This window comes from Dromiciops gliroides, chromosome 3 (genome assembly GCF_019393635.1).
Source record: "Dromiciops gliroides isolate mDroGli1 chromosome 3, mDroGli1.pri, whole genome shotgun sequence".
NCBI lineage: Eukaryota > Metazoa > Chordata > Mammalia > Microbiotheria > Microbiotheriidae > Dromiciops > Dromiciops gliroides.
The window spans coordinates 119,886,435-119,958,523 of record NC_057863.1 but is presented as its reverse complement, the minus strand read 5'-3'; the positions used below and the strand labels follow the sequence as shown (position 1 = coordinate 119,958,523).

Sequence of the window (72,089 nt, the reverse complement as noted above, 5' to 3'; positions counted from 1 at the left end):
CTTGAAGAGGATCATGGCATCAGGGTGATGTCATGAATTGCAGAGGATTGAATTTAAATGAGGGAGAGCTATGCGAGGTTATCAACCTCACTCTCTCATCCAGAACCATATGAGTCCAGTGGGAAGATATATATCAGGATGACTGGAGAAAGATATGGATGTTTTTAAGGCAATTGGGGTTAAGTGTCTTGCCCAGAGTCACAGAGCTAGTAATTGTCTGAGGTGAGATTTGAACTTGGGTCCTCCCAACTTCAGGGCCAGTGCTCTATCCACTGTATCACCTACAAGTTTCACCATAAGTACCAGTTTTCACTAATGTCCTTATCGCACTCACATATAACACTGGTGGCCTAATATTAATGTTTTAAGAAGTCACTCACATTTCTTTCCACCCCTATACCTTTTTCAATGCTTTTTCAATTCTTGTTATGACAGTGAAAATGCTTTATTATTCTTGTATGTCTGATATTAAATGCTCCACAATAATTTACCTATAACCTACCTTTCCAAATTGTCAACTTTCTAAAGTTAAATCTATTCTCTGGCTAAACCGGTCCATTTGATGTTCTCTGGTATTTGCTTTGGATACCTGACGTTTTCTGATTCTTTGCTCATGCCCATTTTCCCACTTGAAATACTGCCCTCCTCTCCTCGTTGGCAATTACAAAATCTTATGCATTTGTCATATTTAGCTTTTTCAGTATTCATGAAGCGTTTCTTTCTCCCACCAGGTAGAGCTCTCTCTCTCTCTCTCTCTCTCTCTCTGTCTCCTCTCTCCTCTGTATGCCTGTCTCTTTTCTATAAGCACTTTATACTAGTTATATAACCACATATCATATACTACTTCCTGTTCCTGTTTTTTGTTGATGTGTTACCCCCTCTAATAGACTGGTAAAATATAACCTTTCTGAAGACAAGGAATGTTTTTTTTTTTTTTTTTTTTGGCAGCAGGGAGAGGGGTTATATCCTCAGCACCTACTATAGTTCTTTGAATATAGTAAAAGTTTAATAAATGCTGTTTGCTAGAATGAGCTCCTTGAATCTGTTAGCTCCTTGAGGGTAAGGACTATGTCTCATTCACCTTTATATCTCCTCAGAGTACCTAGCACAGCGCATTAAAATCACAGAACCATGCATCTTAAGTACTGAAAACGACACTTAGTAGGTACTCAATAAATCTTTATTGAATCGATGTTGAACAAATGCCCTACATCACTAGTCCTGGATAACAATGGTAAAATTGCCAGTGCATTGAAATAGTCTTAGAAACTACTCACCTCACTGACTTTGAATCTAATAATAGCATGAGAACAAAAATTAAATCCAGGCAGTGTTCACATAAATTGTTTTATATTTCCTCTCTGAATTCTTTCTCATGTTGTCTTTGTGCATCAGCTTCTTCCAGAGGACATTTTCCCACATTTGTCCCTATTCAGCATCCTTCTTTCTATTTCTGATCTCCTTATAACTTGCTAATGTTGTTTTAAATTCTGACTCTATTATTGTAACCTGACCACACTAGCACATCAGGGGCAGGTGGGCCAAGAAACACAAAGAACCATGATAAAAAGACAGAAACTTTCAGGAATCAGGTTGAGCCAAACAACCAGTCAAATTTCCTGACACTCCCTACACCAGGGTTTCCTTATTAATATAGACTCCCCATCCTTGGCTCTTGGCTCTTCATGAGCTTGAGCCTATGGGCCTAGCCACCAGGCCTACCCTTTTGGCTTGTGCTTATTAACCCAAATCACTACATTTCCTTGCTCCAAGAAGGGAACTGCCAATCCTCCCTATAGGGATTTGCCTAATCACTGGACAATAATGGCTCAGTTGACCTTGTTGAAAAAAGTCCTAGACAATTCTTTTAAAGTTATAAATAAAGGTTTTTTATAAGATTTTTAATGCATAAACATTGTTTAGAGTTCCTTGGAGCTAAAGAGTATGTTAAATTTAATTAATCATCAGTATCCTTTAATAAAATTTTGATGATAACAAAGGAAGCCACAATGGAAAATAATTTTTCTCAGCGTTTATTGTTTTTTACTCTAAGTTGTTGAATGAAAACAAATAAGCTAAGGCAGTTTGAATTATTTTAATGTTATTTATATTTCACAATCTCCTTCTTAAATATGTAATTTTGAAAGACAATATATTCTTAAATACATTTTGTTACTATAGATCTAGAATAATTAAAATTACTTCTACTGTAAACATCTTCAATTATATGATGAAAGCCTATTAGAAAATAGAATCCAATGTACAGAAGTTCATTTTATAGATACCTTTGGCAGTAATACTTTTATTTTGAAATGTAAAATTACAGATGTGCTCATCTTGAAATTTGTTAGTCACTCATGTACCCAAGCTGAACATATTTATCATTTGTCTGAATGTGCTCTATCCCTTTCTTTAAAGGGAAATTAGTGTCTGAATGATGTAGGAGCTTTCTTTATCTTCTCTTGATTGATTCCAAATCTGACTGTGATTCTACCGACTAGTGAAAAGAGTAGGATAAAGTTCATTGCCCTGAACTTTACATAATGGGGTAAGGCTCCAGCTAGTTTAGAAATTTTATCCACTTCATTAGATGGCTTCTTGTGTTCAATATTCCATGAGCCAATGAGCACTTAGTACTTAAAAATTAAAAAAATAATAATAATAGTAAATAATACGCCAATGCCCTTTATCCCATTCATGATATTGAGAACCAGTGCTAAAATTCAAGCAGTAAAACTTTTGGTAGAAATCATGGTTGATAACATTTCAAAATATCTATAACTTGGATAGGCTTTGTTGAGAGGAACTATAAACCTTCAAACTATAAGAATGATAAGCAATATTCACAGTTGAATAACTCATAAAGTAGGTTTTTTTTTCATTTTTCTAAACAGGAAGGAAGGAAGCTACTTATATTTGTCTTCATTGTGTCATTAACTATGGAATGCCTCCCACCTCTCGCTTAGCGACTCTCATTTTCTTCCATCTGTTGGATAGCTAAATAAAATATGAGCCACAGGCAATTATGCTTCTTTGAAATGGCAAACATAGTGACTTTACTGATTTTGCCATTGCCTTACATTATGACATCCCATTTAACACAATATATCTCTTTTCAACAAATTTCCTTTTCAAAATGATTTTTCTTCTTAATGTCTTTTGATTTATTTTAATCAATTAATTGTTCAGTGTTTTATTACTCCTCATTTGCTCAAACCTTTCTTCCATTTTAGGCTACCCCAAAGCAATAGTTTAGTTCTTCAGTTGGGATTTGTAAATATAGATATTATTTATATTAGAATATATAAAAATAGTTGATTGCTAAGTGAATAGTTAATCAACTCTACTTTTTCAAGTTTTCAACAGGTTATTTTGACATTATAAAACTAAAGCCTCACATGAACAGAACATACTGTCTTTAGCTCTTTCCCAATCACCCCTGAAATATGTTTTACAAAATGTTTCTTTACTCAAATGTTTTATAGCACTTTGAGTGGGACACTATGTTTTAGACTGATGAACAAAATTGTCATACTGAGAAATAAGGCTATAAAGGAATGTGCAGAATTGGAGAGAGCCCAAGACTCAGAATGTGAAATGCTTGGGTTCAAATCCCACAATAGATACGTACTGACTTCATAATTCTGGATGGGTCATTTAACTTCTTTCTGCCTCAATTCCTCACCTGTAAAAATGAATGACTCAAAGGATGCTAAAATAACTTATGGTCCCAAAATCTATGACTCTATGATCCTGAGACCAAATTTGACCTTATACTCTCTCTGATAGACCAAGTGTCCAACCTATTGGTGATGAATGATTAAGTCATTAACTTACCTATTTTTATTCTAAATGGGAGATCTTTTTTGTAAATAGACACCCCCACACCCCACCATAGCTTGTATATATATATATATATATATATATATATATATATATAATCTTTATGAAAGGGTATGAAGAGTTTTCAGTGTATAACAAGAATTGTTCATACCCAATGGTTTCTTTCCAAGGTATGAGTCTGATTAAATAGACTGAGAAGGTTTTAGTTAATTGTCTAACCGAACAAGATAATCATGGCTTTGGGGGCTTTAAATAATTGAGTAATTGAATGGAAATCTGTCCAGCAACAGGTCAGTGTGGAGAACTCTGGGATTCAAACACCTTCAGGAGGCAGACCTTTATACCTATACCAGAGGAGAGCAAGAGGCAAGAGAAAGAACAGTGAGAAGGAGTGTTACATAGGAATGTTAAGTAATTCTCATTGACCATATCATGAGAGAGACTGGGCCAATAGGAGACAACATATCCAACCAGGAGTAGAGAGTGTCACCTTGAGACAAACATGGACAAAAATGAACACAGGATGAGAGTCATTCAAGGAGAGAAGTAGCTTCAGGAAGTATGATATATTGCTCCAGAAAGGAATTCTAGCTATAGACTCGAGATATTTCTACTATCTAGAAATAGTTTAGCCTTTATAGGACATGAATAATTGTGGGACAAGGGGTCCTAGACTTTAGAAGGAGTATTTTTTGTCAAATAGTCTTGCTAAGCCACCAAATGCCCTTTGCTAAAAAGCTAATTGATATATCCTTGCTGATTGAAATGGGAAGTATGTCTGTCAGGGTTAAAGCCTCAGGCTTATCTCTTGAAGTCTTAGGGGAGAAGTGATAGTATTTATCCTTCTGGGATACAACCTGACAGTGTGAATGCTCAGGTGGGACGTGAGCCCGAGGAGGCTACAATTATGCAATTACTTATGACTGGCCAGCAGAAAGATCTGAATAATATCATTTTCACATTCTTGCTTTAAATGAAACCAGAAGGTTTAAAAAAAAAGTTCAAATAAAGGGAATGATATCTCCCAGGTTTTCCTTAGAGAGGCAAATAAAGGACTTAGTGAATTTGATTTTACCATCTGTGCAAAGGAAACAAGAAAGATCATTTCATCTTGTATTGCAGTGCTCTTGATCATTATTTGCAAAATGACCACTACAAAAAGTATAGCCTGTGCTATAACAAAGAGCTATAAAAAGTAGAGAATGAAGAGATAGGAACTTGATAAAATCCTCCAAATGAAATCAACATATAATTTGATACTTGTGGCTCTAATTCCAAGATAAGGACAGGTGGAAAACATGAAAAAATATGTCTGAAAATATAGCTCAGGAGTAAGGAATAAGACAAGTCAAAGACTGGTAGGTTCCACAGAAGCTTAATGCCTTTACAACATACATAATTTGAAGAAAAGAATCGGAAGGAATTTGGACAGAGAAAGAACTGCTGAATAGCATGAAAAAAATGAAATTAGTATATTTGAACAAACAGGAAAGGATGCATTTTTGAACTGGGAATCATTTCTGAATCACTTTATGCAAATCTAGGGAGAAAGAATAAAATTGAGAAAAGTATAATTTGTATCTGATCAAAATAATTTTCAAAGTGACCTATTTTACATGAGTTGTGAATGCCAAAAAATGGAAAATGCATAAAAGAATGTGACACTGACTAGAAAAATTTCATGTACAAGTATAAATGGTCTATGTTAACATTAAGAAGGGACCAAAAGACCTAAGAACCAACTCAGTTTGAAAAACAAAAACAAAAACCAAACAACGTGATCAACTTGCCAAAAGAAGAGATGTGGTAGCCCAGGAAAACACTAGTTTAGAAAATAAACTTATTTGCAAAAATCTTACAAATAAGGATTGTAGAATGTTATGAAAAGTATCATCCATAAAGGAGTGAGAAGAAAGTCCAACAGGGATTTTGTTTGGGATAGGGTCTTTTAACTATAGCTATGGTGGTTCCCTCAGCTGCATCAAGCCCTCACTGTAAATAACCTCTACCATCCCATTAGGAGGCCTACACCTAACTCCACCCTGACTCAACCACAGTTTCCAAGCTATTTCTTTGTACCTCCACAAACCTCATATTCCAACAGAGACCTCAACTCAGTCTCAGCCACAGCTACATGAGAGATGACTATTAGGAATGGGTCATATTCAATAATATTACCTCTTGGCTTTAGCGACTCTACTAAGAACTCAAGATAGAATTTGTTGGTCCTTTATTTCTTTTTTAAATTTTTTTTCTTTTCTTTTCTTTTTTTTTTTTTGAGGGGCAATGAGGGTCAAGTGACTTACCCAGTATCACACAGCTAGTAAGTGTCAAGTGTCTGAGGCAGGATTTGAACTCAGGGTCCTCTTGAATCCAGGGACAGTGCTTTATCCACCATGCCACCTAGCTGCCCCTGGTTTTTTATTTTTGCAAATATACATCTCCAACCTTCTATTCCTTCTTATCACAAATAGAAACAGATGTAATTGTAGTCTCACAATAGAAGCTCAAGTTTCCATCAAAATAAGCTGATATTTATACAGTGGTGGGACCACAGTGAAATCAGATACTTTGACTACTAAAACATTTTCAAACTATTGCACCCAATCACCTAGAAAAAACATTGTAACCACAATGATTTGTCAATTCTTTTTTAAAAATAATAAACATTTTTATTTCAAATTTTCAGTTACAAATGTTATCCTCCTTCCTTTCCTCCCATCTCAGGTGGAAGCAATCAGATATAGATTTTATAATGTGTAATTTATGTAAAACATTGCCTTGAAGATGTCAAAGGAAATGCAGTAGTAAACACTTGGAGCTCCAGACAGAATCACTCCAAAAAACTCCAAATAATGTCATATGAGTATTCCTGGAGCAGCAGAACCCACAAAAGGATGGGCTGAGACCATTTTCCAACCAAATATGTCTTAGAAGGTTCGGAGGAGAGTCTGCTGACAGGGGTGGGAGTGGGGCCTAACCCCCTCAATGCACTGACATAGATCCAGCCCCAGACCACATCACAGAAAGAGATTCCAGAGCCTCTGAATTGGTTGTAGCTACAGATAACTCAGCTCACAGTCCTGACTGACTGGGGTGAGATTATAGGGGTTCTGCTGGGCCCTGAGGTGGAACCTCTAATGTTTTTCCCAGGATCATATACAGGACACAGTATTGGTGGCAGTCCTAGGTGGGGGAGGGACACAGGCACACCTGCACTTTCAACCAAAGTGAACCAGATATGTTTCTGGGTTAAAGAGCAAGCAGCCTGTGGTTACTTATAGACCAGAACACAGGCCAGGTGAGCTAAGAGTGTGCCTCTCCTTAAATATTCCCACCTGGGACCCCCTGAAGCTTGGGATAGGGCATCCAGTAAGCAGGTGCCCCCACTTAGAAAGGAGTCAAAAGTCAAGAAATAGGCTGGCAAGATAAGCAGACAGAAAAAGGTGTGGACCATACAAAGTTTCTTGGTGACAAGGAAGATTGAGGGTAAACCCTCAGAAGAGGATAGCAATGTCAGTGCTCCTACATCCAAAGCTTCTGAGAAAAATATGAATTGGCCTCAAGCCATAGTAGTGCTCAAAAAGGACTTTGAAGATAAAGTAAGAGAGGAAGAGGAAAAAATGAGAGTGATGCTGGAAAGTCATGAAAAAAAGTCAACAGATTGAAAAGCCAAATGGAAAAGGTCTCTGAAGAAAATAATTGCCTAAGGAATAGGAATGAAAAAATGCAAGGGGCAGCTATGTGGCACAGTTGCTAGAGCACTGGCCCTGGCAAATCCGGCCTCAGACACTTGACACTTGCTAGCTATGTGACCCTGCGCAAGTCACTTAACCCTTATCTTGCCAAAAAAAGAAAAGAAAGAAAAAGAAAGAAAAAGAAAAAAATTGAAGCTACTGAATTTATGAAAAACCAAGACAAAATAAAGCAAATCCAAATAAATAAAAAATAGAGGGCAATGTGAATTATCTCCTTGGAAAAACAGATGACCTAGATCCAGGAGAAAAAATTCGAAAACTATTGGACTACCTGAAAACCATGATCAAAAAAAAGAGCTTAGATATCATTTTCCAAGGGATTGTCAGGGAAAATTGCCCTGATATTCTAAGAAACAGATTTAAAATAGAAAATGGAAAGAATCTGCTGATCACCTCCTGAAGAGATCCCAAAATGAAAATTTCCAGGAAATTTTAGCCAATCCCAGAGTTCCCAAGTTAAGAAGAAAATATTGTAAGCAGCCATAAAGAAACAATTCAAGTACTGTGGAGCCACAGTCAGGATAGCACAAGATCTACCAGTTTCTAACATTAAAGGATCAGGGGCATGGTATATGAAATTCCAGAAGGCAAAGGAATTGAATTACAACCAAGAATCACCTACCCAGCAAAAACTGCGTATAATATTTCAGGGGAAAAATAGGACTTCAATGAAAAAGAATTTCAGGCATTTGTGATGAAAAGACCTGAACTGATAGAAAATTTTACTTTCAAATACAAGACCCTAAGAAGAAAGCTAAAAAGGTAAACAGCAAAAAGAAATCATGAGGGGTGTTAAAGGTTAAACTGTTTACATTCCCACATGGGAAGATATATGTCTAACTCATAAGAGCTTTGTTAGTATTAGGGCATTTGTTAGGAATACATTTAGACTGAGTAGGCACAGGTGAGAATTGATTATGAAGGGATGATATCTGTAAAGCATTTATTTTTATTTATTTATTTGTGGGGTAGTAAGGATTGGGTGGCATGCCTGGGGTTGCTGATGTTGGTGAGTGTCTTGTGTCTGAGGCCAGATTTGAGATTGGGTCCTTTCTGGGGTTCAGGGACGGTGCTTGTCCACAATGTCACCTAGCTGCCTCATTTAGGGTAAAATTGAGGGGTGAGGATTTGCACTGGGAGAGGGTAGAATGGGGTAAAAATCTCCACATGAAAGAAGCAGGAAAGGGCTTATGGAGTGGGGAGAGCAGTGGGGCAGTGAATGAGCCTTATACTAATCAGAATTTGCTCAAAGACCTTTCTCTTATCAGAGTTGGCTCAAGGAGGGAATAACAGACACACTCAATTGGGTGGAATACTCTATCCAATCCTTCATGAAAGTAGGAGGAGGAAGGGGATAAGGGGGAAGGAGTGAAAAAAAGGGAGGGCAGAGTGGGGAGAGGGAAGCCAGAAGCAAAACACTTTAAGGAAGGATAGGTGTAAAAGAAGATAGGAAATAGAGTAAATATCATGGGAGAATAAGATGGAGTGACAACAGTTAACAATGATAACTGTGAAAAGATTCATGTAGCATGAGGCAAGAGTAATGTAAGATGATGATGATGACGATGACAATTTATTGATTAATTGATGATGATTGGGGAAGATGAGGCCTGATGATGAGGACTGATTGATTATGAGGGAGAATTGAATGATGAAGATGAGTATCAATTGATGATTAGGAGAATTGCTGAGGATGATGACAAAATGTATGGTACTTACTTTGCGGGGTTATTGTGAAGAAAATTATTTTTCAGGGTATAAGGTTCTGTAAATGGTTATCTAGTATTGTTGTTGCAATATCAACCTCATGGGTTTTTGTAAGGAAATTTCTCTTTAAAATACTATACAAAGGGGTAGCTAGGTGGCAACAGTGGATAGAGCACCAGTCCTGAGTCAGGAGTACCTGAGTTCAAATCCAGCCTCAGACACATAACACTTACTAGCTGTGTGACCTTAGGCAAGTCACTTAACCCCAATTGCCTCACTAAAAAAAAAAAACAAACAAAAACAAACAAAAAAAACCTATACAAACGTAGTTTACTCTTGTGAGAAAATTATTAATAATAGAACTGGGCCTGACTCAAATAGACATTTTCCTGTTTTCCTTTTCCCATTGCATACACTATTTGTAATATCCACCTCCTAAAGGGGACTGCCCCCTTTAGTTTTTGTCAATGTGTCACTCAATTTCTTTTCTCTCTTTTAATTCCCTTTATATAGTTAGTCATCATAGAACTCCTTTATAAGTATTTTGTCATATTTATTTCTTTATTTAAGGAAACCCTCTTTCTTAATAAACGGGGAGTGGGGGGGTTGTGAGAAAATTATTAATAATAGAGCCAGGCCTGACCTTTCTTAAGGTCAGCCAAGAGTCAGGAAATTACTTCATTCAAAACCACACCTACCTGGGCCTGGCCCTCAGGGGATGTGTTCTCTGACCTCAGCACCTTCTACTCATGTACCATCCTCAAGTCAAGTGAACCAATGGAGTTGGGTGATACTGGCCAATTAGCTTCGAGTGGTGTGTAGAGACTTCCTCTCTTCCAGACCTACAGGTAGCTTCTGCTTTCACAGGCAGAGGAACTTCCTCTTTTTGGCCTGAGACTCTGAGGTGGTGGTAGCACCTTGTGCTAGGTATGTAGGACTTCTGAACTTTCTGAATTCCATGTGTTCTCTCTTTACTAATATTTAATATAATTTAAAAAATGCTTAATTCCCCAAACTGGTGCAGTAGCCTCTAATTTCTAAGTAACAAATATATGATAAACCCTATTTAAATTTCCCTACACTTGGGACAGAAATAGGACAACCACATTAATTTTACTCGTCACACTAGAAAAGAAAAATGATGATCAGGATGCTATCAGAAAGAATTGGAAGGACCTGCATGAGCCGATGCAAAGTGAAATGTACTGTTTAAGAAATAACAGCAATATTGTGAGATAATCTGGGGTGAATGACTTGGTTATTTTCAGCAACGCAATGATCCAAGACAACTCTGATGGTCTTATGAAAAATGTAGTTCATCTACATAGAGAGAATTGATGGCATCTGAATACAGACTGAAGCATAATTTTTTTGTTAGTTCCTTTATCTGAAGTTTTGTTTTTATCTGTTTTCTTTCACAACCTGGCTGATGTGGAAATGTTTTGCATGACTGCTCATGTGTAGCTTATTTTGAATTGCTTGAGTTCTTGAGTGGGAGTGGGGAAGGAGGGAGAAAAATAATTTGGAACACAAAGTGTTTTTAAAAATTGATGTCAAAATTTGTTTTTTACATGTAATTTGGGAAAATAAAATTCTAAATATAAAAAACATTGACTTATTAGTCATTTTGTATGAGAAAACTTGAAGAAAATAATGAAAGAAAATGAAAAATAGTATGTTTCCGTCTGTGTTCAATCAATATCAGTTCTTTCTTTGGAGATGGATAGTATGCTTCATCATTAGTCCTTTTAGATTATCTTGTATCATTGTGTTGCTGAGAATAGTTAAGACATTCACAGTTCTTCACCAAATAATATTGCTGTTTACTGAGCACAACTTTCTCCTGGTTTTTCTCACTTCACTATACATCAGCTTATACAAGTCTTTCAGGCCTTTCTGAAATCATCCTGCTTGTCATTTCTTAAAGCACAATTATGTTTTCTATCACCATCATATACCTCAGCTTATTTAGTCATTCCCCAATTAATGGGAACTCTTGATTTCCAAATCTTATCCACAACAAAAAGTACTGCTATAAATATTTTTGTACTAATAGGTCTTTTTCTATTTTTTTTTTGCATATCTTTGGGATATAAACCTAGCAGTGGTATTTCTGGATCAAAGGGCATGTGCAGTTTTATAGTCCCTTGTGCATAATTCCATATTGTTCTCCAGAATGGTTGGATTCATTCTCAACTCTACCAACAGTGGATTAGCAACCCAGTTTTCCCACACCCCTTCCAACATCTTCCTTTTTTGTTATATTTGCCACTCTGATAAGCATAAGGTGATAACCTCAGAGTTATTTTAATTTACATTTCTCTGATCAATAGTGATCAAGAGATTTTTATATGACTATAGATAACTTTGATTTCTTTGTCCATAAACTGCCTGTTCATATCTTTTGAACATTTATTAATTGGGGAATGACTTGTATTTTTATATATTTGACTTAGTTCTCTGTATATTTGAGAAATGAGGTCCTTATCAAAGACACTTATCTTCTATTTCATTTAATGTCCATTATATTCAATTTTGCTGGGCAAGTGATTCTTGGTTATAAACCTAACTCCTTTGCCTTCTAGTATATTATATGCCAAGTCTGACATTTCTTTAATGTGGAAGCTGCCAAATCCTGTGTAATTCTGAAGCTCCACAATATTTGAATTGTTTCTTTTTAGCTTCTTGTAACATTTTCCTCTTGATTTGTGAGCTTTTAAATTTGTCTATGATGTTCCTGGAATCTCTTTCAGGTGGTGATGGGTGTATTCTTTCAATTTCTATTTTGCCCTCTGATTCTAACATATCAGGGCAGTTTTCTTTGATAATTTCTTGAAAGATATTGTCCAGGATTTTTTTCCTCATCATGGTTTTCAAGTAATCCAATAATTCTTTTATTGTGAGAAATTTCACATCATCTTCTATTTTTTAAACTTTTGTTTTATTATATCTTGATGTCTCATAGAATCATTAGTTTCTATTTGTACAATTCTAATTTTTAAAGATTTATTTTCTTTGGTGGCCTTTTATACTTCCTTTTCCATTTAGCTAATTCATTTTTTTTTTTTAAGGGAGCTTATTCAGTAAATTTTTGTATATATTTCCCCATGCTCTAAATTTTTTTCATGGTTCTCATATTACTTTCATTTCTTTCCCCAATTTTTCTTCTCCTTCTTCTCTAATTTGCTTTTTATTGGGGGTGGGGGGGGGAGACCAGGGCAATGAGGATTAAGTGACTTGCCCAGGGTCACACAGCTAATAAGTGTCAAGTGTTTGAGGCCAGATTTGAACTCAGGTCCTCCTGAATCCAGGGCTGTTGCTTTATCCACTGTGTCCCCTACTGACCCTTCTTATTTGCTTTTTTGGGGGGGTGGGTGTGGCAGGGCAATGAGGGTTAAGTGACTTGCCCAAGGTCACATAGCTAGTAAGTGTCAAGTGTCTGAGGACAGATTTAAACTCAGGTCCTCCTGAATCCAGAGCCTGTGCTTTATGTACTGCGCTACCTAGCTGCCCCTAATTTGCTTTTTTTTTTTTTTTTTTTTTTTAGTGAGGCAATGGGGGTTAAGTGACTTGCCCAGGGTTACACAGCTAGTAAGTGTTAAGTGTCTGAGGCCAGATTTGAACCCAGGTACTCCTGACTCCAGGGCTGGTGCTCTATCCACTGCGCCACCTAGCTGCCCCCCAATTTGCTTTTAAAAGTCCTTTTTAAGATCTTCCAGGAACTATTTTAGGACCTGAGACCAATTTACATTTTTCTTTGAAGCTTTACCTGTCACCATTTTGTTATTATCATCCTCCTCTAAGTTTATGCCTCAATATTTCCTATCACCATAGTAACTTTCTATGGTCAAGCTTTTTTTTTTCCTCCCATTTTTATGCCTTTTTAGTGACTTGATGTTTTTATGAGAGAGTTGGGTTCTTTTCCTGAACTCTACCAGGTTTTTATGCAGAGGTTCTGAGTTTTACTGGTGGCTTTCACTGGGCTTCAGGGATTCAATGCTTGCCTTCTCTATAAACTTTCCTTCTGACTGGTATTGGGAAGTTTGCTCTTCCCTTTTGGCCTCCCCTGGGTGTGGTCTGGCCTTGTCTAGGGGTGGTGCCCTGATGCTGGGTTGCTATGTTAACAGGATTTTCTGTTAGCAGGCCCTGGAGGAGTAATTTTGTTGCAAATCTGTCCAAGGGTTGGGATCCTGCTGTTGGGCTGCTTTGGAAAAAGAGTATCTATGCTGGTATGCCCCAGGGGAGAGATCTCCCTATTGACCAGCCTCTGGTCAGCATTTGGTTCAAGGTCTCCCTGATGGCTTGTGCACAGGGAGGGGTGGCTGGTGAGGGTCCCTACTATGCTGCCCAGGGTGCTCACTTGCCTAAGGGGCTGCTGGTTTGTAGAAGGGTGGGGGCCTCACTGGTGGATTGCCCTGGACTTAGAGCCCTGATTCAGGCTTCCTGCTGTGAGCCTAGCTGCTGCTGCTGCTGCTGCTGCTGCTGTTCTTTGGACCTCATTTCCCTCCCACCTAGGTAAGACAGGTTTTTCCTGCTGGGCTGGTAGGCCGTTTCCCTATTCCTGTAAGGATTCAGAGGCAGTTTTCTATTGGTTTGGAGGGGAAATCTGAGAGAGTTTCAAAGGTTCCTTCCTCAGTCCATAATCTTGGCACTAGAAATAGAATGATTGTCAATTCTAATTATCCCAAAGAAACAGATGAAATGTTTAGTTATGTATAGGAAAAACTTCTTTAATTATATAAATCTTCTTAATGGCAAATATTCTCCCATTATGGCAAAACCAACCCTAAATATTATCTTAGCCAATAAAGTTGTTCTCTTTTGTTATTCAGACTTGTACAATTCTTCATGACCCCATTTGAGGATTACCTGGCAGAGATATTAGAGTGGTTTTCTTTTTCCTTTTCCAGATCATTTTATAGATGAGGAAACTGATACCAGTAGGGTTATGTGACTTGCCCAATATCACACAGCTAGTAAATATCTGAAGCTAGATTTAAACTAACAAAGATGGGTATTATTGTCTCCAGGTGCATCTCTCTATTCACTATACCACCTAACTGCCTAAGTTATCCTTTAGTCTGATATTATTTAAAACTGAGTTTTCCTTAAAAGTACTTTGGCTTTAAGATTTATTTCTTACTTGTTGAAAATTAATAGAAAGTTGTTTAATGTCCTTATAACATACCGATGACAGTATATGTGGAAATTCACAAACAAAACATTGATCCTGCTATTCAAACCTATGATCTCTCTCAGATAGGTGGTTTGCTATCGTGTCTTATTGCTGACAATACCTGTTCACAGAATTCTGTTTTTTCCATCTTAAAGGCATTATTTTACACTAATTTCCAATTTGGCTGGTGATCTTGTTGTTGCTAAGGTCCTTAGACAAATTCCAGTGGTATTGTCCCAATCACCATGATTTTGGAATGTTACACTAACCAGTGGGACTGAAAGTTTGAAATCAGAAATATTTTGTTGGGGGCAACTAGGTGGTGCAGTGAATAAAGTACAGGCCCTGGATTCAAGAGGACCTGAGTTCAAATCCAACCTCAGACACTTGACACTTACTAGCTGTGTGACCTTGGGCAAGTCACTTAACCCTCATTGCTCCACCAACCAAACAAACAAACAAACAAAACCCCACCAAAAAACAAAACAAAACAAAAAAGAAATATTTTGTTGCTTGCCCAAAAGCTAAATAAATCAGGTCTTAGAAAATATTAAATCCAACGATCTTTACAGCACCAGCATCTATGTACTACCTCCATGATCCAGAATTCTCAAATCCCCTTATCTGGCCATATTCTATTGGATTATCACCTCTTCCTCTGCCTTCCCCTGCATAATCCTACTCTTCATCCTCACCATGACCTCCAATCCATTGAGCCTTCAGTTCTCTCCCAGCCCACCTCCCCTGCAGTGGGCATTCTCTCCTCTGCTCCCCATCTTGACTCCTTGGTGAACCAACTCAACTTTATACTTTGCTCTTCTTTTGAATCCCTATCTCTTATATTGTTGATTGTGCCCAGCCAAGCCTCAGCCTTGGATCATTACACCATTCATTGCCTTAATTCTTTTCTTTTCTTTTCTTTTTGGTGAGGCAATTGGGGTTCAGTGACTTGCCCAGGGTCACACAGCTAGTAAGTGTCAAGTGTCTGAGGCTGGATTTGAACTCAGGTCCTCCTGATTCCAGGGCCAGTGCTTTATCCACTGCACCACCTAGCTGCCCCCATTGCCTTAATTCCTACACACATATTTATGAATCAAGGAAGAGAAAATCAGGCAACCATTCTGAATACAAATATATATTATATAACCTCACCTGGGCCTTCACTGCTACTAGGTGATCTTTACCTCCCTGATCAACTCACTATATTCCACTCTCCATAGTGATTCTTACAAACATTTTTTTTATCCTTTGAACTTTGCATGGCCTACCCTGCTCACACTCTCTCAGATTAGAACCTTGCTTCATATTTTATAGAAAAAAATTGAGTCCAATGAGGAAATATGTACAACATGATTGTACAAATGCCCACATGTATATTTGTATTCATATATATATATACAAATGTAACCCATATCAGACTAATTGCTGCTTTGGGGAGGGGGGAGGGAAAGAAGAGGGAGAAAAATTTGGAACTCAAAATGTTATAAAAACAAATGTTGCAAACTATCTGTACATGTAATTGTAAAAACAAATACTACTAAGATTAAAAGAAAAAAGAAAAAAAATTGAGTCTATTTTCTGAGAACTCCCTCTTCTCCCTTCATCTATCATTCAGGTATTTTCTGTTATTTTCTCCTTCACCCCTCCTTCACATGATGAAATGGCCTTACTCCTTACCAAGACTAACACCCCTATTTGTTCAAGTGATCCCATTCCACCTTGTCTACTCCAACAGATTACTTCCTCTGTTATCCCCGCTCTTTCACTTGTTTTCAGTATCTCTCTCTCTCTAATAGCTCCTTTCCTGCTGCTTACAAACATACCTACATCTCTCCTATCCTGGAAAAAACAAAACAAAACAAAACACACGCAAAAAAACCCAACCCTCACTCTACCCTTCCATGACTATTGTTCCATATCTCTTCTGCCCTTTATAGCTAAACTCCTTGAAAATGCCATGACCCCACATCCTCTCCTCTCACTCTTTTCTCAAAAACTTACAACTTATGTTCCAACCTTATCATTTCACCAAAACTGCTCTTTGGCCTTTTTCAATCCTCATTCTCTTTTACCTCTCTGAAGCCTTTGGCACTGTTGATCACTCTCTCCTCCTTGATACTTTCTTTTCTTGATACTCTCTCCTAGTTACTTTCTTTCTACATACTGCTGTCTCAGGGTTTATCTCCTACCTATTTAAGTGTTTCTTTTATATCTCTTTTTCTTAGTCCTCCTCCAGATCATTTCTTCTAACTATAGGCATCCCTCAGGGTTCTGTCCTAGGCCCTCTTATCTTCTCCCTCCATACTATTTCACTTGCTGTTTTCATAAACTCCCATGGATTTAATTACTATCTCTACTGATTATTCTCAGATGTAGTTATTCTGCCCAAATCTCTCAGTTGACCTGCATTCCTATATCCCCAACTGCTTTTCAGATAATTTGAATTGGATGTTCAATCAACATCTTAAACTTAATGTTTCCAAAACATCGCTCATAATCTTTCCCTATTACTATGAGGGGCAAAACCATCCTCCCAGTGCCTCAGTCTAACCTAAGATCATCTTGGATTCCTCCCTCTCTCTCACACCCTCATATACAATCTATTGCCAAAGCATAGATATTTTATCTTTCCAAAATTCCACAGTCCCCTTTTCTCCTCTGACACTACCATTTCTCTAGTGCAAACCCTCTTCAACTTATTTGCCTAGACTAAGATAATAGACTATTGGTGTATCTGCCTTCCTCAAGTCTCTCCCCACTTCAACCCATCCTCAATTCAGGAACTAAAGTGATCTTCCTAAAACAAAAGTCTCATCATGTCATCCGTGTACTCAGTCAACTCCAATCACTCTCTAGTTACTTCAAAACCATATACAAAATGTGGCCTTTGGCATTCAAAATCCTTCATAACCTAACCTAAGACCTTTCCAGTCTTCTTATATCTTGCCCTTCCACATGCACTCTTCAATTCAGTGACATTGGCTTCCTGGTTGTCCCTTGAACAAGAAACTCCATCTCTTGGCTTAGAGCATTTTCTCTGGCTGTCCCTCATAAGTGATATGCTCCCTCCTCCACTCTGACTACAGACCTCCCTGAATCTCTTAATGTCCAATTAAAATCCTATCTTTTGCAGGAAGCCTTCTAAAACCCCTTAATTTTAGTACCTTCCCTCTGTTTATTCTCTATTTATCTTGTTCTTAGCTTTTGGTGGGGAAGGGGGAGTATATTTATTTGTACATTGTCCCCTCCACTAAATTGTAAGCTCTTTGAAGGTTGGGACTATCTTTTTCCTCTTAGTATCTCCAGCAGTTAGGGTAGTACCTAAAATATTTTAGGCAATTAATTAGAGTTGATTGATTGATTGATATGCATCCTTATCAGGAGAATTTAAGGTTGTAAATATGTTTTTCCTCAAAGATTTGAGAGACAGAGACAGAGAGATGTCATAGAAAGAAGAAATTAAAAACAGTATCATTGGGGCAGAGCCAAGATGGCGGAGAGGAAGCAGCAAGCTGCCTGAGCTCTCCTTCTGTTCCCTCAAAACGAACATTAAATCAAGCCTCTGGACAGATTCTGAAACTACAGAACCTGCAAAGAGACAGAGAGACACAGTCCTCCAACCAGAGATAATTTAGAAGACTTCAGGAAAAGGTCGGTCTGACTCGGGCAAAAGGGAGGCCCAGCGCCGGGCAGCAACCCAGCGCCGAGGGGGTCGGGGCAAGTCAGCAGGAGCTGCGGGCCACAGCCGAACAACTGAGGCTCCCGGAACCTGGTTCAAAAATCTGGTGGCCAAGAAGGACAGTGGAAAAACCTACCTGCACCAGCCAAGAGGGCCACGAACGGCGGGATCGAACGGCGGGATCAGACGCCGGGGTCTGGCGCCTGGCTGGCCAAGCACAATCAGACAGGAAGTGCAGGGTGGGGGATCTCCACACACCCTAAAGGCCTCAGAGTAAAAGCCCGGTCACACAGCACCTATACACCTGCACAAGAAGCCCAAAACAGGGACCCTGGTGCCCCCAGAGCAGACCTCAACTTAAAGAATAAATAAATAAGCTGCAATAATGAGTAAGAAGCAAAAAAGAGCCCTCTCCATTGAGAGCTTCTGTATCAATAGGGAAGAAGCCAACACAAACTCAGATGAGGACAATAGCCTCAAATTGTCTACATCTGAAGCCTCACAAGGGAAGGTGAATTGGTCGCAAGAACAAAAAGCCTTCCTGGAAGAGCTCAAAAAGGATTTTAAAAATCAATTGCAAGAGGTAGAAGAAAAAATGGGGAGAGAAATGAAAGCAAAACAAGAAAACTATGAAAAAAGAATCAGCAGCTTGGAAAAGGAAGCACATAATTTCACGGAAGAAAACAAAGCCTTAAAAAATTCATTTGGCCAAATGGAAAAAAAGCTGCATAATCTCACTGAAGAAAACAATACCTTAAAAAATTCACTTAGCCAAATGGAAAAAAAGGTGCATAATCTCACTGAAGAAAACAATGCCTTAAAAATTAAAGTGGGACAGTTGGAAGATAAGGGAATCCATGAGACACCAAGAATCAGTCAAGCAGAATTAAAAAAATGAAAAAATAGAAGGAAAATGTGAAATACCTCATTGGAAAGACAACTGATTCTGGAAAACAGATCAAGGAGAGACAATTGAGAATCATTGGACTGCCTGACAAGCCTGGACGCAGAAAAAAGAATCTAGACACCATATTCCAGGAAATTATTAAGTAGAACTGCCCTGATATCATAGAATCAGAGGATAAAATCATCATTGAAAGAATCCACCGATCACCCCTCCTGAAAGAGACCCCAAAAGGAAAACTCCCAAGGAATATTGTAGCCAAATTCCAGAATTATCAGGTGAAGGAGAAAATACTCCAAGCAGCCAGAAAGAAGCAATTTAAATAGCATGGAGCTACAGTCAGGATTGCTCAGGACCTGGGCAGCTTCACATTGAAGGACCGCAAAGGCTTGGATATGATATTCCGGAAGGCAAAGGAGCTTGGATTACAGCCGAGAATCTCTTACCCAGCAAAAATGTGCATTTTCTTTCAGGGGAAAAAGATGGACATTATAATGACATTGGGGGACTTTCAATCTTTCCTGGTGAAAAGACCAGAACTGAATAGAAAATTTGATCTCAACATACAGACTCAAGAGAAAGTTTAAAAAGTAAACAGAGGGGGAAAAAAAAAAGTTACCCGATTAGGTTAAACTGTTTATATCCCTACACAGGGAAGATAATACTCATAACTCTTAAGAACTGTAAATATAATTGGGCCAGAGAGATGGACTTTATATAGAGGGTATAAATATAAATTGTCTTTGATGTGATGAGACAAAAGAATTAAGGGGATTAAAAAGGGAGTCTATGGGGAGGAGAGGAAAGGGGTGGAGGGTGGAATGGGATGAATTATATCATACGAAGAGTGGAAAAGAAAACATATTACAATAGAGGGAAAAGAACGGGGGGAGACATGGTTTCAACCCTATTCTCATTAGATTTGACTCAAAGAGGGAATAACATATACGTTCATTGGGATAAAGAAACTTAACTCATTCTTTAGGGAAACAAAAGGGGAAGGGAAAGGGGGGGACTGATAGAAGGGAGGACAAAAGCAAGGGAGAAAAGGGTAAAGAAAAGAGAGGGGGGTGATAAAAAGGGAGGGCAGATTGGGGGAGGCAGGAGTAAGAAGTAAAACGTCGGTGAGGAGGAATAGGGTGAAAGAAGGGGGGAAAAGTACAAAGGGGGTAAATAGAATGGAGGGGAATAGACAGTCAGTAATAATAACTGTGAATGTGAATGGGATGAACTCTGCTATAAAATGGAAGCGAATTGCAGAGTGGATTAAAAACCAGAACCCTACAATATGCTGTTTACAAGAAACACATTTGAAGCAGAGAGATACACACAGAGTAAAGGTAAAAGGCTGGAGCAGAATATATTATGCCTCAGCTAAAGTAAAAAAGGCAGGGGTAGCAATCCTTATCTCAGACAAAGTGCAGGCAAAAATAGATCTCATTAAAAGAGATAAGGAAGGAAGTTACATCTTACTTAAAGGTACTATAGATAATGAAGTAATATCAATATTAAATATGTATGCGCCAAGTGGTATAGCATCCAAGTTCTTAGAGGAGAAGTTAAATGAGTTACAAGAGGAATTAGATAGTAATACTATACTGGGGGGGGATCTGAATCTCCCCCTCTCAGAATTAGATAAATCTAGCCAAAAAATAAATAAGAAAGAAGTGAAAGAGGTGAATAGATTACTAGAAAAGTTAGACATGATAGATGTCTGGAGAAAATTGAATGGGGATAGAAAGGAATATACCTTTTTCTCAGCAGTACATGGCACATTTTCAAAAATTGACCATGTATTAGGGCACAAAAACATCATAGTCAAATGTAGAAAGGCAGAAATAGTAAATGCATCCTTCTCAGATCATGATGCAATAAAAATTACATGTAAGAAAGAGCCAGGGAAAAGTAGAATGAAAATCAATTGGAAACTAAATAATTTCATTCTAAAGAATGAATGGGCCAAACAAGAAATCATAGAAACAATCAATAACTTTATCCAAGAGAATGACAATAATGAGACAACATACCAAAATCTATGGGATGCAGCCAAAGCAGTGCTTAGGGGAAAATTTATAGCTCTAAATGCTTACATGAATAAAAAAGAGAAAGAGGAGATTAATGAATTGGGCATGCAACTTAAAAAGCTAGAAAAAGAACAAATTAGAAATCCCCAATTAGACACTAAATTAGAGATCCTGAAAATTAAAGGAGAAATTAATAAGATTGAAAGCAAAAAAACTATAGAATTAATCAATAAAACTAAGAGCTGGTTTTATGAAAAAACCAATAAAATAGATAAAATATTGGTTAATTTGATTAAAAAAAAGAAAGAAGAAGACCAAATTACCAGTATCAAAAATGAAAAGGGTGATGTTACCACCCATGAAGTGGAAATTAAAGCAATAACTTAGGAAATATTTTGCCCAACTGTATGCCAATAAATTTGACAATCTAAATGAAATGGATGATTATTTACAAAAAATACAAAACTGCCCAGTGTAACTGAAGAGGAAATTAAAATGCCTTAAATAAACCCATATTAGAAAAAGAAATTGAACAAGCTATTATGAACTCCCTAAGAAAAAATCCCCAGGAGCCAGATGGGTTTGACAGGTGAATTTTACCAAACATTTTAAGAACAATTAATTCCAATATTATACAAATTATTTGGAAAAATAGGTGAAGAAGGGATTTCTACCAAATTCGTTTTATGACCACAAATATGGTGGGTGATTACCAAAACCAGGCAAAGCAAAAACAGAGAAAGAAAATTATAGACCAATTCCCTAATGATATTGATGGCTAAAATCGTAAATAAGATATTAGGCAAAGAGATTACAGCAAGTGATCACCAGGATAATACACCTATGACCAGGTGGGATTAATACCAGGAATGCAGGCTGGTTCAACATTAGGAAAACTATTAACATAATCAACTACATCAATAAGAAAACCAACCAAAATCATATGATTATCTCAATAGATGCAGAGAAAGCTTTTGACAAAGTACAGCACCCATTCCTAATAAAAACACTAGAGTGTTTAGGAATAGGGGGAGCTTTCCTTAGAATAATAAACAGTATCTACCTAAAGCCATCAGCAAGTATTATATGCAATGGAGATAAATTAGAGGCCTTCCCAATAAGATCAGGGGTGAAACAGGGATGTCCATTATCACCCCTATTATTTAATATTGTCCTAGAAATGTTAGCTTTAGCAATCAGAGAAGAGAAAGGAATTAAAGGAATTAGAATAGGCAAGGAGGAAACAAAACTATCACTCTTTGCAGATGATATGATGGTATACTTAAGGAATCCTCGAGAATCAAGTCAAAAATTACTTGAAACAATTAACAACTTTAGCAAAGTAGCAGGATATAAAATAAATCCACATAAATCATCAGCATTTCTATACATGACCAACAAAGTCCATCAGCAAGAGATAGAAAGAGAAATTCCATTTAAAGTAACGGTAGAATAATATAAATACTTGGGAGTCTACTTGGCCAAGACAACCCCAGGAACCTATGACCACAACGACCAAACACTCTTTCACACAAATCAAATCAGGTCTAAAAATAGTGTGAAAGATATCAATTGCTCATGGATAGGCAGAGTTAATGTATTAAAAATGACAATACTGCCTAAATTAATTTACTTATTCAGTGCCATACCAATCAGACTACCCTAAAAATTATTTATACAGCTAGAAAAAATTAATAACAAAATTCATCTGGAAAAACCAAAAAAATCAAGAATATCCAGGGAAATAATGAAAAAAAAAAATTCACAGGAAGGTGGGTTAGCGGTACCAAACCTGGAGCTTTACTATAAAGCGGGCAGTCATCAAAACTTCTGGTACTGGCTAAAAAAGTAGGAGTGGTAGATCAATGGGAATAGGCTAGGCTCAGGAAATGCAGTAGGAAATGACACTAGTAATGTAGTGTTTGATAAACCCCAAAGACTCCAGCTTCTGGGATAGGAACTCAGTATTTGACAAAAACCTGCTGGGAAAACTGAAGAATACTATGGCAGAAATTAGGCATAGACCAACATCTTACACCTTATACTAAAATAAGGTCAAAATGAATACATGATTTAGACATAAGAGGTGATACCATAGGTAAATTAGGAGAGAAAGGAGATAGTGGTACCTATCAGATCTTTGGAAAGGAAAACAGTTTTTGACCAAACAAGAGATAGAGTATATTATAAAATGCAAATGGATGATTTTGATTATATTTAAATAAAAATTTTTGTACAAACAGAAGCAATGCATCCAAAATTGGAAGGGAGGCAGAAATCTGGGAAACAATTTTTGGCGGGCCCAGTGCTTCTGATAAAGGCCTCATCTCTAAAATATATAGGGAATTAAATCAAATTTATAAGAATCCAAGTCATTCCCCAATTGAGAAATGGTCAAAGGATATGAACAGGCAATTTTTCTGATGAAGAAACCAAAGCTATCTATTCCATATGAAAAAATGCTCTAAAATCTCTAATGATTAGAGAGATGCAAATTAAAACAACTCTGAGGGTACCACCTGACACCTATCAGATTGGCTATAAATGACAAAAAAAGGAAGATAATAAATGTTGGAGAGGCTGTGGGAAATTGGAACACTAATGCATTGTTGGTGGAGCTGTGAGCTGATCCAACCATTCTGGAGAGCAATTTGGAATTATGCCCAAAGAGCTATAAAGCTGTGCATACCCTTTGACCCAGCAATCCCACTTTTAGGTCTTTTGCCCAAAGAAATCATGGAAGGGGGAAAGGGACCCACATGTACAAAAATATTTCTAGCTGCTCTTTACATGGTAGCAAGGAATTGGAAGTTGAGGGGGTGCCCATCAATTGGGGGGAATGGCTGGACAAGTTGTGGTATATATAGCAATGGAATACTATTATGCTGTAAGAAATGATGAGCAGGAAGAGTTCAGAGAAACCTGGAGGGTCTTACGTGAGCTGATGATGAGTGAGATGAGCAGAACCAGAAGAACATTGTACACAGTATCATCAACATTGAGTGTTGACCTACTGTGATGGACTATATTCTTCTCAACCAATGCAATGGTACAGAAGAGTTCCAGGGAACTCAGGATAGAAGAGGATCTCCAAATCCAAGAAAGAAAAAGAAAGAAAGTACTGTGGAGTATAGATGCTGATTGAACCATATTATTTCTTTTGTTTTGGGTGCTGTTGTTTTTTTTTTCTATTTTGAGGATTTGCATCACTGATCTGATTTTTTCCTCTTGTAACAGATTAATGCAGAAATAGGATTAATGTTATTATGTGTATATATATAGGTGTGTGTGTGTATATATATATATATATGTATATGTATAGAGATGTATAGATATAACCTATATCAGATTACCTGCTGTCTAGGGGAGGGGGGGAGGGAGGGGAGGGAGGGAGATAAAATCTGAAATTGTAAAGCATGTATAAAACAAAAGTTGAGAACTATCTTTACATGTAACGGAAAAAATAAAATACCTTATACCATAAAAAAAAAAAGTATCATTGCATAGAAGCACTCTATTAGGAAATTCCTGAAGTTCTGAGGACTTGAAATAGGTCTCTAGACTCTGTGGAAGATCTCACAGAAAACTGCTCTCAAGATAAAGACTTAAAGCAGAGTGCCCACTGACCATAGTTAGTCTTTTAGTATTCTTATTGCTGAACCCAACTGTGGTAACCTCATCAGTACTTCTGTGACTTGAAGAAGAGCCTGAAAATTTGAAGGTATTATTTGGAAAAGACTACTAACTAACCCTGTTTACTTTACTCTGAGTAAAAAGAAATGCAAAGTGAAGAATTCAGGGGTGGCATAAAGAAAAGGAGAGACATAAACAACAGTGGAATATTCTTTGGAAAATAGAGACAATTCCTCTGATGAATGGATCATGAGGAGGAAGACTTAAAAAAAGGAGAGCAATTTTCTCCCTTTCTATCAGGAGGCAAGTATATTCTATCATTTGTCATTCATTGCATGGGACCAAGACTGATCATCACATTTCATCCAAATTCTAGTGTGGGGTGGCAATGCAATGAGAGTTATAATCCTCTGTCACAATTCTGCACTTACCACGGTGCCTGGAACATAGTATGAACTTAATAAAGTGTTGATTGATTCAACTTTTCCAGGTACCTGTGCAGAGAAAAGGAATGCGACCAATCATCTTGATTAATTTTCTTAGATATTTCTCCTCATCCAAAGCATTTCTATTTCATGATGATTAACAAAATCACCACTTCTGCCAGATAAACCATATTCAGAGCAATATTCATTCATCCAATAATCAAACAAAATAGTTCTAGAGTTCATGATTTCTCAGGTATCAAGTCCAAAGCACTCTTGTCAATCATTTGAAAATTAGATGTTGGCAACAGAAGGCTATAGAAACTTCACTTTAAACTAAGTAACTTATCTATGTAGGTGCCTTGTTAGAGTTATCAAATAATCAAATCTCCTGTGCTTCTGGTTTTATACCTTTTGCCTTAACAAAATTGTCAGAATTTCAAGGAGCATTTCCTTACTTGTATAACTAGGAATATCAAGATTTATATTATATAATTTTAATGTATTATCAAATAAACTTCACATCTACCATATGATCAAAGTTGAACTTATTTTACTTTTTTAGTGCATTATGAAGGCAGTTTGTTCTTCCTGAAAATTTTTTAAACAATAGTTGAATGATTATAATGTATCTTATAATTTTAAATATCATTTTAGTTTTTTTTTTTATTTAGTTCCCTAGTAATTTTTCAGGTATTCCTTTTTTTAAAGCACATTCTTCAGAATGAGAAATCAAATAGATATTATAGGCATGGGAATATATAGTATGTGTACACACACAGTCCTTTTATCCCCAGTCTTTTCTCTTTTTTTGCTTTCACTTTTATCATTCATTCAACAATAATTTCATTCTTTTATCACAAAAAGTATCATTTCAATTTTTCTTTAAGCAATAATAATAATATCACCTGAAAATATTTAGGTCAAGAACTCTGAGAAGTATAGAAAGTAATATGTTCATAATGAAGTATATTTTGAATTGAAAAAGATTAATTGCTATCAGGAAGCAATCAGTGAATACCTAAACAATGCAACTTGGGTTAAACTATGTTGATAAGGTCAATTGCTCATCCTATCAGAAACGGATGTTCATGAATATGATTTGTTAAGAGACCTAATTCCTGGGCATTGCTTCATTCTCTTCTGGACTCTGAACTTTTATCTGTGGTTGATTAACTAATCAGTGACCTTACATCATCAACAGGATATCATTACCTAAAACCTTCCTTATTTTGACATCAAGTTCAATGTTATAAAACTACATGTATCAGAAGCATGGTGGTGGTCACTGATGTTGGCATCAGGCTTCAAGGTTTCAGAGACAGTGGTGGCTATAATACATAGCAGCAAGCTGCTCTGTTGACTTTGGAAAAAGCCAAACTTGGGGTCAGGACCAGGCTGGCCATGAGCTTTTTTGTGCAGACCTTTGAGAAACCAATACAGATCTTTACATTTCTTCACACTCAAAATCTCATGACACCAATATTTTTTGCACAGAACTATTACCTTATATATCTCACTGAAACTCCAGAACATCAAAAGGAAAGTATGTAAGTGTATGAAATGCTATCAAAAGTAGAGAAAAATGAAAGAATAAGCCTCATAGCTGGTCAGCTCATCTCTAGTTTACATTTACTGATTTCTCCCACAAGATTGAAATGTTATGCAAAACTTGGAGTATGAACAAAATTCTGGTTAATGTGAAGTTTCTACTTGTGAAAGATTACCACAAAAACAAAATGAAAGTATGTGTGCTGTGTAATAAGACAAGTTCCTACAGGTAAAAAAGCAGGTGCCTTTGAAATAAAATCATGAACTATGCATCCCTTACTGTTGCAAGTAATGAATTTGAATCTAGTAACAGCCATATGGTAAATTCTTACTCATTGCTATTTAGAGTGACTCAGACAGGAAGACAAGACTTTAATGGAATGAAATATGGATATCAATAAAGAACTTCCAGGTAGAAGACAACAAACTCTTCAAATTCTGAAGATGAACAAAAGGACTTTTATAGCCCAATATTTGATAAAAATAGGCACTTGCAACTTCTAGAAGGAGGAATACAAAGTAGCCATGCAGGAAATGGAAGAATGTCCAATCAGTAATAAAAGAGCAATACAGGAAATGATTCTTGATGGAAAACACCTAAATTACAGTTCATTTTCATTGGACAGAGATGTCAATGATAAATCTATAGCTCCTATAGTAAATCTTCTTTTAAACAGAAATTCAGAACCTTCCTCAAGAAATAAGCCTGGTTCTGTTAAGTCATCTCAGACTATATTTGGGAAAGAATCATTAACTACAGATCTGCAAATAAAAAAGGATATTTTAAATAGACCCAGAAAAAGGTACACATATTTTACTAGTCCTTTTATAACAACAATACAAGACAACAAAATGAAGCCAGAGATGATTTGCATGGCCCTTGGTGGATGTTAAACTGCCACAAACTTTATAGTTTACACAAACATCTTAAGCTCTCTCATAGCAGATTTAACTTCAATAATATCTATCATCTAAAAGGTGCTTGAATAGATCTTTCTATCAATGAGTGTTTAGGATAACTCCTATGCAGGAAATTCTCAAGATATTCATTGTCAAACTAGATTTACCTTCAGTTGTAATGGGCCAGTAAAGAAAACACCTATCACACACATTCTTAAATGTCCAAAACATGCAAAAACAAGTATGTCTGAATTTCTTGAATCTGAAAATGAAGAAGTAGAAAACAGCAATGAACATGCCAGCAGTGGACAAAACTGGCTCTAGGGACACTTGCTTACTTGCTTTGCCAACAAAAAATGGAAGTAGATAGTGAAGATGAAAGGGATCCTGAATGGCTAAAAGAAAGAAAAAAAATATTACTCAAATTGAAGAATTGTATGATGTCAATGAAGGAGAGAAAGAAGTGCTGAAATTATGGAATCTACATGTCATGAAGCATGGGTTTATTGCTGACAATCAAATGAATCATGTCTGTATGCTGTTTGTAGAGAATTATGGACAGAAAATCATTAAGAAGAATCTCTGTCAAAACTTCATGCTTCACCTGGTCAGCATGCATGACTTTAATCTCATTAGCATAATGTCAATAGACAAAGAAGTAACAAAGCTTCAGGAAATGCAGCAGAAATTAGACAAAGGAGAAGTTACCCCTCCCCACTCCAATCCCAATGAAGAGTCAACAGAGGAGCAAATGGGACATCAAATGGACATAGTGACATTCACCCAAGGGAGAGAATTTCAGATACTGATTCAGGGGTTTCAAAAAAAAAGTAAGAAAAAAAAACAAAAGAAATGCTAAACACTGTGGGGGTGGTGTGGGGGGGGCATTCTGGGAATACATCTCTAGGAAGAGCTCTATTCTGTTTTATTTTATAAATCATGATTTCCAAACAGGCACTGTTAGATGAAGTTAATGATATCAACAAAGAATGTCAGTGTTCACTGACTTCATTATGTAAGTAATAATCATATACCAATTTTAGGGAGGTCATTGCAATATTCTCTAGTCTGAGCATGAAGAGCAATATTCATAAAAAGCTTTTTGTAACTTGAGTGATTAATGCCTTATGAAAGCTATTGAATTCATAATATAAAAATGTATGTAAATTAAAAAAAATAAAACTATGTAGCTTCTTCATCTTTTGATATTCCCCTTACCTGCCACTATGAGCATATTTATTAAGGTTATTTTGCTATTTTCCAGAAGGAGAAAAAGTTAAGTTATGATTAAGTTTTGGGGAGGAAAACATTAATAGACTATGTCATATGCCCTGGAGGTAAAACAAAGGTTGATTTGGCCTTTAAAAAATTAAAGAAAACCATAGGCATAATCAGGATCAAGTATTATATTTTCACATGTGACAGGACAAGATGGGCTTAGATTTAGCTCTCTCTATATAGAAAATGTTCTGACTCTAAGAGTTAAGATACATTTGAAAGTGACATCTTCAGAAGAAGGAAACTCTGGATTGTCTCTGGAAGACCCTCCACTGGAAACTATCTCTCCTATCAAATCTGGAATCAATAAATCAATAAAGATATTAGGTAGAGACATGGGTGATGGCATTTAAGAGAACATCAAGAAGAAGGACACAGAGAGAAAAAGGGGTATCTATTCCAGAAATGTTAAATAGTCTCATCTTCTGAAATGGAAGGCTATGTGAATGAGTGTACTGTGAAATAAGGCCAGAAAGGAAAGTTGGAGCCAAATTGTGAATGACCTTGAATACTTAGTATATTCTTCTCTTACTTCACATCAATTCCTTTCTCAACAGTCAAATGCAGAAAATTCAAGGATTGTCCTCATCTACTCCCTCACCCCTATTTCTAAGTCATTCCCCTGTTATTGGTAGAAGTCAGCCTCAGCTGCTTAACTGAGTAGAAAATGATACTGCTAAAAGTTTCCTTCCTCAATGAACAGAATTCTAGTCCAAATCTTTTTATTCTGATCTTTTAAAAGTTTTCCTTTAATCCATAAAAAAGCACACATACAATGTGGACAATGATATATAAATTTTTTCAATTAGTGATCTCAATATTCTTTTTATATGAATGGTTTCATCACTTCGTAGGGTAAATAGACTGGTTTTAGAAAAAAAATGCAGTGTTTGGATTTGGTTAAAATATTATCCCAACCAACCATGAGTAAATTTACTACCCAGCAGAATCTGGTATCCTTCTGATACCATTTCTGAAAAGACATATATTTTCACCATATGTTGAGAAGACAGACATTATTTGAGAGCACTTTCTTGTTCTCACCCTGACTCAAAAGACAAAAAAAGTACTGAAAAAGAAGAATGATTCCAATATTGGACAAACAAAATATTAGGGACAGAAAACAGACCAGGGATTTGGTTGGTATAGAAATCTTTTGGATAAGAAAATCAAACCGGTGTGCCATTTTTTTCAGCCACTTATCTCAGATGAATGGTCTAGAACACTGAGTAGGGAAGGGTCTTTCTTGGGGTCATGCATCCATTATGTGTAAAAAGTAGCACATTAACTCTTATCTTCCTGGATCTAAGCATATTATATTCTCTATTCTTTACACAATTGCTACCTTTGACAATAATATTGGTAGTAAACTAATTTGAAATTTAAAAAATAAATAGTTTTGAATTCTATTATTATTATCTTATAGGAGGAAGTTGAGGAATCTACAGACTGTGATTTCACTGATAGTGGGTATACCTAAGGAAGAAATCTTTTTTTTTTTAATGCAGAGTAATATCTATTCTGCTACTTATGATTTTAGAGAGTAGTCTGGATAATTGAGGAGTTAAAATGGCTTGTCAATGGTCACACACTCAGTGTAGGTCAGAGATAGAATCAAAACCCTGGTCTTAATGATTCTGAGGCTGACTATACGGTATAATTTGTCTTCTCTGTTCTTTTAATATAAGGGAGTGTAATTTTTTAGAAAGATCTTTATTTTCTCCTACAATTTTTAAATTTTGATTGAAATCCTCTTGTGTAACACAGAGAGACACAGGTTGAACAATAACCATGTTCCTGTAAGTAAACTTTGAATGACTCCATTACTCATGATCTAAATTTGGTCTGAGGAATGGATATAACAGAACTTCACACTATTCTCGATGCATAAAAAGCAATCTATACAGCAATATATTTCCTGGATTTGTTTTCCAGGAAAACCATACACTTTTCCACAACCAGTGGTTCCCATGTACAATCTCACCACCTGGATACGGACAAGCCAGACATTCCATTCCCATCGCATTGTTAGTAGCAGACAAATTCAGCTGCTTTCTGAGGCCAGGGAAAGACTAACAGGTGGATAAAAGGCTGGAGGGATTTTATAGAATTCCATTAACTTTATAGAGGATGTCCCCAAAATATCAGTTGCTATTTTTGTAATTAAATCTGAAAACTGAACTAAGACTTTTGAACAATCTATAATTATGTAATATGCAATATCAGGGAGTCATTGACTAAAAATGCTGCGAATAAATAAGATTCATCAAGCAATTTTGTATTATATGATTTAACATATTAAGCGCGGAAAATGGGCTGATTGTAATTGCAGAGACAATGTTATAATTGTCTTTAACAGCAAAGGAAGGGGCAGCTAGGTGGTGCAGTGGATAGGGCACCGGCCCTGGAGTCAGGAGGACCTGAGTTCAAATCAGGCCTCAGACACTTAACCCCAGTTGCCTCACTAAAAAAAAAAAAAAACAAACAAACAAAAACCAAAAACAAAAGCAAAGGAAAATAAAAATCACTTCTTGAGATCAGGAGTAAAAAATTCTGTTCATTTCAAATGAAAAAAATCTTTATTGAGTGTAAACAAATGAAAATATGACATTTTTATTGAGTTAAAAAAGCAAGGTGTTTTTTTTTTTTCCAGCACAGTATAGTAGATAGAGGCCTTAGGAAAAAAAAAAAAAAGACCTGGGTCCATATCTTGCCTCTAATATTTACTAGATATATGAGTTCTTATGTCAATGGAATCACAAATCCATGACTTTTGTTTCAATTTAATAAAAAAAGTTTTGTTAAATAACTTCATTGTTCCAACCTTGAATTATGATTTTCTTTGTACTTCAGTACAGATGCCAATTAACACTTTAAAATGATGAAGTTTCTGTATATTATTAGCCTTACAGTCCTTTATGTTTTCACAACACCTAAATTATATATATATATATATATATATATATATATATATATATATATATATATATATATATAAATTTGAGTACATGCTTAATGTAAAATAATTGAATAGCTTTTTTTTACATGAGAAGGTGAATGTAGTTAATAAATATTGTAACATAATCAGTAATGTGTTATTCTCATTAATAAGAATGAAAAAAAGAAAATCATTTTTTAGGGAGAATCATAAGTGATTTTATATTTTTACACAAAGGAGTTAAGCATTAAGCAATAGAAATCATATATCTTCCCAACTTGCACTACATGACCCTGATGAATCTATATTTGGGTCCCTTCCACAGATATCAGAATGGATCCTTTTCCCAACCACCTAATATCTGTCAATGATTTCATTCTTCTAATCATCTTAGGAAAGAAATGTGTAATCATATTTGTGTGTTCTCTCTCCATCACCTAAGATTACCCTGTCACTGTATTCTCATTTCTTCCTTTAAAAGGTCCCAAAGGTATGCTTACCTAAAAGACTACTTTATGGAGAACTCACAAAAAAGGCAAGCACTCAAATGGTGGTCAGAAGCTATACAAGGATACTTTCAAGGTCTCTCTGAAGAACTTTGGAATTGATTACATGACATGGGAGACACTGGTATAGTATTGCCCAGCATGTCATGCCTTCATCAAAGAAAGTATTATGCTCTATAAGTAAAGTAGAATTGAAGTAGCTCAAAAGAAATGCAGAATGAGCAGGATTTAGAGAATCCTCCCCAAATGTTCACATGGACTATTTGTGCCCAACTTGTGGTAGAGCATTCCAAGTTCATATTTGTCTTATCAGCTACAGTTGGACACATGTAATCTGACTCTAACATAGTGATGCCACTTTGCTCCTATTCAAGAATGGACAACAACCAGCCAACCACCAAACCACCTTTTACAATCTACTACTTCTCTCCTAGACTAAGCCATAATTGCTTTGTATTTTTATTGCCTCGGAAACTTCCTACTTGCTTTTCCTATCTCTGTTAGCTTCTGTCCTCTCCATTCAATTCTGTATCTTAACAATTAATCTGATCTTTTGAGTGATCATTTTCATCATTTCACTCCTTTGTTAATGAATTGAAAATGTCTCCCTTTTGCCACAGCCCAGTTCAACATCCTTTGTTGTTGTTCAGGTGTTTTAGTTGTGTGCAACTCTTGTGACCCCATTTTGGGGCTTTCTTGGCAAAGATACATGAGTGGTTTGCCATTTCCTTCTCCAGCTCATTTTACAGATGAGGAAACTGAGGGCAAACAGGGTTAAATGACTTGCCCAGTCACACAGCTAGTAAGTATATGAGGCCAGATGTGAATTCAGGTAGAGGAGACTTCCTGACTCTAGGCCCAGTACTCTATCCACTGTTCCCCCTAGCTGCGTCAACATCCTTTACCTGGTTTCAAAAACAAAACTTTCTCTGCACCCATATTTTCCAATATTATTTAGTATATAATCTTGGCTCTTATCAGGCTACTTTCTTCACTTTCTTCCAAACAGACCAAGCTTATTCTTGCCTTTACTTATCCTCTTCTTCCTTCAAGGAAAGTTCACCTTTTTGTCTACTTCATTAAATCATAACCCATTCTTCAAGGGATAACAGCACATCTAGTCTTTCCTTCTGTAGGGATATCTGTGAATGCTCTAGTCCATTATTTCTTTGTCTTATAAACCTATATTCCTTTAGTTCTCATCAGTTGCAGTATACAGTTAAATACATAATTATTCTTTAAATGTATATGTGTGTGTGAATTTTCGTCTCACTGAATAGAATAATAGTCTTCAGACTTTTTTGGTAACATCCTATAATTTTAAAAAATTGATAATTTCTGATACATGCATATAGGTTTACATTTTATATCTGTGCATATACACATTATAACAATATGTTATATACTTTATAAAATAGACATTTAAAAGGATGAGGTAAAAGTGAATAAATATTTTTAAAATATATAATACAACTTTCTTGTTTTCAATAAATATTATCAATGATCATATTTTAGTGAGAGCAATGTGATTGAATATGCTTCATTTTTTGAAGCATCCTTGTGTATGTCCTGAGGGAAAGAATGGAATTTTAAATAATAATTGCTTGTTAGTAATTAATTGTTCCGTTAATTTGATCAATGTAGCCAGCCAAGCAAGTGAATTTTTTCTTTTAAGATACTTTAAAAATTGAAGGATACACAGAAAAATCATCAAATAATGACTTACATTTTTTTGAGCAGCAATGTTGTTTCTCTTTGTATAGATGGAAAATTAGGTTGACAGGCATGTGAAGGATGAATGGTAGTGGGTAGAGATGAGAGGCAGTGGGGAAAATTAAGAGACACTTAATCTAAGGGAGAGATGATGGGAGCCTGAACTTGGCTGGTAGGTGGTTGTGTCAGTAAAGAAAAGGGGATTTACCTAAAATATATATTAAAGACTGAATAGACAAGATTTGGCAACTACTTCAATATATGGAATGAGTAAACGTGAGTAGTTTTTAACAACATCAAGTTTGTGAATCTGAGTGTTTGAAAAGATAGTGGTACTCTAGAAAGAAATAGGGAAGTTTAAAAGAATCAGAGGTTTGGGAGTAAAAATCAGGTCATAAGATCTATGGGGCAAATTACCACCTATCCATGAGTCTTCATTTAAACCCACTCTGAAGCCCTGCTTTAGAGATGTAGGCTCCCTTACTTCAAAGACCATGTATCTATATTATACCTCAATGCTATCAAGAACCATGCCTCTTGTTTCTTTTTCATACCCTACCGAAACCTGGGGCAACACTGAGCATTTAGTAAATACTTGTTATTTCAGTGGTTCTTCCTCCTGACTTGTTTATATAAGTGGCGGTGGGGAGGGCAGAATGTGAATACTCCTCAAAGGGCATTTATATAGGGCTTTCAGTATATCATGGGGAGAATATCACTTTTTGGGTTGCCCTTATCCCAAAATATGTTTTCAGGTCTTATTAGCTAATATAAAGCCCTGCCTCCTTCATTTGTACCAATTACAGATTTATCTTGCCATTCAAACATCCCTAATTCACAGTATTCTAATAAATTTTACCCTCTCTTGTGGATACCTATGCCATAAAATCTTCTGCATGAAGTCTTTCCTGGTATACTTCAATTCCCAACTCTAGTGCTTTCCCTTCCAAACCACATTGTCTTAATTGTTTTGTATTTTAAACATGTATTCACATTATATTTATGCTATATATTAGCATAAATATTCTTCTCTACCTTATTATGACATGTGATTGTTTCATTCTTTGTATTTCTATTCCCATCCTCTATCATGGTGCCTAGCAGATAAAATAGTAGGTATTTAATAAATACTTGTTTACTGATTGAGTGAATTATACCACAATTTTGCAATCCTCTCCTTTTAAAAGTACCCCTCCAGGCAGCTAGGTGGCACAGTGGATAGAGCACCAGCCCTGGAGTCATGAGTACCTGAGTTCAAATCCGGCCTCAGACACAACACTTACTAGCTGTGTGACCCTGAGCAAGTCACTTAACCCCAATTGCCTCACTAAAAAAAACCCCCCAAAACAAAAAGTACTCCTTATCTTTAATAGAGGGCCTATAAATAGGTGTTATACATATTTCTCCACATAGCTACTTCCAGACTATTTTCATGTGTTTGTACTATCCTTTATTTATCTTTATTGTCATAATCTTCCTGACTATATCTTTTGTGATTGTTGTCTGTGTATGTCAATAAGATTTTCCATCTAGTACCCTAAGGTGGTGAGGCCTTCTTTCACTTACATGACATGAAGTGGCTATTGACTATTCCTTGGTTTCATTACATGACTAAAGAACCTACTTTTCTGATCTCTCTGATGTTTAATGTAGACTTCCTTCTGCTGCTGCTTTTTAACACAATTCTCCATTGGTGATGTGCCACAGTGTACTTTTCTTCACCATGAACCTTTGACTCTCTTCTACAATAATTACAATGGAGCCTCCACATTTGGATTCTAACATAACAGGACCAATGTGTTACATAAAGTAGTGGAAATGGAACTAAAGAAAGCAATGTTGCTGAACTAGAAGAAGTATACATGGGTGACACAACATTATTTTAAAGGTGTTTAAGGATGCATTCTTTTTTTTTTCTCTTTTTTTTAAAATTAATTTTTTTAAGTGAGACAATTGGGGTTAAGTGACTTGCCCAAGGTCACACAGCTAGTAAATGTTAAGTGTCTGAGGCTGGATTTGAACTCAGGTCCTCCTGACTCCAGGGCTGGTGCTCTATCCACTGCACCACCTAGCTGCCCCAGGATGCATTCTCTAGAGAACTGAAAGAAGGGAGAAAAGCCACCCCCAAAATTACTGTTACTGGAGTAAGTGACTGCTATATTATTAATAACTACTTACCCATATGAAGACTTCCCAGAGCCTTAACATTCCCAGTAGTTGGAATTTTGCAGGCATAGCATTGTTTTTCTTTGTTTGGTTGGTTTTTTGCTCAAATGTCAGAAGTTAGATTTGCCTTCCACTTTTTGTAAAACCAATTTAAGTTCCTTAGAAAAAGTTTTCTGAGGAAATCACTGACTTTGAGAAGCAACACATAACAATTAGAATTCTATTCCTATGACTTCCCTGGAGCTCCTTCTTCAAGGGTCACTAGTCATGTCCCATTGATTAAATCCAGTGGACTGTTTAAGACTTCATTATCCTTGAGCACTCAGTTGTCTTGAACACAATTGACCACTCTGTCCTTCCAGATACTTTCTCATCCTTTGACTTCATAGATGCCATATTTTCTTGATTATCTATTTCCAATACTTCTTCAAAAACTCTTGTCTCCTTCATTCGCCTTTCATTTTCTTGCTGATTCCTCAAGCTAGGGGTATTCACTATCCATCCATGTTCCACCCATGACCTTTCTTCTCTATATGTATTTTTCCTTTGGAAATCTCATTCACTCAAACAATTGTATTAGTTCTATTCAGATGACTCACCAATCTATATCTCTAGCTCTGATTTTTCTTATAAGCTCTTTACAGTCTAGATATCTCTAATTGCATCTGTCTTCTCATGCTATGTGATCCCAAGGCTAAAAGAAAAATGAAACATAACTCCTCACAAAATATCTGAAGATCCCTTTACTAGACTGCAAGAATAACTCATTATTAGTTCCAAATATTTCTTCATTCAGTTGAAAAATATGAATATTTATGATTTATTGTTGTATTAGGTTCTTATTATTTATGTTAGCATATTCAACATAAATGAGTTAAAGTGACCAAAGAAAAATGATGATATTATCCTAAGATAAAAAATAGATCAATCAACTTTTATTAAGATTTTTTTATTAAGTTACTACATGCCAGGCACTGTACTAGGCAATTGAATACAAAGATAAAAATGAAGCATTCCCTGAGTTCAGTGGAGATGACACATAGAAACAGAAACGTACAAGTATGTATTTACATGTACATGAAAATATGTATATATGTTTATATATATATACATACATTTATATAGTCATATACATATTTACAAAATAAATTCAAGGTAATTTGGTAGGGACAGGAACTAGCAGCTTTTTAATAGAGATGGACTACATGAAGGAAATATCATTTGAACTGAGGTTTGAAGAAAGGGATTCTGAAATGTAAGAGTGAGGATGGAGCTCATTCCAGGCATGGGACAAGCCTGTGCAAAATCACAGAGATGAGTGATAGAATGTTATATGTGGAGAGCAGAAAGAGAGGTATTTTTATTGGACCATAGACTACATGAACAGGAGTAATACATAGTAGGCTTGGAAAGGAATATAATAGCCAGATTGTTAAGAGCTCTAGCTGCCAAACAGAGGAGGTTGTATTTGATTCTTACAGGCAGTAAGGTTTCATTGTGCCTTATAGGTGAAGGACAGAGTGACATGGTCAAGCCTGTGTTTTGGTTATAATTTTAGCAGCTATATGGAACTGCTAGGGGCAGCTGGTTGGTGCAGTGGATAGAGTACTGGCCTTGGAGTCAGGAGAACCTGAGTACAAATCTCACCTCAGACATTTACTAGCTGTGTGACCTTGGACAAGTCATTTAACCCCAATTGCCTTATAAAACGCCTGGGACCATCTTCAGTCTTCTTGATATATAACTTGCCCCTGGACCCAGGTGGCCCTGGAGGAGATATTGAGGTTGGTGACTTTGCACAGCCTTCCCACAACTCTCCCTCACTTAAATCTAATTCAGTGCAAATCATGACATCACCCCAATGTCATGGACCTCTTCAAGAATAAAGGACCACCACCACCAACAACAACAACAACAGCAACAGCAACATATGAAACATAGATTGGAGAGGGGAAAGAATTGAGTCAAGGAGACCAATGAGAAAGTTTTTTCAATAGACTGATCCAGAAATGATGAAGAGTGCAATTAGGGTCGTGTCTTTGTGAGTGATGGGGATGGGACAGCTGTGAGAGATGTTCTGGAAGAAGAATTGACAAGACTTGCAACTAGTAATTGATTGGATATGGGAGGTGAAGGGAAATGAGAAGTTCAGGATGATTTTGATCTGCTAAAGAATTTTGTAAGAGAATTGGCAGGGAAGGAGGGAGAGAGAAAATATTTTATTTTGGATACAAGTTTGAAATGTTCCGGAAGCATCCAGTATGAAGTATCCAATAAGCAGTTGACAAGGTGAAGAAGTAATGTGATCAAGAATTTCTCAAGACCCTGCCATCTAATAGACAGTATGCTAATTTCTGGATTACAAAGAAGACAAAAATAGTCTGCCTTCTGGGAGTTTATAAGCAGTGGGGAATTGGAGTTGCAATATATCTATGATCTCATCAATGTGGTTATTTTCACCAAAGGTAAACATTGCCTTCCACTCCAACTTCCCTTCCTGTGTCATTTTTATTCACATATTCACACAAATACCAGAGAGGGAAATAATAATAATATTTATAATTGTATTTCATGCTGATGTTGCTCTCTAACATGCTAAAACATTTTCCCTCCCAAGAACTCTGTGAGAAAATACTTAAAGTCTATCATGCCTATTTTGTAAATCAAGAGTCTCAGGTTGATAAAGTTTTAGTGACCTGGCACATTCACATAGCTAGGGGGTGTCTGGCTCCTTCTATTGTTGATCACCATTTAAAGGGTTCTAACATTTCCATAAACTGCAAGTTATGGTCTTGAAACTTAGTAGCATCAGTCATTGGTTAGCTGACATTATGGCCTTTTTCTCACAACTTAACATTATAACACAAATTGCTTAACTCCTGCACAGACTCTTTTCCCCCCTTCCACTCTGCACTAAATAATTCCTTTAGGTCATATAACCAGAGTAAAATGAGCTACTCTGTGAAGGCTAGTAAGATACACAGATAGTAATTTATGGCACCCTTTGTCTTTCTGGATTTTGTAATAGCTATATCATGTTGATGAAACATTGGGGGCTATTTTGCACATAGTTCAGGAGGGTCCATGGCATGACTATTAATATTTTCAAAATTTTGATCCAGAAAGTAGAATAGCTGCTTCTGAGTTGTAAGGTTTTTTGCAATGGCTTATTTTAAGCTGTACAAGAACTAAATGCTTTTTGCAAAGCACAGAATTGCAAAGTTGGATGCTTGATTAGTTTTTGGAATCCCTCCAGATTGTTTTGCTCATTCGCCATTTGCCCCGAACCCTGAATTGCTTAGCCTGGGAAACAAAAGGAAAAATAAATAAAATTTGCCTATTGATTTCCCCATACTTCCTTGTCCTAATTCAGTTAAAGTATGATAATAAAGTATTTTATTTTTCTTCTTATCTTTCCTCTCCAACATTCATAAATATTGGGGGGATTTTGAGGGGAAAGAGTTTAAATGTATCAGAATTTGGTACTCCTTTGTTTTCTGTACAGGAATGAATATCAGAGCTTACTTGTTTGGAGATAAAATTCATTCCAAAACAGTTTGATAATTAAGCAAACAGCATTTATTCAAAGTACTGACTGGTGTTGATACGTGCAAAATAGTATTTACAGCCAGAAGAGCTGGGCTTTGGTGCAAAGAAGGAAATGAGATTCCCAGATCAATTTTAAATTGTTGTATTGTTTTAAGACTATACCAATTACAAATGTTTCCTCTGGGACTCTTCAAATTATGGGGTGCAGTTCAGTGCCTGTTTATGTCCAAATGAGACACACAGAGAAGCTCTCAGGATGTAGCCGTCAGCAATGATGACATGGGGTAACTAGTGTTAGATGGACACAGGAATGACAGGAAAGTTAAAAGCGATATGATCTGATCTTGGAGCTTAATGTAATATGGTTACAAGATATTGAGTGGGCTCGGGCAGGGGTCACAAGAGGCCTATGGGGCAACTGAGAGTGCACTAACAGATCTCTTTTAAAAATGTTTTGAATTTAGAGGCTTTGTTCCAGAGTGCTAAAATTTAGTTCTTCCCCTTATCCCATGTCCACTCTTTGTGAAAGTGTCTCATTCTTTGATCTTGCCATCTCTAACAACAGCCCTTCCATCCGGAGCAAAAGAATGATACATACTCAGGATGTGTTTTCTCCCCTTGGCACATGCATTTCTGGCCTCTGAACTAGTTCAGCCAATCCCACATTTCCATAAATAGCCACTCCTTCAATGGCATCAAGTAGTCAAGGAATAAGTGTGGTAGAGTAGAAAAAGCAAGGTCCCTGTACTTTGACACCCTTTGTTCAAATACACTCTCTAATGTTTAATATATGTGTGACATCAGTTATGTCATTTAACCTCTGTGGGCCTTAGTTTCTATAGCTGTCAAATGAAGAAGTTGGGCCAAATGGTTTCTGACATCCCTTCTCAATCTATAATTCTATGAATCATGTGAAATGCCATGTTTCCTCTCCACCTCTTGAAAGTCATACTGGAGGAAAACATCCTCTGCATCAGCCCTATTTTCAATTTTCGTTCTGCTCCTCTATTTGTTCCATGAGCACGTAGACACACCTACACACACACACACACACACACACACACACACACACACACACACCCTAGTTAAAGCACTGTTGTACTTTGGGTATATAAGATTTAAAAAAAAACTCCTAAAAGTAGGAATGATTAGAGGTTCAATACCAACCAAAAAGATAGTTTTAGCTATAAGAAAAAGACAGCATGAATGCACACCAATAAAAAAAAGTAGGTTATGGAAGAAGTTTAACACACATCACAGAACATAGAAATGCTAAATATTTCAGGTCTCTGAGGAATGCCCTGTAGAGGTTGGGAGTTTCATGTAATGGCTTCTACTGACTTATACTTTTGTGTGGATTCAAAACCCTTATCTCTGACCTACATAATCAATTTAATTACTTAATTGGCCTACTCTCTGAAAGCCAAGGCTGAGATTCTGGTTTACCAAATTACATAAATATGTTTATAAGCAAGCAGCTGAATCTTTCTGTTCACTTTTATCCAAAAGAATCAGTCAACATGGTCTATACTTAACCATATCTATTATTTTCAAAGTATTTTCATCCCAAATTCATTCCATAAGGCTATTTTTAAAAAAGTTGAAGCTCAATTGTGTTTATGTCAAGCTAGTTTTATATGTCTTAAAGAAAGTGAATCTTTTTTCACAAGTAATACTGCCAACAAAGGGATCAGTGACTGAAATGTTCATTTCTATTTTTGTTAGCATATCCTGTATTTTATTATTTTCAGTGTACTAAAGCATTATTGGATAATGGTACTCCCTGTGGAATCTCTCTAAAAATTATAAGCATATCTGATGAAGCCATCTGAAGGAACATGGTTTTAAATAAACAATAAAATAACTTGTAGTAAGGTTAATCAGAAGTTTTCAAAGATCAGAAAATATTCAGATACAAATGGTTTTGAAATTTTAGTTACATTTTATTTAAGTGAATCTACTGCTTTATGCCTTTAAAATTGTACAGCAATAAAGAACATTTTGAAATAATCATAACTATCAGGAGGTTGGAATTACACATGTATCTCTTAACTTAAGTATGTCACACACTTTAAGTTAATGGACAATACATTCACAGCTGCCTGGAATCACAAATCAGTTGGTAAACACAGATAGCACAATGAAATGGATAGAATTATAATAGATATACGGATAATAACACATTTCAGCCAAGATTTCACAACTTGTCTTCAGAGCAAAATGTAAAGCTTGATTGAGCAAAAGATAAAGTTAATACTATCTAATAAGAACAGACCATTATAGATCAGTGAAACTGCAAAACAGAATTATATGACAAGGGGCAAGCCACATTATCTAAATTAACATTTTTCCAGCATGAACAAGAAGGGCCACTGTAAGAAAACGAGAGCTAAATAGTATGGCCTGCATTTAGTCAACCTGAAGTAATTATTAATTTATGGTTGTCTGTGATTTTAATGAAAATGAAAGCTGTGAGGAAAGAATTGAGAGAGATAATGTGCCGTGAAATTGAGTTTCATTTATTTAGGGGCCACCTTTTCCTTTTTTTGTTGTTGTTAAAGGGAAGAAAGTTAATGCAAGATGTCCACATTAAAATTTCACTAGGATTATGTAACCGCAGAGTTAAATGGTAATCGTTATCTTTGAGTAGAGTTAATGCAAAAGAAATTTAAGGCTGGATTTCTGGACCACTGTTAAGGGTGGGAGGAGGCAATGACTCAGTTCCATACTTCATGGAGAGGTTATAATTATTGTTCTTATAAATATGATGAATCCAATCTCTGGTTCATCAGCCATTTGATTCTTGCTGTCATCCTTGAAATACCCCTTTCTATGATGGCTTTTTTCAAAAGTATATAATCTGAGAGCTAGGAGGGAACCAATGGAGATAAAACAAATCAAAATGCAACCCCTTCCCCTGGCCTTCAACATAGTATTTCTAAGTAGCTAGAAGAGTGACAAGTCCTACAAAGAATGAATAATAGAGGTGGGGATTGGGGGATGGTATCATGGTGTGGAAGGGACTACAGATCCTGTACCATTCTGTGTAATTTTCTTGCTCCCAGACAATAACATTTTGTCTCAATTGCTTTAAATCGGACAGAGTCAAGCAAGGATAGTCCTAAGATTATTCTGACAAATATCATTAATGTCAATACAAATGCACAATGTGTCTATAAAAATATTGTTTGTTTTCCATGAAATTATTTGAAATAAATTCCCAATGAAAAAAAAAAAGCAGAATGTGAAGTCAGAGAATCCAGATTTGAATCCTGGTCCTGCCAACATACTACTTGTATGGTCTTGAATAAGGCACAACCTCCTAGGCTCTCAATTTCATCATGTGTAAAATGAAGATGTTTAGACTAAATGACCTCTATGATCCCTAGAATTCTACTTTTGAATCTCTAATTAATGCAGTGCTTTCTCCTTCCTCCTTGATTCCTTTACCATGTATCATTCTCCAACCCATACCCCGCCCCCACTAAATCCTGCTACCAATGAACCTTAAGTAATTTATTCTTTCAACTTCCTTTCCTCCTATTCTAGAAATTGAAGATTCTGCTGGAGGAAATCACAAAACCATGTGAATTGGGTTCACGACAAATTGATATGGTCTCCTCAATAGCATCTTCATTGTTGCATTGAAATCAGTCTCTTAGAATCCTTCAGTCATTCTGTATAATGACTGTTTTAGATTTTCTCACTTCTTATCAAGTCCTCAACTCTACCCTCTCTTCTTATTTAGTTAATGACCTTATATTATTGAAATAGTTCAGGGAAAGCAGCATATTTTTACCTTTTCTTTTTTTTTCTACCATCTGCATTTGCCAAGGTTATACCCTTCCCTCCTATTAACTGTTTTCTTTCTCTAACAATTATCCCTTCTTTCTAATACATTTTTAGTCTTTCCCTGTTTAATGACTCCTTATGCTTATCATACAATCAACAGATTGGAAAGACGTGAGAGATGTTCTAGTGCAACCTTTTCTTTTACAACTGAAAAAAATACACTAAGTTCCCATCTACTCTAAAATATCCTTTAAACTTGAATTGCCTCCAAATTTCTGTCCTTTACTCATATCTTCTCTCTTAGTGATCTTCTTTTGTTATACCTGTCACCTCCATGAAGTTGACTTCCAAATCTACAAGGATCCTCTAGTTTCAAAGCTCCATCTTCTGGATATTTCTAACTAGATGTCTTATTGATATCTAAAACTCAACATTGTTGAAAATGAGCTCCCTGTCTCAACAAATCCTGTCCTTCTACTTAACTTATCTATTACCATTGATCACACCATTATCCTCTCAGTAATACAGGTTTATAACAACAGAGTTATTTTTGACTCTTCTCTATTTCTAGATGCTCAAAAGCTGATTAGTTTTGAAGTTCTAAAAATTCTACCTTTTAGGAATACTCAAATCTGCAAGCAACAGCTAGTATATTCATCAGTGTTGTCAAACTCAAATAGAAATATTTGCATATTAACCTGGAAAACCCCAAGGTAATATTATCTATGTTGTATTGCATTTTTATTTATTTTAGTGAACTTGTACCAATTAGATTTTGACTTAGTTTAGGTCACACTCAAGAGTTTTACAGCCATTTGCAGCCCATGAAAGTTTGACACCTCTGCCTTAGATCTGACTTCAAATCTAAAAGGATCTTAGGATCCTAGGAGGCTAAGACAAATCTGAAAATACTAAATATAACATAAAGACAAATGTAAAGTCCTACTTTTGAATTTTAAAGAAGTGAACTGCACAAATATAAGATGAGGAAACCATACCTATGTAAGGGAGTGGCATAACACTCAACAAAGACTGACATGGAATATTGGAGGCAGCAAATAACAGTGCTGGATTTGGGGCAAGAAAGAACTGTATTTAAATCCTGGTGCTGCCACTTAAAAATTGTATGACCCTGGGTAATTCACTTTTTGGGCCTCGGTTTCATCATCTTCAAAATAGAAGGGAGAAAGGATTATATAACTTCTGAGATTGCTTCCAACTCTAAATCTATGATCCTATAATTATTCTGTATACCATGCTTTTATATAGGAAGAATACACAGACAACATTTGTACAGCAAGAAAAATTATGATTTTATTGGGATCCTTACACATTGGAAAGAATCCTTAAATCACTGAACTAAGAGATTCACTGAAATATTCATCTATTCATACACTGGAATTTGTGAAGTTATAAGGACATGAACTAGCATGGTGGTATTTAGAATGGAAAGTAACATAAGCTATTGGCAATTATGAAGAATGAATATACTCTTGCTATAACCTGAGTATTGTGGAATGCAGAAGAAATAAGATAATTCCAATTTAAAAAAAATAAATTACTGGGGGAATGATAACACTATTAACAGAAATAATGAAGTCAAGAGAAGGAAAATTGAGAGAAGTTGATGAGTATATTTTTTGACATTTTGAGTTTGAGAGAGGTGATGAAAAACTATAATAGGACAAAAACTTCAAGAGTGAGAAGATGACTTATGCAGCAAGGTCTTGAAAAGGTGAGAGAGGATGTATATGAAAAAAAGTGCAGCTAGGTGGCACAGTGGATAAAGCACCAGCCCTGGATTCAGGAGGACCTGAGTTCAAATCCATCCTCAGACACTTGACACTTACTAGCTGTGTGTCCCTGAGCAAGTCACTTAACCCTCATTGCCATCCCCCGCCAAAAAAATCAAAGTACATGAAAAGCATATCAATGTTTTAGTGGTCTTAATTAATTGAGATTGGTCAACAGCCTGGAATTACATGTTTTTTTCTACATTTTGAGGAGAAAGGAAGACACTTCTTTCTTTGGCTTAGGAGTGGTAAAGTAATAGAAATTTCTCATTTGCAGAGTTAGGAAGTTAAATGAATTCCTACCAAATGGGTTTGATCTTCTCCCTGTGAATATTTATTTATGTATCCCAGTATAAGTAGTATAATATAACCTGCTTACCAGAGATAGTACCACTTATTTTATGATCAAGCATTTTCATTTTATTCTTATTTTCAGGAAAAATTCATAAATAGCTTACCAATGTTCTTGGCACATAGTTGTACTTAACAAATGTTTATTGATTGATTGAAATAAAACTGATAAGGAACCAGAGGGTTTAAGAGTGTTTTTAATATGTTGAGCCAAATATTATTTTAGAATGTTCAAATAAAATGTTTAACAATACAATTATTTATATATAATTATTTGTGTTAAAATTGTCAGCATTGTAACTTAATTTATTAAAATGTTACTTATATTTAAAAATGAATAAAATAAATTTTACATGAAAGCTTACAGATAATAGAAAGAATATGATGTTTTACAGGATCTCTTCTTTTAACTCTTACAGGATGCCCCACATTATTCATTTGAAATTATTTTCCAAATAGTTTTGGAATTTATATTTAGAATTTTTATGATTACATAAATTTTTTGTTTTCTAATGATAATTTCATGATGTAAATTTGAATCTGGAAATTTGGGAGGATAAAAGTTCCATCATATATAGTTAATATAAACACTTAATGAATAAATCTAAAAGCATATTATGTATTGGATAATAAATTCCCTGGGAGTTGATAACACTTTTTGTTGTATATTTTTTTTGAAAGGGGTTCTTGGAACAGAAGACATTTGGGCCTAATTGAGAGGTATCTACGGTTTATCTAGTTCTTTCTTACAAAAAAAAGGGATAGCATAAATATTTTGGTTTAAGTGGAGTGTGTATGTTGTTTTGTTGTTATTGGAGGGGGAGCATGCATGTGTGCAATCAGTGACCTACCTAAGTCACATGCATTGCAATGGAATCTCTGGGTCAAAGGGTATGAACAGCTTTGTCATTTCATTTGCATAACTCCACATTGGTTTCTAAAATTGTTCCACTTGGGGCAGCTAGGTGGCACAGTGAATAAAGCACTGGTCCTAGATTCAAGAGGACCTGAGTTCAAATCCAGCCCCAGACACTTGACACTTACGAGCTATGTGACCCTGGGCAAGTCACTTAACCCTTATTGCCCTGCAAAAACAATAACAACAACAACAACAACAAAAAAAAAACAATAAAATTGTTGTACCAATTCTCCATTCCACCAACATTGATTAGTGTGCTTGCTTTTCCACAATTCCTATATTGACTATTCCTGTCTTTTTTCACCTTTACTCATTTGCTGGCTGTGAGGTCAAACATCAGGATTGTTTTGGTTTGCATTTCTATGTTTGTTAATGTCCTATGGACATTAAATTACTGGGAAATAAGTTACTAACTGTTGAGCAAAATATAAAAATAGTCAAAGAAGAATTTACGATCTAGATTATATTCATCATTCTGCAGAACAGGAGGTAAGGGGTATGATATTTTCAAAGGTAAAAGAAGTATAAGGAAAGATTTTGTTTATAAAAATTTTTTTGTCATCAGACAATTTTCAAGATGTAGACAGACATCGAAAGACAAAGAGACAGAGAGACAAGAACAGAAAAACAGAGATAGATAAACAGAGAAAAAAAGAGATAGAAACAGGGAGACAGAGACAGAGAGACAGAGTCAGAGACAGAGACACAGAGAGAGAGAGAGAGAGTATTCTTTACTGTTTGCTTACAGTGTTTCAGATCTTGACCCAAGGCTTGGAATACAAATACAAACAAAAATAATAACATTCTACACGCAAGGAATTTATATTTTAATGAAAAAAACTATATAGAGAAGAAATCTGGAAAGTGGAGGATGCCCACATGGGAGGCTGCTAAGGAAGAAATAGAAAAGTCTGGAGAGTCAGGAGAAAAGAGAAGGTGGATGACTGAGACATTCATGAAATGGTACTTCAGGTTAGGACTTCATCAATCTAAGGAGAGAGCTAGCTGTAGGAGCAGAGATATCTCCAGGATGAAAAGGCTACTCATGATAAGGTTTAACACACTCCCATCAAGAGTCTCAAGTCTTCTCCCTCTGAGCTATGGAAGACAGGTAGTTGAAACATAATATGAGAGTATATACCCTCATAAGCAAGTGCTACACAGAATCACAGAATTGAGCAGGGATTTTCTCAGGCTTCTTGGCTTTAGATGGAAGCACATGATTATGAAAGAAAGGGGTTCATTAGTGTTGTATATTCATTCTAGAATTTTTTTAAATTGACTTTTGAGTTTTTCTCACTAAAGTATTTTTTTTTTTCAGTAAGAAAGATGAGTTTAAAGGAAGGTGCCAGTTTTATGAAATCTGGAGGGAAAACACTCTGTACCTAAAAAAATTAAAATTATTTAGGCAAAAATGTTTCCCTCAGAATAGACTTCTAATTCCCCCCCTTTAACTTTTCAACATAGGCTAATTCTTATGCTGGTTTAATAAATTAAATAACAACCACAAAGAAAAAAAAAACATCATTCAATAAATTTAATGATCTGAGTCCCAATGCCACAGGCAAATTCTTTCTTCTTCAACAAAGAATCTCACTGGAGAAAATTGTTGGACCCCACTCAAGAGCTGTTGGATAACATCTCAATAAAAATATGCTGGAATTCCCCTTAGCCAATGGCATTCAATTCCTAAAACAAAACATAAATAGGAACTTTTAGCTCTTTATAAGTTAATAAGGGGAATGTTTTAATAATATTAACTATAATCCACCTCCACTAAAGACCTACTCTGATACCTCATTGAATTGTAGAGGTGACTATGCATTCTCCAAACTGGACCAGTGGAACACGTGTTCTTATAAATCATTGAGAGGGGAAAAGTATTTGAGTATGGGCCAAGAGGTAACGTATGCCTCTCATGTGAGAACCTTCCTAGCTAAGTGCAGAGAATCTCAACAACAGAAGTTTATCTACCAGGTGATTTAAAAAACAACAACATGGTTTTAACAAAACCATCTACTAAAACCCAGAGGATTAAGGATTATTTTCTGAATGAAGTACCTACTGGGGTGACCTCATTGTTTCTAGGAATAGCAACATTATTCACGGTTGCTGACAGACCTCAATTTATATTTTTAATATTAGGTCCTATGAGATGGATAGTGCTTTTTGGTGTGGGGAAATTGATTTTTACACACATTAAGATTTGAACACACATTAGAAGGGGCATTAAGGAGAATTTGGAGTTATTGTTATGTTCCCTAAGCCACTATTGGGAATGTATAGGTTTGTCGTATATTACAACATCCTTGGAGGGTACCCTTAAAGAAGATGAGAATCAACTTGCTGACAAGGCAACTTGTGCACAACTACCTACGCAGGACAACTGAAGAAAACCTAAAAGAGTATGGTACTGGCATCTAGGTAAATCTAGAGAGCTATAGGTAATTCCCAAAGATAATCATTCCCTTATATAGCCATGTCTTTGCTAATTGTGAATAGAGATATAATCCATAGATAAACATTTATTAAGCACCTACTATGTGCCATGCACTGTGTGACTATGTTATAAACTATGAAACTATGATAATCTAGAGAAAGGCCAACCATGTTAAAAGGTAGTTAACAGAAGCAGAACAGATAGGATGTTAAGTGTTAAGTCTCAAGGGGGTGAAGCATAAAGGGAAATTAAGTAAGATTTCAGGGATACAGCTGACCAGTAGTCGCTGCTGGAGTAAGTAGCTAAATCACAAAGGGGTTTATTTGTTAGCTTGCTTTTTGTATTGATGAAGGTTTTACACTTGTTTATATGGTGCCCATGTAATGCTCATATGACGGTGCATATAGAGTATATAATGGTGGATGTCCTCCCTCCTTAGGCCTCATAGAATTCTCACTCTCTGTAGGGCAGCATGCATACTGCCTCAGTGCTATTTTGCTGAGGAGATGATCATGAGAAGGGCTGTATATTCAAACAGAACTATCACCATACATTCTTGTCCTCTTTTAGATCTCCTTACAAGTTCGGGAAACCTTCTTCTATACTCTGTGTCAGGTCTGTCATTCATACCACTTTCATACTTAAGGTTAGAAGACCTCGCAGCAGCCTCATAAGACACAGAACCTCTAAATTGTCACCATGCCTTAGCTTCTGTCTTGCACTGGAATATACCTCTACTCTGAAGCCATCTCCATTCAATGGTGAGTTCCTCCTGGAAGCCACATTTTGAGGACAAGCCACATCCTTTTTCACTCTTTTCCCAGTCTCCCTTCTGACTGTCTGGATTTCATCATGTCCCCCATCGCTACCTCCATCCTCCCTGAGTACTTCCTCTACCTCTCATGCAGGTCTCCACCACTTTTTTTTTTTTTTTTTTTTTGGTGAGGGACAATTGGGGTTAAGTGACTTGCCCAGGGTCACACAGCTTGTAAGTATTAAGTGTCTGAGGCTGGATTTGAGCTCAGGTCCTCCTGAATCCAGGGCCAGTGCTCTACCACTGAGCCACCTAGCTGCCCCGTCCACAACTTTTTTTAAAATGTAGTCTTCTCATGTTAGGATGTAAATGTCTTTAGGACAGGGACCCAAGACAGTTGAAGAAAACCTGAAAGAATATGGCAAAAGGGCTGAATACTGAGACACAACTGAGATGTCAACCAGCTTCCTATAGTTGTTACTTGGGTCCCTAATTCCAGAAATAGTTCAAACAACTTTCAGTGTACTATGCTAGTAAATAGCTCTCAACCTAATAGACTCTAGATTCTTAAATCTTGAACAATTCCAAAGGGAAATTTTATCTATATATAAAATTATTTGTACCTCATTTAGCATTCACTGAATAGAAAAAAGGGAAAGTAAGGGCTTCATTTATGTTCCATTGGGTATGGTATACAATAATTGTGTATCAAGTAGACCAATAGAATTTTAACACAGAAATTTTCGTTGGGAGGCTCTAATCAGAGGCAAAGCCAGAGACAACTTTGTAGTCACCAGGACCACAAAGTCACATTAGGGGTTTGACTTCTAAAAGAAGGTTACATTAATATTAATTAAAGTCTTTAAAGTCAAGTCAACAAGCATTTATTAAATTCTCCCTATGTGCCAGACCCTGTACTAAGTGTTAGGAATACCAATGTAAGCAAAAAGAAAAAGCCCCTCCCCTCAAGAAACTTGAGTTTTAATAGTGTAAGACAACACATAAAAGCAAGTTGAAAAGCAGAAGAAAAAGGGAGTGTACAAGTGGGAATATGGTATAGGAAGTCCACAGTGTTAGGAGTGTAGCTTGGAGAAGAATGGAGACATGACAAAGTTGGGTGATCTCTTTAGTATGGAGGTTCTGGGAGAAAAGAGCTAATCAGGGGAAGAGGCAACTTGCTTGGAGGCGATCTTCTATATAAGAAGTCAAGGGGTAGAGCAAGATTCCAGGGGAAAGACGTTTCTGTGGCATGATAGAAAAATTTGGGCCAGCTAGGTGGCTCAATGGACAGAGTGTCAGGCCTGGAGTCAGGAAGACTCAAGTTCCTGAGTTCAAATCCAGCCTCAGATGCTTACTAGATTGGTTATCTTGGGCAATTTGCTTAACCCTCATTTGTAAATGAGCTGGAGAAGGAAATAGAAAACCATTCCAGTATCTTTGCCAAGAAAATCCCAAGTCAGGTCACAAAGAGTCAGACATGACTGAACAACAACAACAACAAAGACATTTTGGTGAATTCAGTAGTAGTATGAAGACTTTATGAGATATGTCAGTATGCCATTTTGTTATTTCTCTAATAAGCATTTATTTAAATCCTAAATTAAAATCCTAGAAAGTATATTTAGCTAGATATTAATGTTTGACAAATGAAAGATGCCAAGTTCTTTCCCCAGTCCTCTTAACTGTTAGTGTCTTCCAAATACTCTGTATGTATCTTTTATTTACCTATTTATGTATAGGTCATCTCCCTCATTTCGCTCTAAACTCCTGGAGGGCAATAACTATTTTTTGCTTTTTCTTTATAAACCTAGGGGTTAGCACAGTATCAGATAAGGGCTTAATAAGTGTTTGTTGACCGTTCCATTGATTGTTATATGGAAAATTAAAATAGTAGTAGACAAATTAAGGCATAATTAAATTAAATTAGGGAATATTCCAAATATGATAGGCAAGAAGGAGAAGCTTAGAGCTTCAGAATACTTCAGAGTTCCTGTACTCAAACCTACCAGATGCAGAAATTCTCTCTCCGTGTACCTGACTAATGGTGCGCTCACTTCAAGTAATTGTATTACAATCTTGTGAGGAAATCTATCCCGTTTTTATATAGCACTAATTGATAAGAAATTCTCCACATAAACAGAGAATCTTAGAAGTGACCAAGATTTGAGTAATCATCTAGATCAACTCCCCTATTTTACACATCAGGAAACTGAGGCTTGGAGAGCTTAAGTGGTTTGTTCAAGGTTGTCCAGGTGTTTACTAGTGGAATTTGAACCCAGATCATAGCAACTGAGAAAATTCAATTTAAAATGCCATTGATTGAAATTCAAGATCAAATTAAAAGGCATTATAAACCTTTCAGGAAAACATTTCCTAAGAAATGGAAAAGCTAGAATGTAACACTTCTATTGTCTATTTAATTGTAAGATTTTACACATTCAAGCCTCATCTTTATTGTAAAGATTAACACACATTGTATTGGCCTTGTACAAACTCAATACAGCTGCCTCTACAAAAGCATCTGTGCAGAAGTCTACCAGTTAGTACAGTTGGCAGGAAGAGAACTATTTGATAGCTTTTTTCACCTGGAAGAAAAGAAAATGGTAACATCTCCAATGTCATCTATAGGATATCATACATTTATATTCATATACACACATAGAAATGTCTGAGGAAAGAAAAATGTACTTTTCAGTATTTTTTTAAATGATGAATTAGATCTTCCTTATGTCTATGGTGGTCTGAAGCAGTAGTTGAAAGTGATAAAGGTGATCTTTAGTGAAAAAGACCCACCTTCTTCATTAGCTTTGTTAAAGGAAATGAATTAATTTATCCAAGCTTCTATTTTGGAAATATCTCACATGCTTCTATAACTTTCAGATTTATATTCACTATTTTGAGATAGTCATAACCAAGAGTTAGTTCTACAGTATATACTTAATGTGGAGAATCTTGATGTAACTATGGAGAATGAAAAAAAAAAAAAGAGTGGCTTGTTTTTCTTTCATCCCCTTGTTCCATTAGGAATACATTCAAATAGATCCCCCTCTGGATTTTCCTACCTGCTTGACTTCAAACACCTCTTTAAGCAAAGAGGCAATAAAAAGCTTTAATAAGTGCAAGCCTTGCTGAGTGAGGAATCATTAGTTTAGAGGTGTAGAAAAACACACTTTCTTATTTGTAAGAAAGTGTTAAGAAAGCAGAGTGTGGGAAGTAAGAGTCATCAAAATGGAAACATAATAAGCTATTTAAATGAAGAAATCTCACACTGATATGACACTCTAAATCCTCTTTTCCCTAGCCTCCTCCACAACAGAATTCCCATTTCTCTCCCTGTTCCAATCTAAATTTGCATTTTATCTTAGCCCTGTTGGTACTAACCCTCTGGCCATTCTCATGTGGATTATCCACAGGACCAGATACCATAATGGTGAGAACTTGCCATGGCTACTATACATATTTTCAATGAATTTGTAAAAGACAGAGGAAATGCCACCACAATTTATTTTGGTCTTCATTATAATATTTTTCAATTTACTCTATATAATCCTAGAAAAGAAGAATGGAAAGAATGGATACATTGGAAATGATGAATGTTATTTGAAAAAAATATTAATTCTTCTGGCTGCCTTAATTTACAAATTATGAAGTTTCAAAAGGAGATAAAAAACATTTGGGACAGAGGGTAATTTCAAATAAAAATGAGTTAAGTCCTAAAGACAACATGTGTACTTAGATACTACAAATTTCAAGGAAAAAAAAAACATTTCTTAGACATATCTCTAATCTTACATTTTTGAAATATATTGTGTGTAAGAAGCTAAGCAATAGAAGACTTAAATGATGTACCAAAAGCCACATATCTAATCTTTGTCGTATCCTATCTGCAATGTCACATCATTAAGATATTATCATCATTGCTCAGTAGGGTAGTAGGGTATACTAGCAGTGGTTAGGAGAACAGGGTGGCAGGGTGGATAGGTGGCACAGTGTATGAAGCACTATCTCTGGATTCAGGAGGACCTGAGTTCAAGTCTGTCCTCAAACACTTGGCACAGGCTAGCTGTGTGACCCTGGGTAAGTCACTTAATATTCTTTACCTAAATTTCCTCATTTATAAAATGAGCTAGAAAAGGAAATGGCAAACCACTCCAGTATCTTTGCCAAGAAAACCCCAAATAGTTCATGAAGATCTGGGCATGACTAAAACAACTCAACAACAAAAAAGCGGGACTAATAATATAACATCATAATAACTTCCCAAATAGTCATCATTTTTAAAGTTGAGAGAACTGGTCAAAGAAACAAAATTCATATGCAAACCAAAATAAGGTACATGGTATCCCTGTTGCCCTGATTGCTACTTGAATTTTACTGAGGATGTTTTCAGTGAACCTGTAGAGAATGAACTTATATCCCAATACCTTTATTCAACCACAGATGGAGTTCTTTAATCCACTTCTGTAATAGTCTTTTGATTATTGAATATAAAAGAATTATATCAGGATAACAACTTTGCTATCCCAGACAAAGTCTGGATTGTCTCTATTTGAATCTTATTGAAAAGATGAGAACACAAAGAGTATAATGGTGATGGCAATGATTTTAACTTGAAACATTTTTTAATCTGGAGAAAATTAGAAAAATTGCTTTACGATTGAGTTCTAAATTTCAGGCCCTTCTTCAGTTTCTTCAAGGCTACATGATCTCCTCAATGGAGCTTCTCTCTCAAAAGGTAAAGATCATGGCTCTTCCATTCCTTAAATATCCACTCATGCATAACTACTGCATAACTTATTGTTGTTGTTTTTGTTGTATATTGGCATCTCTCATCTGACATGAGAAATGGTGACCAAGATTGGGTGATGATTTAGAAAAGTTTTTGCCTTTGGCAAATAAGTGAGAAAAAAACTTTAAGGACTATCTGATGTCTGAACTGATGAAACTGCTCCATAGTCAGAGTCCTTCAATTCCCTCATTTACCTCTTTCCATTTTTTTTTCTATCTGGGAGATATGGGAAACATGACTGAATAAGGTTCAGTCTAAACTAAAATTAGGAATAACATCATAGATTTTGAGTTAGGAGGTATCTCAGAGGTCATCAAATCCAACTCCCTCTTTTTCACAGATGAAGGAATGAAGGCCAAAAGTGTTCAAGGGAATGGATCAAGGTCATATGCATAGTAATTAGCAGAGCTGGAATTTGAGTTCAAGATTTGCTCTTTTCACTAAACCACACTTACATTGACTCTGTGTATTATTTTGGGAAGAGGACACTAGGAGTTGAACATTGTAAAGAATTTAATTTTTACATTCCCAATGCCATCAAAACATGGACTTTAATATCACTGGCCAAAACCCAACCCAACACAAGTTTTATGAACTTTTGGATCTTCCTTATGCCCCTCCTGGCACCTCATACCACACCTTACACATATAATATATTTTTAAATATTTGATGAATTTTATTAAATTACTTAGAACTGGTTCTCTCTGAGTATTTTTTCTTTCTTTATATTCACTAAGATCAACTGCAATTCCCCAAATGACTGCTTTTAAATTGTTTGTTGCAGGAACATTTGGGAAGATAATATTTTGTTCATTGTAAAAGAGTGGGTTGTCCTTACAACTTCCTTTAATGCTTAAACACCAGGTGCTGGTGGAAGCCTTTTATTTCTCTTATTCTAGCAAATGAAGGTCAAATTTTTATAGACCATTGATGTCACCCTGTTTTCCAGCTCATTCCTTGTATATTTTCAGAAACAGTGGCCAAAAATGAAAAGCACTTCCCTTTGTTTTCCTCAGGGAGCCCACAGCATTCTTACACCACAACAGTGGCAAAGGATCCAAATGACTTTTTTCCTACTGTTAATCTGGCACCAGAAACGATTTCATCTGTGCAGAAGCAATTGCAGGCTAGATTGCTTTTTGATCCACAGCTACATTTATTTTCCTGTTTCCTCTTTGCTATTGTTTTCATTTCTCTCTGAACAGATAAATATATTCAAGATTTTAAAATTCCACCCTAAGCAGTGTACAGCTTCTGCAGTCTGGGTTGATGCCCACATTTACAACTTGATTCCTTTATTGGGCATTTCCATTTCAGACAGGAGCGGCCTACTGGTAAATCTAATACTTTTTTTTAAAGGCATATGCTGCACATTTTAGCTTCCATGTTCCCTATGCTATCCTTAATTCACTTAATAGTAACTACTTATACCTTTTTAAAAGGACACTCTTACTGCCTATAAAAACCCAGGACAGTGAATCCATAGGGTAGATGTTAAATTTCTAAACACATCCCATTTCTATTTTGGAGAGAGTGCACTAAAAATTGAAGACAATAAGGTAGTTTTAAAGATGTTTATTGAAGTATTGTCATAATCTTTAATGGTCAAAACCAAGCCCTATTTTCTTCTCCATGGGGGAAAGAAACCAGAGACGTGAAAGATAAAAATATTTTCATTAACTCATCCCTTTTGTAAGAGGAGTTCAGTCCCTTATAAAAGTGAGTCAACCAAAGGAAACACAGGCAGAAGAGGTGCTTTGGTAACTGACCTCAAAACTGCCTACCTGCTTTTTCCAATATGTTGATACTTTTGCCTCTAGTTAGCCTCTCACTTTGTGTCAGAGTATGAACTGCATATCGATACAACAGAAATCTGCCAATGTGATTGACAGAAGGTCTAAAATTAAGTTTACTACATTGGGGCCATATTTTCTATTCATGAAACACTTGGCAAACTTCAAATTTCAAAACAAATCTATAGTATTCATATAAGGGGTTCAAGTAGCCATTCCCTACAAAGCTTACTTGTACATTCTAAGGGAAAAAAGAAAAATGAAGAACTGGGGATAGGGATAGCTTTCCTGAGTAGAACCTGCTGTGATGTGAAGAATGCCCAAAGTTTCATAACCTCCAAATTTCTCCTCCTAGAGATAGTCTCAAAAATCAGAAAGATCTGATTTCAAGTCCAGATACTGACACATGTCCTGGATGTATGACTCTGAATGAGTCCCTTACCTCTTTGGACCCCCAACCAACTTTCTAGTCTTTAAATTGTAGAACAGTTGCTAATAAACATGGGTCAAGGAAGGAAGTCTCCTTATAATTTTCTACATTGATGTAGTTACAGGTCTAGATTTTTTTTTAAAGACATCAAATCAAGTGGTAGGCAATTGTATCCAGAAGGCCACGGGGAAAACATTTAAATTATATAATTTAAAATGTATACATACATACACATGAGTGTCCTATCACTCCTCTTTTCTTAACATTTACAAACTAATTCATTAGATGTTGTTGATATACAGTTATTGAAGGGAAGTAGTATCATGTAACAGAAAGAACACTTGATTTTGAATCAGAAGATATATGTTGGAACTCTAGATGTGCCATTTATTACTCATGTCATTTTTAGCAAGTTTCTCAGCTTCCCTGCCTCAGTTTCCTTATCTGAGCAGACTGGATTAATTGATCTCTAAAATGCCTTTTAGTCCTAAACCCAATGGGTCCATGAAATATTGTAAATTTAAAAGGAGAGAGGATGACAATATTAAATCCTGTTTCTGGGTCCTGAGCCAGGTAGGGATTACGTTGATTTAGCTCTGGGGGATAGACACCAAGGAGGGAGAAGAACTTTGGTCTCAGGCTATATATAATTTATTGAATTTATTCCCATAATAAGCCCTTTGGTGAGCACTTCTGGAGAAATAAAATTCTGGCTAAGGGCAGTATGACTGTAAAAGTAACTACTGGGCTTGGAAAGGTTTCTGAGCAAAGACGTTGACTCAATGCTCTTAATAATAATTTTTTTAAAGTCTATTTTAAAATTCATTTGAAATAATCTCAGAGGAAGATCTGTCCATTTCTGAAATAAACATTAAATGTTATCTGTCTTTCTTTTTAAACTTAGTGAAGTCCTCTCAACCTGTCATCCTCAGGTCCACATTTTACTTTTGTCAGAAGCAGTCCCCTTGATGAGCATGGTAGAAAGAGCATAGAATTGAGGAACTCCCTGGGTGGATCAATTCTGTACACAGCTGGGGCTGAGAAGGCTACCCCATTCTGGGGAGTGAAGAATGGCTGGCTTGGGGAGGAGCTGCCCGCCTCCCTCTCCACTCTGTACTAATCCTCAATTTGGCACTGCTTAAAAAGAAAAGAAATCTAAATTGAGGCCAGCTGATTTCTTACTGAATCAGCCAGCTGGATGTGGAGCCAATTTCCGCAGCTTCCACGCTGTGGTAGCCAGGAAATATTTTAATTGAAAGAACTCTATGTTGACAAATACCGATGACAACCTATTTATAACTTTTAACCAATATTTATGGAATTCCCGATTTAATAACATTTCCCTTTAAGGCCAACTGCAAAATAGGGAAAAAAAGAGTGTTATGCTAGAATTAAAGCTAAATGATGTGGAAGGATGAGAGAGGGAGAGAAAGAGAAAGAAAGAGAGAGAGAGAGAGAGAGAGACAGAGAGAGAGAGACAGAGAGAGAGAGAGGGAGAGAGAGAGAGGAAATAAGATCTAGTGTATTTAGTAAACAAATCAATGGGCACAAAGAACTGGAGAACTGGGCCTAACAAGAGCAAAAAGTACCCATGACGTTTTGCAGAGGGTTTTGTTTGTTTTAAACACAAGAGTTTATTCATTTTAAAAATAGAAAAGTTTGCTAGGCCATTGGCAAAAAGATATATTTAAAGGGAAAGCCTAGAAAATAAGCAAGCATGTGTGTTGGAGATCTCTTTGGATACCAAATGAAGTTCTTTTTAAAGTCATCCTGAAGAAGCCAAAAGACTCTTTCACTTTTAATATTGGTGGCAGTGATCTGAAAATACAACCTATAATTAAAAGAATAATATGTAAGAATAACATCTAAGGGGTATGTAATGAGACTATTCCAAGTAGAAGAATATATTGACATTATGGCAAAATTCAGAGTAATGACCTAATTTTTGCTCTATGTTCTTTATTACCTTGTAATATGGAAGTGTCTCCCTTTCCATACCTCACCCCATTCTCCAACCCTTTTTAAAATTTTTTTGCAGGGCAATGGGGGTTAAGTGACTTGCCCAGGGTCACACAGCTAGCAAGTATCAAGGGTCTGAGGCCAGATTTGAACTCAGGTCCTCCTGAATCCAGGGCTGGTGCTTTATCCGCTGTACCACCTAGCTGCCCCCTCAACCCTTTATTTCAAAACCTGATAGCTTATTTGTGTTTAGGCATAGCCTATACTCAAAAGAGCTCACATATTGCAAATCCTTAATCTGATTTGAATAGGGAGTATGATGATGCATTATATTACATGGCATTGGGAAGGCTTCGCTGAGGCTGTTGCTTTGCAGTCCAAGCTGAGTGAGCAATTTGGGAAGATGTTTCTGAACAGAATGCTTTCCCTTCTGGCCCAGGAGCGTGGGCCTAAATGGGTGATTTGCTTCAGTTCAAGATGGTTTTGAACCATAAGCATGGGCAAACAAATTTGCTGGGGATTAGAGGCATGCCATTGCCAAATTTGTCTGCTCAGAAAAAGCAATTACTGATTTCACCATGACTGCTGCGAATGATGGACAGACTTCAACAATGTAGGAATGCCCTGCTTTGTGGTATGCTGTATGGTAGCACTACCTAGTGGCCACTTTGGTATCACCAAGATTCAGGGCTTGAGTGCAAAGCAATCTATTAGAATTCTCTGATTGCAAACTAATCTGCCTGGTTATATGTACACAGAAGTTGTGGTTTAGTTGAACAAGAACTGGATTTATTGTCAACAGATGTAGCTTCAAATCCCAGAGCACTATCGAGGTAACCTCTCTGGGCCTCAGTTTCTTTAGTTTTAAAGTGAAAGGGTCTGCACTGCATGAGATCTGGTTCTTCTATAAAACCCATCTGCTAAATGGATTTTGAGGGTAAGATTTTTGTACCTGGTGGCTTGACATATGTTAGAATAAAATTTAGGAATATCTTGTTTTAAATTTGTATTTATGGAATCATGAATATGTCATAGACAATCATTATTGTCATTCTCATCCTCCCCATCGCTGTCATTATCAGCAACAAAACTGTTTGACTAAATATCAACAAGCATTTATTAAGTGTTTACTAGATGCCAAACTACAAAATAAAATATATGTATTCCCTAATATTATGATTTATTTTTCCCGAAGTGAAATTGCCTCCAATTCTAAATAGATAAGAAACTTTGCATGAGGAAACACACCTTGGGTCAACATTATAAAGCTGGAATTCATATAATATAGCTTTAAAGTATGAAAAATGCTTTATCTACATTATTCCATTTGAACCTGAAAGCAATTCTATGAGGTATGGATGACAGGTATCCTTATTCCCATTTTTAAATGAGAAAAAAGAATCTCAATGAGGATATGACTTTCCCAGGTTCACACAGATAGTATCAGAAGTTGTATTTGAGCCCAGGTCTTCCTGACTCTAGGTTTGATATTGTGACTGATGCCATACTGCCTCCTACTTTCAAGTAAGTGACTCCTTGATCCCTGGGTCGGAGTTACATTTGCTCTGATGTGACCATTCAATATGATAAATTATAACTCATGACCTGATTTTTTTTTTTTTTGCGGGGCAATGGGGGTTAAGTGACTTGCCCAGGGTCACACAGCTAGTAAGTGTCAGAGGCCGGATTTGAACCCAGGTACTCCTGAATCCAGGGCCGGTACTTTATCCACTGCACCACCTAGCTGCCCCCGTGACCTGATAAATTTAAGACTATTTCATTTGCTTTATCTTAAACTATCCAATTTTTACATGGTGACCGTACACATAGAGGGTGCTTAATAGATTTTGGGGGGGGGGATGGGGGTCAAGTGACTTGCCCGGGGTCACACAGCTGGTAAGGGTCAAGTGTCTGAGGTCGGATTTTAACTCAGGTCCTCCTGAATCCAGGGCCGGTGCTTTATCCACTGTGCCACCTACCTGCCCCCTCATTTTAATTTTTAAAAATCTATTAAGGGGGGCAGCTAGGTGGCACAGTGGATAAAGCACCAGCCCTGGATTCAGGAGGACCTGAGTTCAAATCTGGCCTCAGACTCTTGACCCTTGCCAGCTGTGTGACCCTGGATAAGTCAGTTAACTCTCATATTCCTGCAAACACAAAATGAATAAATAAAAATAAAATAAAATAGTCAACCTTTGCTTATCCATCCACTAAATTCATTCCATTTCAAAAATTAATTTATTAAGCTCCAAAATGTAAAAATGTAGAAATAAGATGGGATGGTTGATAATAATGGCCTTAGAGTCAAAAATACTTCAGGCTAATCCTGCCTCTGACACCTATTGAGCTTGTGGCTCTCAGCAAATCTTTTGACATGTTAAATTTCAGAAGAGTCCTTATTCTGCATTGGTAGAATTAATTTCCTTGTCAAGCATCCCCCACCCCAATGAAATCATAAGTCCAGATTAATGTGCAAAACCCTGGGGTAGGTGCTCAGGATAACATGCATACATACATACATGCATGCATATGCATACACATACATAGGATGTTTGTCTTCTAAGTTCTTAGAAACTTATAAGAAGATATGATATGTAATATGTAGTGGATTTTGTTTTATACTCGCCTCCTTCCCTGCTCCATTTCCTCTTTGGAGTCAAAGAGATGGTGTTGGAGAAAGCCACATACACATACCAACAAAGATTTATTTGGCTACTGCAAAGGAGAAGTGATTTGGATAATCCCAAAGTCATTTATATTTGGCTTCAGATTGCATTATATGATTTTCCCTTCAGTAAATTATCCTTCCTAAATAATGTTTTGAGTTCATTTGAAAATTAGTCTCAATTTACTGAGGGAGAGCAGCTGGACACCGAGGAAAGGTGAAAGGAGGGCTCAGGTTTGCAGAAAGAAACAAATCTGAGATTAAAAATTGTTTGGATAATAAGGAATTGATTTTGAATATGTTTTCCTACATTATGGAAATGAATGTCATTTACAATGATATAGAATAATTTGGTCCATTGAAACACAGATCTTGACCCAAGGAAAGAAAGAAACAAACTTTCCCACTGACTCATCTAATAGTTTCAGTGCATCCCAACCAATAAGTAGTCAGTCATTGTCTGGTGGAGATGATTCATTGTGTTTTTCCCCCCTAAATATAAATTTTCAAATATGTGTTAGATTGTTGAGAATTATTTGGCCAAAGAAGGACATTCCTACCATGAAATTTCAAAGATAATCACATTGGAGAGATCTATATCTCATTACTCACTTTCTATTTTTATGGAAGGTTCATCCAGGTGTGCAATGATGCATTTACAAGTTTACACCCTCTTTGGAAAGGTATTTTGCATTTAAATTGCCCCTCCTCCTGATGCACTTCACAAAAGTGTCAGAATCACTGCAAGAACTAAGACATGAATATTCCATAAGACTTATAGAATAACTCTCAACAGTTATTAAAAATAAGAACAATATGTAATATACAGTCTGCTTCTATTCATTGTGAGATTTGAGTCTTTCCCTTGACTTGGGGTTTATAGGGATGACAATTTATCCAGGGAAACTGCCTGCCTCTGTGTCTGCATACTGCATACTGCATATTGCTATGTCTTCATCTTCGTTTCTATGATGGTTTGGGGAGAGAAGAAAGTATGAGACAAATATCTAGTTGCTTCATCTCCAGTCCAGGACATATCCTACAATTTTAGGCTGCACGACTGAAATAGTATTCAATGATTTGGACGTATAAACATTCTAGTTTCATCATGTAAAAAATGGAAGAATTCCTTCAACACTCATGATAGTATAAATTATATAGGTCAAATCTTCTGGAATAAAGACATGGATTGGATTCAACATTAAGGGAATGACAACTTCGTCTTGAGATGCTACAAATAATTTAGGATTATCTTATTGTATATAAGAGAAAGTTTTTAAAAATGAGACTATTTTAGCATTTGTGGTATTTCCTCCCTTACTCTCCACTCTAGCACTACAAAAATAATAGGTTGGAAGTATACCCTTAAAGAAGATATTGGGCAGCCAGGTAGCAAAGTAGATAAAGCACTGGCCCTGAATCCAGGAGGACCTGAGTTCAAATCTGCCCTCAGATACTTGATACTTAGCTGTGTGACCCTGGGCAACTCGCTTAACCCCAATTGCCACACAAAAAAAACAAAAAACCAAAACAAAACCAAAAAATATATTTAAAGAATTGAGTATAATTAGAACACTATTTTACCCCTGATGAGGATGGTTGAGATCTAATGCCTCTAGAATTCTCAGAAGCTATTGTTAGTATGTTATGGTACTATAGATCTGAAGCTGGAAAGAATTTCAGCTACCAAGTGGTAGAGAGGCCTAAATGTGAAGGCATATCAGACAGGCTGACTTCCAAATGTTTAAGTAACAGGAATCCTGATATGCTTTAAAGATGAAAGTATTCTGCCCCACTTCTTGTCACTCTCCCCCCCTACCTCCTAGCCATATTTAATTGTGTGCTGAAATAGAATACCAAATAGAATTCCTTTAAGACATTGTTATATTAAGGCACAGAGAAATGTACAATGGCTAGAAAGGCAAGCTATAAATATGTTTATCATATTCTCAAAGAAGGTGAATTGTTTCCATTTTATTTCTATGCCAATGCCTTGCTTTTTGATAATATAGAAAGTAATTTAAGGAAAAATATCAAGATTATGATTAAACTGGTCCAACTGGTAAATTGTTGTGAATAAATACATCCACATATGATGTTGAAGTATGTGAACTTTATTTCACATGTCTTCACATTGAGCAGCAATTTTATGCCATAAGCCTTATTTCCATATTAAGGATATATAAGGATATCATATTCCCAGCTACATTCACATAACTGGTCTATCTCCTTATGATTTCAAGAGAATATAAATATAGGGTATTTATATTCCAATTAATTCCTTTCAGCAGTTCTTATAATACTGTTTCTATTTCACAAACTCTTCTTAGCTATTATGTTATCATGGTGTTTTTATGAGATATTATTTTGTTAAAAAGCATATCATATCTACACCCAACAGTAGTACTGGACTAGGTAGAAATTACCATGCATTGATATCACTGTTACTACTCATGATATTATAGCATTTTATCTATTTTGGAAGGTTTTTTATACTTATTTGAAATATTTTTGTTTTCTTTATTATAAAACGCAAAAAGATGACTCTTTATAATAAACACATACACCCACAACACATACCTAATCTGTTGTGGACAGAGCTCAGATCCAGTAAACTATGATAAGCATGAAGACACTAGAGTTAAAACTACTTCACAGAAAAGAACAAGGAAAGCTTGTTCTCATAAACTATGTTGTTACATTTTCACTTCCATGAAAAATTCCCCTGGTACTTCCGAATGAATTGTATCCTTCCTTGAACATGTAGTGGCAGGCAAAATGTTATTATTGGTAGTAGTGCATCCAAAATGATGACAAAGATGTATAAAGGATACTATATATGGATACTTTGTTAAGTGATTACTATCATGTATATTTAGATATATACAGATAAAAGTTGACTGTGGACAAGGGTATGTACATTAAATTATCTCATGGTAATATTTTCTCTTCTGTTTTGTTCTTCTATTTTTTTTAATTAAAAAAAAATAGTCCTGGAATCATTTGTTACTATTAAAGATAAAAACCAAAAACAAATCTGAGAAAGGCCAACACTTAGCTATCCCTTAACACTATAGTCATTAAGTAAATAACTTTGTTTGGCTATTTGTCACACGGGTCCTTTAAAGGCCAATAACATATAATCAGCCATTCCTTGACCATTCAAATAGAAATCAAAAGACGTTTTCAGTTGAATAGCTGCATTGCAATGTGAAATGGGGTGTATCAACAGAAATAACCCTTTTCATTTTATCTAATCCTAGGAAATAAAAGCTTTAGCTAATAATAACCCATTCTTACATTAGAAATGTAATTCTAGTAAAGGGAAAGTCTGAAATAGCTGACCACCTACCATTTCAGCCTGGAATGTCAAACAGCCAGCCAGTCAATTTAAAAATAGAATTAACTTGCCTAAGTATCAGGTATTGAAGCAGTAGATTTTCATGGCCCCTCTTTTCTAAAAGAAGAAAATAACTTTCTTTTCTAATCTTGATGTTACCCATTTGCAAAGTGTTGGTATTGCAAAACAAGAATGATTTTAGAAACTTAACAGTTTCCTCTGATCTCTTCCATACCTAATATTCCATTTGAGAGACATGACTGGACTCATGGTATAATAGAATATACTGTCTTAAAAATCTTAAAGTACTTTGAATCCAATAATTGCCAATAAGCTTTGCTCAGAGCCATAATTACTATACATCTAGTGCTCATTATTCTATTGTAGACAAAGAAGAAAATCTCCATTAAATAATCACATTTATTTTGTTTCTGCATATTATATTTCTGCTCATTTTCTATTAATTCTTTAATATTACTATTTAGTAGTATATCTAAAAAATGTGCCTTCAACAACTGTTTATGGACACCTGCCTGAATTATTTGCACAGATCTTCTTTGATATTTTATATCCATTAAAGCAATAGATTAATAAAATTATAGCAGTTATACACTGTGAAAAAAGATAAGACCCTTAGAATACTAACTTTATAAGTATAGGTATTTCTAAAAGCATGTAGTAAAAAGAAATCTGATCTATGAAATAAGAAGACTGGGTTAAAATCCTGTTTCTAACCTACTAGCTGTGTTCCCCTGGATGCTTTTTTGAGTGTTTCTGACAACTGATTATAAATTTCAGAAAATGGCTCATATACATAGGTAAAATTTAACTCAGGGAGTCTCCAAACCAATAAAGCCACAAGTCTGGTGCAACACAACAATGACAGGGAGACAGTAGGGGAAAAGAACTGGCAAAGGCTTCCTGGAGAAAACAGGATTGAATTGAATCTTCCAAGAAGATAAGTAGGGAAGGAGACCATTCTAGACATAGAAGACAGCCATTGTAAACATGGACAATCAAAAGATGCAGGATTGTATATGGGGAATTGCAAGTGGACCAGTACAGAGTCGTTGGAGGTACACAAAGTAGAAGAAGATTGGAAAAGTAGGAAAAAAAATAGGTTGTTCTTGGAGTAAAGGAGAGCCATACAAATTTACTGAGTAAAGAGATGCCATGAATAGTAGTATTTTTAGGTAAATCACTTTGACAGCTGATAGGATACATTGGAATGGGGAGATACTTGAGGCAGGATCATTTAGAAGACTTTGTAAGAGTACAGAAGAGAGGTGTTAAAGAGTTGTAAAAGGTTATGATTGTGTGAGTGTAGAAAAGTTATGTATATAAGAGATATTTTGGTTGTAAAATTTATATTATTATTAAATGACATACCAGATATGTTGGGTGCCACTTAGTGAGGAATAATGGGTAAAACTGAGGTTTAGAATCTGAGTGATTGAAAAGATAGCAGTGTCCTCAATCATAATAAGAACATTGAGAAGAGAGGAAGACTTGGGAAGAAAGATAAAGAGTTCTGTTTTGGATATATTTAAGTTTGAGATACCTAGAAGATATCCAGGTTGAGATGTTCAGTAAAGGTATTCAGTTGGTGGTATAGGATTGGAACTCAGAAAAGAGAACAGAATTGACATGTAGTTCTGGGAATCATCTGCCTAAAAAAAATGGATTTATGGGAGTTGATCAGATCACCAGGTGAGTTACCAAATTGGAAGAAGAAAAGTTTTTGGCAAATATTCATGATTGTTAAGTATGCCATAAATGAAGATCTAGGAAAGAAGAATTAAAAGGAGCAGTCAAGACAAGTAAGAGGCAAACCAGGAGAGAACCATGTCATAAAAACCTAGATGGGTAGAATATACAGGACAATGATCCTTATCCTAAATATCAATGTTTCACCAATATCTTTGTATTAATTTTTTTTTTTGGTGAGGCAGTTGGGGTTAAGTGACTGGCACAGGGTCACACAGCTAGTAAGTGTCAAGTGTCTGAGGCTGGATTTGAACTCAGGTCCTCCTAAATCCAGGGCCAGTGCTCTATCCCTGCACCACCTAGTTTCCTCTGTTAAATTTTAAAATACTTCTGAAGAGGACTGTGATATACAAGTAAAAGAAAAAAGAAGAGGTTCTTCCAACATGAAAAATTAGGGAATATGGAGGTGTCTTAGTGCCTCAACTTTTATAATAGATGTTTATACTCTTTTTATTGCCTTTGTGTTTCTCTCTCTTTACACATTTATTTATCATATTTTCTTCAAGTCAGTGATCTACTTAATCCTTTGCATTCATTCCCTTCCAGAATTGCTTTCCCTTTGTGTCACCTTTGTAGATAGAGTTTACCAGGTGTGTTTGACTCCTCCACATGAGCAAAAAAAAGGAACTTTTCTGCTGCTTCTTAAAATATCTACCATTGATGACCAGAAAGATAGAATGTCACTTAGAGTAATGGCCTCCAGAACAATGTAACTACAATTATTGTGTTTATAATCAGGCATACACTGTAATTAATTCAGTATTTTTTCTTTTTTCAATTTCAATTTCAAAGCAGAGGTGTCAAATATGAGACACGTGGGCTGTATGTGGCTCACAAGAATTCCTGGTGTAGCCAAAAACAGATTAAAATATAATTGGGAAATACATAAAAATAAATAAAATAAAACATAGATAATATTACATTTTGGAATTAAGTCAATATGCATTCTTCAGGGATTCTTATGCATGAATTAGTGGTTCCCATTTCTATTTGAGTTTCACACCATTGCTACAAAGTACAGCCCCTCCCGACCCCCCCACAAAAAGACCTTATTCCCCTGGCAAAGAACATATAATTAATAGACAGGATTTCAAAGAAGGAAAAGATCTAGGATGTATGATACATGACTTCAACTAGATTTTTATACAAAAAGTCTTAAAAAGGTCTTGATGATGTTTAAGAATTCTCTTTGTTTATAAAATTATGACATGGAGGTGATCCCAAGACCTTTTTTTTTTTTTTTTTTTTGGTGAGGCAATTGGGGTTAAGTGACTTACCCAGAGTCACACAGCTAGTAAGTGTTAAATGTCTGATACCGGATTTGAACTCAGGTCCTCCTAACTCCAAGGCCGTTGCTCTATCCACTGTGCCACCTAGCTGCCCCTTAATGTCACTTTTTTTTTGTTTGGTTTGGTTTTTCTGTGAGGCAATGGGGGTTAAGTGATTTGCCCAGGGTCACACAGCTAGTAAGTGTCAAGTGTCTGAGGCCGGATTTGAACTCAGGTACTCCTGAATCCAGGGCCAATGTTTTATCCACTGTACCACCTAGCTGCCCCAATCCCAAGACGTTTTAAGCTCTGTCAACAAAGACCAAGTTCTGGCAGACCCTTTCAAGCTGGAAAACCTTGAAGTATGTTCTCATTCTTACGGATTCTCTGTTGGTCATATCATTCGGTCATATCATAATTGGTCTAGCTAAGTTCAGAATGACAATGCCAGTTGTCAAGGAGTTGATGAATATTTAGTTAAAACAACTGTAGAAGAAGTGGTTTCTAGAGTGATAACTGCCAGACTGAAACCCTTTCTTTTAGACTTGGTCTTATTAAAAATACTCATAGTTCCATTGACTATACAGCAGTAGATCTTTGACTTTATCCATAAGTAACTATGTGATATTGTGAAAGTTGTATTAGCTTGGTTGCTTCAGTTGATGGACTCTAATTGAAAAGTTCAGAATTTAACAACATCTTAGTTTGATATAAATAAATACTTCCCAATTGGTAACTCAAATTCTTGTCTCATTACTGAAACTTCTCAATATGTTTGTTGGTCAACTTTAGAAACAACTATGCCTCTATTTTTTTAGGCTATCATTTTAATAAACAAATGTCAGAGATATGCTACAATTTCCAAAAATGAATAAACATAATAAGATAATTTAGTTGGAAAATAAGGAGAATAAAATCTTTGTTAGATGTTGAAATATTCATTACACTATTACAATGTTTGATATAACTCCAAAGATTTTGAATTAGAAAGGATGTCTTGCAGAATCTGATAAAGTCCTCTCAGGCACAATACTTATATTTTAGTTAGCTGCCACTAACTGCCTGTTATTTTATATGGATTTTATCCTTTCTTCAAGTCTAAGTAATTAAAAGGAATACATGTATACACAGAGAGACAAAATAAGCTCAATTTTCTCAAAAAAGACTAATAAAATCATATACATATTTTAAATAAACTTTCATTTTTCTGAGTAACACTGCAGGATAACAGAGAAAAGAAAGAGTAAAATTTATTATTATACCTAGGCACAAGTTAAGTGCCCTCAACATTCAATTTCACTGTTATCAAGTAGTACTTAAACTTTCTTTCACCCACAAGGCTACCCAGCTGTTAGTTATAGTAATCTCTCTCTGACCACTTGTTGTCAAGTGCTTATCAGAGCTGTGTAACACCCTTAACGATGAAGTAGTAACTGTCTTTCCTTGATATTTTTCCCCTAGAAAGAATGATTTAAGTATCACATTCAAAGTTCTAATTTAATGAAGACAATCTACCTTGTAGTTAACCTTCCTCCATCCCAAGAACTCTCAGAATAAGGTACTATGTATTTTTCAAATAAAATCGTGTCTTCATCAATATATTTTTTCCTCTAATTATTGGCTCCTCCAGTTTTTGCAATGTTATCCCTATGAATTTTCCATAGCTTCTCATCGTGATCTTCTGAAAAAAAGGACACATATTTTCAATGAAAATTTAAAAATGTTCCTAATCATGACAGAATAGTTATAAAAACATGTTTAATACTGGTTTATTCACAGGGATAGGCAACTTATTAGCGACATAGATCTTTGATCCATGGATGATATCAAAATCCTTGGTCAGTCATCTTTCATAAATGTGCCATTGGTCACAAGAGTGACAGAGCAAGAAAGCAATTTTCAGCACAATCTACTTCATATGGACAGAAGCTATGTCTTTTCTAAACTTTGTATCCTAGAGTTTATTACACTTCTCTAAGCACAATGCTCATTTAATATTTGTTGAATGAGAAATTGAGTGACTGAAGCCATAATAACTATTAGAAAATTATTAATAATAATATCTATAAGGCACCTATAATTTGCCACTAGCCTAAGTACTTTACAGATATCTCATCTGATGTTTACAGTAACCCAAGGAAATAGGTATTACTATTAACCCCATTTTACAGATGAGGAAACTGAGGCAAACAGAAGTTAGATGAGTTTCTCAAGGTCATACAGCTAGTAAGTATCTGACATAGGATTTAAATTCAGGTCATCCTGACTACAAGTCTCACTATACATACTACCACCTATTTACCTCTAAATCTAAAGTACCCAAATCCATATTTTATTGAAGGGAGTTATACATTCAGTTACATAATTTTCATATTCAAAGAAGAGCATATTATCAGCCCACTTTAGCACTGGAACATCTATTCATTATCTTAAATATTGTAAATCACAAACTTATACAGATTTGGGAGGTAATAATGCCTCTAGTTTAACAAGTGACAAAGGATTTCTTATTGTTAATTTTTTCAGTTGTACATCAGTGATGGGTGAAACTTAAGGTTAAAGAGTGTTTTGTATTTTCAGCTATTTACTAGGTTTTTATGGACAAATAATTTATCAAATCACCAACTGCAAGCAGGAAGTTGATGATTTCTGAATGAAGTTCAGAAAAGGGATTGGGACTACACAACATATATATGCATGTATGTATTTAAGTTTATCATATATATATTATATATATATATTATATATATACACACACACATATATTTGTATGTGTTTTATATGTATATGTATGATGTGTGTGAGTGTATATATCACCTGAGTAGAAATATTTAAGTCCAGGGCAGCTGGGTGGCTCAGTGGATAAAGCACCAGCCCTGAATTCAGGAGTACCTGAGTTCAAATCCGGCCTCAGACACTTGACACTTACTAGCTGTGTGACCCTGGGCAAGTCACTTTAACCCCCATTGCCACGCCCTAAAAAAAAAAGAAATATTTAAATCAATGGGAGCTAATATAGTGACACATCTAGAGGAGCATAGGGAAGAGACAGTCTAGATCAGATCTCTAAGGAATCCTGATACTAAAAGGGCAGGAAGCAGGTGATAATATAACAAAGGAGGAGTCAGAGGTTGAAGTAGAACCTAGAGAGGGTGATGTCACAGGTCAACAAAAAAGAGAATGTCTAAGGAGAGAGGGTGGTCAACGATGTACGATGTCAAAAGAGGCATAGGAATCAAGAAGTTAGAGGTCTGAGAAAAGGTTGAATCAAAAACATATGAAAACCCATAAGAATCACTTCACATTGCATCAGGACTAAAGAAAAACCCTTGGAACTATATCCTAATATTGAATTTTTTAATGAAAAAATATTTAAATACTGAATGACAGAGGATATAAGAAAGGAAGGGCTTAAGATTGTATTTATTTTAAGAAGATGGGGACAGAAATAAATGGGATTCAGATCTTTAAATCCTCCCGAAACACCAAGAAGGGTACTTTTACTTTAGCACTTCTTCAGTCATATATATCTGTCTGACAGTGAAAGGCCACTCTAATTCCTTTGTAATACCCTCGGGAACAACACTTGCTCAGAATGTCAAATTCTGGAAACTTGCTGTTAATTACTAGGCTTGCCATGATATTTTCAATTTGATCAGAAGTAGTAGGATTTTTATCATTCTATTTCTTAAATGCTGCAAGATCACCACCTAACTTATGCTATGCTCCAGCCCCCCCACCTTTCAAAGTGACCTTTATAGGCAATGGCAGATCTAAGATTATATCAATTATGAATTGCAATGTATTATCAATCAAAATGTTACCCATCAGGCTGCTTTTTCACTAGCAAAAAAAGAATCATATATATATCCTCAGAGACTATAATCCTGTATCTGAAAATACCAAGGATTTTATTCTCCTATCAATGCACTTACGTAAATCTTACTTCCACTAATATTAATGGGGAGTTACATGTATGTATCAAGAGTAGAATAAATCTGAAAAAGAGAGTCAGGTAAAGATTTGGCATTAAAATTGTTTAAGAGAGGACTGTGAGAAGAAATGCTGTATAGCAGCCTTTTATTATACAAATGATTCAAAATTAACCACAGCTAAAGATGATCTTTCCATTTTCAACAAGGTCATTTTAAAAATATTTGCATTATAAAAATATATCATTTAGATTCAGTATAAAGTTTCTTGCTAAGCATAGATACATGAATTTGTCATTAACTTATTCACTTTGCTAAATTTCTGAATTTCTTTCCATTTCCTTGG

The 72,089-nt window shown here is 35.9% G+C and overlaps 1 pseudogene; it reads left to right on the top strand.

Moving 5' to 3' along the window:
* The first annotated feature begins 26,553 nt into the window (after positions 1–26,553).
* On the top strand, positions 26,554–48,995 carry LOC122747210 (annotated as a pseudogene).
* The last annotated feature ends 23,094 nt before the right edge of the window (positions 48,996–72,089 follow it).